The sequence below is a fragment of the Phoca vitulina genome, unplaced genomic scaffold, assembly GCF_004348235.1.
Source record: "Phoca vitulina isolate PV1807 unplaced genomic scaffold, GSC_HSeal_1.0 scaffold7, whole genome shotgun sequence".
NCBI lineage: Eukaryota > Metazoa > Chordata > Mammalia > Carnivora > Phocidae > Phoca > Phoca vitulina.
This window is the reverse complement of record NW_022589710.1, coordinates 535813-606676: the sequence shown is the minus strand read 5'-3', so window position 1 is coordinate 606676 and position 70864 is coordinate 535813. Positions and strand designations below refer to the sequence as shown.

Genomic DNA, 70864 nt, shown 5'->3' with positions numbered 1-70864 from the left:
GGAGGTGGGTGGCGGATGGGTGAAATAGGTGATGGGGATGAAGGAGTGCACTTGTGATGATTACTGGGTGTTGTATGGAAGTGTTGAATCACTATATTATACACCTGAAACTAATATTACACTGTATGTTAACAAACTGGAATTTAAATAAAAACTTTAAAAAAATAGTATGATGAATGTCCATGTACCCAAAAATGATAAATTTTCTAAACTTGTTTCATCTAGATTTTTCTCCCACACTGGATTGTTTTGATGCATATACCAGACATCATATAATTCCGTCTATATATATTCAATGTTTATCTCTAAAAGCTAACAATTTTCCAAAATCACAATCATAACAGCATTTATGACATCTGAAATTTAACAATTTAATGTTTATATTAATAATCTTGTATATTAATATATGATAATACATATAATATAATATAGCATAATAATCTTAGTATATTAAATAGCCTTTCATATTTCATATCCGTATTTCCCTGATAATTTTGAAAAATTTTTTAACAGTTTGGATGAAAATCCAAACATGAACCATGCTTTGTAACTTGTTGATGTTCCCCTAAGACTTTGAAAATCTAGATCATCACTCTGTCCATCTCTCTCTCTTTTCCTTACAATTTATTGGTTGAGTGAACCCAGGCGTTTGTCCTTTAGCACACCCATGGTCTCTCCTTATGGTGTGCATCCTCATGGTGCTGTGCAATGTGTTCCTCTGCCCTTCTGTATTCCCTGAAGACTGTAGAGGCTTTATCAGATTCAGGTTTGATTTTCTTGGCAAGGATATTTCATAGTGGTTGCATTTAATTCTTTCATACCTTCTTTATTTAGTAGCTGGAATACTTCTATAAGGAAAATGTTTATCAACTCTTTGGTTATCCTGTCAAGATTGTTTTCAATTTTTGCAGAAAGGAGTCAATGAGTTCTGGTTCCCAGCTCATCAGTTAAAAGCCATTCAAGACTTTATTGGTTGTGAAGAACCGTATCTGAACTCCAAGCAGAAATCTTTAGGGAGTTCATTGGAAGATCATATTTATTAGAAATGATTCAGAAATATCATTCATGAACTAAAATTATCTCCTTCACTTAGTTGTGTTTCATGATTTCTCATATTTAAATACAGTTCACAATTCCTGAAAAACTTTAAGTATTCATTTAAAATGTATAATGAAATAATTTAACAGTGAGAAAAATCACATGAACTTATTTATTTTTACACTGAATAGCAAGAAAACAGAAATCTGTCACTTTTGTTTGAGAACACAGTTAAATATATTCTCATTTGAGTCTTTTACCCTGGTTGATTAATCAACTGTGTTTAATTTGAAAACTTATAAAATTAAATTTCTTATTAGCACAGAACAGGGCATTTTATAACACAGCATCTGAATTTAAAAGTGTTTCAGGTCTGAGGAGATTACTTTTACAGTATCTTTTCACTAGAGCTGACTTTCTACGGCTAAAAACTTCATCTCCAAGACTGCATCATAACTAGAATTCTGGATGAAATTTAGATTTTGTACATGCAGGAAACTGTATCTGAGACTGTGTTATGTGGGGAGAGCAGGAGGGCATGAGACAGCATGCAGGGCATGTTCCAACATAGTTCGTGACGGGCAATGTAATTCCGGGACAGCCTCTTCCTGATTCAGCAGCCTTCCTGCAGCAGAAATGGCATTATGTCCTATCACAGCAGAGGTATTCTGGGTTCCTGGAAGTTCTGCTTAGACTCCATTCTTCCAGCCCTTCCATTGACTTTATGAACCACGAGAAACCACCTTCTCCTTATACCAATTTGAGTAATTCCCATTATCTCCAATCCATTTGTCACTAATAAGATGACAGATTTTTGTATATTATTTTTGTACTCAGCCATCATACTCTATTTATTGGTTATTACAGTTTTTCAGATAATTTTGGAATGCTTCTATTAAAAATTGTATAATTTTCATCTCTTCTTTGCTAATTTCTTCATCATTTCTCTTGAATATTTGCACCTTGTAGTGCAGGTGATAACACTTTTGTGTTTTTCTAACTTTAATGCGAAAGCTTCTAGTCTTTCCCCATTGAGAATAATTCTAGCTTTGGAGATTAGAGATATGTAATGTTAAGAAGGTATTCATCTTTGGGGTGCCTGGGTGGCTCAGTTGGTTAAGCATCTGACTTTGGCTCAGGTCATGATCTCAGGGTCCTGGGATTAGGCTCCCAGCTCAGTGGGGAGTCTGCCTGTCTCTCTCCCTCTGCCCCTCCCCCTGCTTGTGCTCTCTCTCTCTCAAATACATAAACTCTTTTTTTTTTAAAAAGAAGATATTCATCTTTTCCCATTTTATTAATAGCTTTCTTTTTTTTTTTTTAAGATTTTATTTATTTATTTGACACATAGAGACACAGCGAGAGAGGGAACACAAGCAGGGGGCGTGGGAGAGGGAGAAGCTGCTTCCTGCCGAGCAGGGAGCCCGATGCGGGGCTCGATCCCAGGACCCTGGGATCATGACCTGAGCCGAAAGCAGACGCTTAACCGACTGAGCCACCCAGGCACCCCTAGGGCTTTGTTTTCTTAAAGCATCTATGTCAATGGTCTCTCTTTCTTTCAAGTCACCTCATTAAATTGTTAACTAAGGCTTTTGTCTTCAGTTATAATTTCTAACCAAGTTCAAATTAATGAATATGGAGCTTATATTTTTCTGATTTCAAAGTTAAAATTATTTTAATATTTCACCATTGAGTATAATCATTAGTTAGGTTTTTTGTGAATATTCGAAATTCCTTCCTATGCTTAAACATTTTATCTATCCGTAGAAACATAGATGCTTACTAAGAGATTAAAAAATTGGATCAGGTGGTTGGGTTTTGGTGCTCATTGTACTATTCTTTATGCTTTTTTCTACATTTGAACATTTTCATAATAAAAAGTTGGAAAAATCAGGTCTATCTATATAATTGCAAGAGACATCTAGGAATACTACAGAAGCAATAGCCAAACTGGAAGGAGCTGAGATGCCCTTCAACAGATGAGTGGATAAAGAAGATGTGGTCCATATATACAGTGGAATATTACTCAGCCATCAGAAAGGATGAATACCCAACTGTTACATCAACATGGACGGGACTGGAGGAGATTATGCTAAGTGAAATAAGTCAAACAGAGAAAGTCAATTATCATATGGTTTCACTTATTTGTGGAACATAAGGAATAGCATGGAGGGGATATCAGAGGGAGAGATGAACCATGAGAGACTATGGACTCTGAGAAACAAACTGAGGGTTTTAGAGGGGAGGGGGGTGGGGGGATGGGTTAGCCTGGTGATGGGTATTAAGGAGGGCATGTACTGCATGGAGCACTGGGTGTTATACGAAAACAATGAATCATGGAACACTACATCAAAAACTAATGATGCACTGTATGGTGACTAACATAACATAATAAAATAAAATTAAAAAAAAGAAATGATAGAAGAAGAAAGAGGGAGTCAGTCATGGGAAGGGACTAGTGACTGTGTAAATTATAAGCAGGCAGTTGATATCCTCTGTTGTTTTTCCTCATGGAGAGCAGAAATGTTCAGGAATGTGTCAGGAAATATTTAGGTTAGATATAACAAGGGGCGTCCTTCTGTAGGAGACCAGCAGCTGCTCTGCCTTGGTTGTCTTTAAGAGCTCCAGAGATGCTCTCTGTCTAGCAAGGCAGAGGCCATGTATGGGGGTGAGAGAGCTCCTCCTTTGATTGGAGAGAGGAGGCTGTGGAATGCTTCTTCAAACAGACCTGGAGGCAGCTGCAACTGCTATGACTGAATGGAGTTAGCGGGATGGTGTCCAGCTGCCCTGAAAAGAGTGGGAAGGCACCAGGCAGGGATGCAGATTAGGTTCTGCCTCAGTAGACCTGCTGGGGTCCACAGGTTCCCTCTGTGGATCAGCCTGTGTCTTGCATCTCATCCTGAACAGTTCCACGAGAACACTGAGCAAAAGGCAGGGAGGTGCCCTGGAGTTCACGGAGCCCAGCTCTTTACTCTTCTGGGAATGAAGAATTCATACTAAACTGGCACTCACAAAAGCACGGGATTTTCCAAGGGAAATAATCTTCATGACATTGCCCCGGCAAAATGCCCTGACAGTAAAAAGTCATTCATGCAAAACATTAGTTGGTGCCCACTATATTCAGAGCCATACTGATTATATTCAGGCTACTGGATAGTTTCCAGAGTTCCATGCACGTAACACCTAGGAGTACAGGTTCCAGATTCTGAGCTGGATTTAAATCCTGACTCTTCTATTAACTAGCTATGGAACTTTGGAAGCAAGTGCCTTATTAGTCTCTGTGCCTCAGATCCCTGCATGGATTGGGTATCATAATAACAGCACCTAGCTCATAGGATTAGAGATGACATATGTAAAGTGCTTGGAATGTCACATAGTAAGTGCTCAGTAAGTGTTAACTATTATTATTTAGCATGGTCATGTTGTATCCTCTTTGACTAGCCCCATGCTCCTCATTCCAACAACTCAGCTACCTTAAACGGACCCCAAGTTACCTCAGGGCTGAGAAGCAGCTATTCTTAGATTTTCCTGGTCACCCAACTGGAAGGGGTGCCCAGGTTCTCAGGAGCTTCTTACCTTTCTAGCCTCATCAAAACATTAAATTCTTAGGTGAGAGGACTCTGACCCTTGGTGTTGGGTTCTGTGGGTGATGGAGCAAGTGAATCATCTTATGGAAATGGCCTTGGTGTCGCTTTTCTTGTTCTCTCTTCTTGAGCTAACGGTGTAACTGTGGGTAATGAGATTCATTTAGCTCAACCATAGGCAATCCCAGGAGCCTGCTGGATTATCCTTCATCTACATTCTGGAGTAATATCCCTAGGTATTCCAACGACTTGGTAGAAGCTATTCTGGGGAGACTTTGTGGCTCTGTGTGCATCTACTACAGGCCTGGTGTAGGTGGATTGTTTCCCAGTTTCTATGGAATTTTGAAACATGGAGTCCCAACTACGGATCCACTGAGAGAAGTTTTCCCCTCTCTGGAGAGAAGTTGTGGGGCTTCTCCAGAGACTCATTACAACACTGTGATAATAAGGCTCCAGCCACTTCAAATCCCTTGGCTCTTGATTGCTCTAATTTTAAAAATGGAAGTTTAGGGGCACCTGGTTGGCTCTGTCGGTGGAGCATATGACTCTTGATCTCAAGGTTGTGAGTTTGATCCCTACATTGGGCTGAGAAATTAGTTAAAAAAACTGGAGCGAAATAAGTCAGAGAAAAATACCGTCTGATCTCACTTATATGTGGAATTTAAGAAACAAAACAAATGAACATAGGGGGAAAAAAAGAGAGGCAAACCAAGAAATAGATTCTTAACTATAGAGAACAAACAGGGTTACTGGCGGGGAGGTGGGGGGGATGGGTTAAATGGGTGATGGGGATTAAGGAGGGCACTTCTTTTGATGGGCATTGGGTGTTGTAAATAAGTGATGAATCACTAAATTCTACACCTGAAACTGATATTGTACTGTGTATTAACTAGCTGGATTTTTTTTTTTTTTTTACTAGCTGGAATTTAAATAAAAACTTGGGAAAAAACCCTGGAGGTTTGCTCTTTTTCCTCCATTTGCAGAGCATAGGAAATTTGGAAAATTTAATGAGTCTGGTTGAGGGAGTGAGGGGAAAAATGGCAGGTAAGCCCTTTCCAAGGGCTAGACCAGTGGGTTGTGACCATGTGCATTGTATGGCTGTGGCACATAGGTGTGGACCAGGAGCTGCAGGATAATTCCTCCTCTGTTCCTTTCTTAGGGGTCTCTGCCTGCCCCTTGACCTCTTCAACCCCCAGGCTCATTGAGCTTGCTCAAGCCATGGTGTCCTTCTTGTTCTTCAACCACACTCACATCTGTCTCAGGGCTTGGGCCCCACCTCTTGTGGCATCTGCTCAGTGTCACCTCTTTAGATGGGCTTTTTTTGTCTATCTAATGTAAAATAGATGCCTCCTTGTCATTCCCTTTTCCCTTAGTCTGCTTATTTACTTTTATTCATAAAACTACCTGATATTTTATTTACATATTTATTTTTGTCTGTTTTTCCAACTAGAAGGAAAACTATGAGGATAGGGACTGACCTGTTCATTACTATATCTGCTATGCTTAGAACAGTGCTTGACATAGAGTAGATGCTGAATAAATATTTTTTGTGTGTGAAACTGAGAAAGCAACACACCTCTTGCACAGAGGAATTTTTGCATGGAACAGAATAACTCTGGGGTATGGGCAGAAGGGGAGGCATGAGCATTCTTTGCAGCATTTTGCAGGGTTTTGGGCATAAGATGCCTTTTGAGAAGGGGATGTGAGGCATGAGAAAACCAAAGGTGAATCACTTAGGCTAATTCATGTCCTCTTGGGATGATTGGTCTCTCTCTTAAAACTAGCACCAGTTAACTCAAGATGTCTTCAGCACCTTTGATTCTTCCACTGAGACCACTTTAATATGTTCTCATCTCTGGGCCTCAAGAATGGGACCAACAGTGATAAGAAATGTGGAGGATGGATACTCACGAATATAGACTTGCTTCCAGCCAGACAGGACCATTCCTTGTTTAAAGCATACCTTACAACTTCATGCTTTGGCTCCTGCCATTTCTCCTAACAGGAGTTCTCTCCCCACTCCTCCCACTTTCCAGTTACTACCCCTCTTCAAGACCTAGCTCAAATTCTTTTGTGAAGACTTCCCAGCCATCATGGGCAAGAACACCTTTTCTTTCCTCTGAACTCCTTTAAGTCTTACTGCTCATACATTCATAATTTAGCTATGGAACAAATGGGGCAACTCAAGTAACTAACTCAGAAGTCTTTTTCTTTGGCTTCTCCAGTCTTCAAATGTCATCCTTCCCTTTGGTGCTTAAAGTCACAAGAAACCAAGCCTGGATCCTGATGAACAACCTGAAAGTTCAGTAGCCTACTGGATCCCATCCCACATAATTCCCATAATTCCCAGAGGATGCTTCCATTTTCTGCCAATCCCTGCTGGTTCTGTAGGTCAGCTGGTCTTCTGGCTATCTTGTGACCACCTTCTCCAACTGCTACTCTTTTCCCAGACCTCCCCATCCACATGCAAACAAAGGCCCCTCTGTTATCTGTCCAAGTACATGAGAGACCAGCTGTATCAACTACCAAAACTTCACAGAAAGCTTTGGGATAATAGGAAAAAATTCTAGTGTAGAAAAGGGATGGGGGGAGGATCCCATAGAACAAGGTACAAAGAACAAGAGGAAATTATTATTCTTAGAGTCCACTAACCATAAATCTACACAGGTGTTTTTTTTTTTTTTTTTAATTATTTTTCTTTTACACTTTCCTCATCCCTCATTCTGCTGCCACATTGCTACAAAACCTGCCTTCAGCCATGTAGTGCCCTCCCCATATCTCTCTTGCTCCATTCAGCCCTGCGTGTAGGGTCCTGATCTCTGAGGGCCAGTGGGAATTGAAAACCCCATTTGAGCCCAAGGCACGTTCTGTTCTACAGAGATGGATTTCTTTCCCCAGTGTAAGCCATCTCACTGTCATGATGAACAGTATAGCTCAGCATGGTCTTAACCCTTTGAGGACATTATTTTGGCTTTACTGCCATAAAGCCATTAAAGTGTTTTCCCCAAACAAACAAACTAACACACACAGTCTAGTCCCTAAGTTGAATCAGAAAATTGCTGGTAATTTTAAAATAACTTATCCTGGCTTCTGGACATTAGATATTTAAAAAAAATATATTGTGGTTCAAGCTTATTAGAACACTCTGGCCCTCCCCCCCCGCCGTGCTTTAGATCTTATAGAACTCAGCAGAATAGTAAAGCATCTGGGAAGAGAATGGTGGCGTCATCCAAATGAAGGCCAGGGGGATCTGTCCCTCCCTTTTGAAGGCATAAGGTGTGTCTGGGCATGGGTGGGTCATGTTTGAGAGGGAGTCACACTAACAAAAATGGACTTGAATGATGAACATTTCAGAAAGACATTAATCTCTGTGAGAAATAAGACTGTGAGGCCAGAAATACTCTACCCAGTGCATTCACTCCCTTTGCCTTCTTTCTCATCTGAACCACTTGTGGAGATATCTTTGACCCTTCATAACAGAGAAGGGTGTTCTTCCATCACCAGTCAGTGTATGTTTAAGACTGGAGAAGTCTACGGAAGCAGGCAGTACATTAGAAAGAGATAAAAATTCCTTCCTAGTCATGCTGCCTGTCAGGGAGTAGACAGTATTCTGCCTACTGGATGAGCCCAAGTTATCCAGAATTTCAGGGGCAGTCATCCCCTGGATAAAACTATCCTTCCTGGGGCTGAGCCCCTGGTAACTGCGAGACAATGGCAATCATGAGTTGTACTTCCCTCCTCTACCGCCAGGAGTCTGCCACGAGCTGGTGAGGAAGGCGAGTCAGGAACGCTGGAAAAGGTTAGAGACACCCAAGAAGTGCTGTAAGTGCTTGGGTACTTGCCAAGAGATGAGACATGAAGGAAATGGAGGGTCCCAAATCACTAGTTTTTAACCTTTTTTGAGTCGCAAAGCCATTTGAGAATTTGACTCTTCCCACTTCCCTCTTAATCTACATAGACACACTAGTTTGCTTGTAATGTAAGGGATTTCCCAGAACACCCTGAAGTTCATCTATGGGCCTTCTGTTCTAGACTATTAACTCTTGGAGGGCAAGGACTGGGCTTGTTCTCCGATGTGTGATCACCACCTGTTAAAAGTGCCTGAGATATAAGCAGTGTCAATAAATGTTTGTTGAGTAGAAAGGAGCAGAAGCAAACCCACACAGTCTGGGCTGTGCAAATGCTAGTGGCATCAGCACCTCGAGAGGCTTTGGTAGTGACTCCCTGTCCCTATTCTTTAAGATTTTTTAAAAATTTATTTATTTATTTATTTTGACAGAGAGAGACACAGCGAGAGAGGGAACACAAGCAGGGGGAGTGGGAGAGGGAGAAGCAGGCTTCCCGCAGAGCAGGGAGCCCAATGCGGAACTCGATCCCAGGACCCCGGGATCATGACCTGAGCCGAAGGCAGATGCTTAACGACTGAGCCACCCAGGTGCCCCTCCCTGTCCCTATTCTTGATATGAAAGTCGGTTAAAGCGTCTGACTCTTGATTTTGGTTTGGGTCATGATCTCAGGGTCCTGGGATGGAGCCCTGAGAGCTGAGTGGAGAGAGTCAGGCTCCCTGCTCAGTGGGGAGTCTGCTTGTCTCCCTCTTCCTCTGCTCTCCCCTCATTCACATGCACACGTGCTCTCTCTCTCTCTCTCTAAAATAAATGGATAAATCTTTTTTAAAAATTTTAAAAATCACTTTCCGTTGAGAAAAGTGATATTGTTTCCTTAGCCATCACACTTTGAATTTAAAAAACAGAGGCCTATTTGAGCTAGATGACTAAAGGTGCGTGTGTGTGCATGTGTGCGTGTGTGTGTGTATGTGTATGGCAACGGAGATAAGTCACAAATAAAGTGGTTGATTTTCTCAAATATAAGGTTGAGCAAAAGATGTCAAACACAAAACAATACATGCTATATGACTCAATTTATATGAATTTCAAAGACAAAACTAACCCATGGTGTTCGAAATCAGGATAAAGGCTACCTTTGGGATGGAGGGAGGCAGCTTGAGAGGGATGGCTGGGGTGCTAGTGCAATTTTAGCTCTTGATCTGGGCGGTGGTCACATGAGAGTGTTCCCTTTATGGTAATTCATTGAGCTTATGCTCTCTGTGCATTTCTGTATATGTGCTATATTTAAATAAAAAAAGATTAAAAACCCTTGAGTTCTACACTGTGGATTCCTGATTCCAAGTGCAAGAAAAGTATGTCTAGAGAGGGACAACCCAGCTTAGGCTTAAGCAGGAGGGACAAGAGCTGGGCTCTGAAAATTAGGCGTGCGAAGACTTTCCCAATGGTAGGACACATGGGGGCCCAGGGCCCGTTTGGGGCAGGGTGAAGATAATGGCTAGATTGAAGTAAATGATATGTATGGAATGTGTCAGGTGGGAGCTGAGGCTGGGAGGTAATTCTGGGGGAGTCCAGGAATGGGGATCTTGAGTGCCAGGATCAGCAGCTTGGATTTTTTCTTTTGGATAGTGGAAAATCACTTAACATTTGGCATATTGATAGCAGTACTTTAGGATGTTCGAGAAGAGGGTATTGGGGAGCATGGAGTGGTAGTTGGAAACAATTGTCATGATGGGGCTGGAGAGGGGGGCAGATGGAGGTCTGTGTACTATGAGATTCTCTGAGTCTGGTCGTATTGATCTTGGCTAGTGTTCCTACTCTAGTTCTTGCTGGTGTACACATGTTTGGGTTTGCATTCTTTCCGAAATGGGCTGCAGGGGCATCAGGCTCAGGCAGTGGCAGTTTGGAGATAGCTTTGTAAATTGTGCCCCTGAAGACACCCTATGATTGGATCCTTCTCAGGAAGTGCAAGCTCTTACCTGAACCAAACTTTCCCCCCATGGGGTCCAAGCATGGAACCCAAACATAAGACCTTTCCATAGTATTGTCCCTTTTGGCCCTGAGAGTGAAGAGTCTGCTTGTGGCAGTAGAAACCTCAGCATGAATGTCCCTAGCCTGGGAATGCCCTGTGGGCAGGACATGCTGGGGGCTGGCCCGTCTGCCTCTTTTAGTGGAATGTGAGTATTTCTGAGTTCTGACTGTGAGAGTTGCTCTGAGTATTGCTGACCCCTCTGTAGAATGCAGATGGTGGAGGACAGGGAGTTGATTTCTTTATTCCAGGAGTCCTAGGCAAGTAGGGTTAAGCAAATTTCCCATGTACAGAAGTATCTTTCCTTTGTCTTTACTTTTTGTAGTCAACTAGGTATGCTGTCCAAGGAGAAAACAATTGATTGAGGTAGCACTATGGCCTGACAAGATGTATTAGTAGGTTGGGTGGGATGGTCAATACCTCAGTAGGGACAAGGAAAACAGAATCTGTTCTTTGCTAAAATTACAGAATAGCAGAGCTTCTAGAAATAATGGCAACATCTTATGATTTTATAAGGCACTTCATATGAATTATTTTCCATTTTGAATTTCTCAACCAGGTTATGAGAAAGATGAGGAAAATAGCATTATCCTTGATTATCATGTGAGGATTCATGTGCATATGTCCAGAAAGGTGAGGTGATTTGCCTAGTCTCAAGGATGGTAAGAGGTAGGACTTGACACCAGGTCTCTTGGCTCCAAGTTCAGAGTTTTCTCTGTGCACTAGCCATATTGCCCCTTGACAGGATTCTACTTCCAGAAGAAGTTTAGCCCTAGGGACACTTGGCCTTCCAGTCTCTGAAGAAATCTGATGGGGAGGTGGTACATGTTGGATTGAAGGGACATGGGAAGAGTAAATGAGAGAAGCAGAATGGTAATTGCTGTCCATCAGGTGAGTGCAGCGTTCCTCTTCCCAAGAAGCAATGAAGACTGGGCTACAGGTATTGAACAGAAGACTGAGGGGCAGGGAATATGGTAACAGGAGAGGGGACAAAGCACTATGCTGAAGGGCTCCTGGGTGGCTCAGTTGGTTAAGCCTCTGTCTTCGGCTCAGGTCATGATCTTGGGGTCCTGGGATAAAGCCCCGCTTTATCTGCTTCTCCCTCTGCCTCTCCCCTACTCGTGTTCGCTCTCCCTCTCTCAGATAAATTAATAAACTCTTTTTTTAAAAAAGAATATACCTGCTTTTAGTAATTGCCGTGTGTGTGTGTGTGTGTGTGTGTGTGCGCGCGCGCGCGTAAGCAAGTGTGTCGGCCATGCCTAGGGGGTTCAAGGCTTCTCCCTGGGGCCATGACCTTTCCTTCTGCCACATTCTTCAGGATCCTTGGCAATAATCCGCTACAACATGGATGAACCTTGAAAACATTAGGGTAATTGTGAGAAGCCAGACCATGTGTTATATGATCCATTTATATGAAAATCCCACAGACACAAAAAGTAGATTAATAGTTGTCAGAGGTTGAAGGGGGTTGATAAAAAATGTTCTTAAATTGATTGTGGTGATGAATGCACAACTCTGAATGTACTAAAAGCTATTGATTTGCATACTTTAAGTGGATGGATGGTATGGTATATGAATTATATCTCAATAAAGCTTTTAAAAAAGAAAAGATCCTTGTGCATATTGAGTTAGCTGGAAAGACTGTCCATGTGACATGACTGCACCGAGGTGGGGGCATGTCTTGGGGACAGACTCCGAGCAGGAGTGGCTGATGCAGAATTCTGGTTCAGTTGAGATGCGCAAAGGTTAATTCAGTCCTCAGGACTTTTGCTGTCTTTCCTTTACAGATGTATTCTGTTTTTCCTGTCCAGTCCACAGACCTCTTGGTCACTAGCAAGCACACGGTCCCTTCTATCTAGTGTCCAGCCCAACCCACCAGGTTATCTGAGCCCTATTTGATATCTAATCTAAACGCAGTTTCAACCTCCCCCAGAAATGTAGTCTTACCTGGTCAGTCAGGAATTTTTCCGTGAGCACCAATGAGTCTGCCACGTGGGCCCTCTCCATCCCCCTTAGGAAGATGAGGTAATCTGTATGACAAGACCCCTTGCTTTTCCCCAACAGGAAAAGTGGCCTTGCCTAGAACAATCCTTTTCTTTTGCTAATAACTTTCTTTCCTCACCTTCCTTCTATAGAAACATTCCATTGGGGGCGCCTGGGTGGCTCAGTTGGTTAAGCGGCTGCCTTCGGCTCAGGTCATGATCCTGGAGTCCCGGGATCGAGTCCCGGGATCGAGTCCCGCATCGGACTCCCTGCTCGGCGGGGAGTCTGCTTCTCCCTTTGATCCTTCCCCCTCTCATGCTCTCTCTCTCTCTGTCTCATTCTCTCTCAAATAAATAAATAAAATCTTTAAAAAAAAAAAAGAAACATTCCATTGTGTGCATTCCCTCAGACTCCTGTCTACTTGCTACTGGATTCACGAATTGTTTAATAAAGACAATTGGATCTTTAAAATTTACTCAGCTGAGGGGCACCTGGGTGGCTCAGTCCTTAAGCATCTGCCTTTGGCTCAGGTCATGATCCCAGCGTCCTGGGATCAAGCCTCGCATTGGGCTCCCTGCTCAGCGGGAAGCCTGCTTCTCCCTCTCCCACTCCCCCTGCTCGTGTTCCCTCTCTCGCTGTGTTTCTCTGTCAAATAAATAAAATCTTCAAAAAAATAAAATAAAATAAAATTTACTCAGTTGAATTTTTGTTATTTAACAAAATATTTATTAGAGTCTCAATTATAAAGCTTTATAATATACGGAATGCCAATGAGCCCACTACCTGAGTCCAAAACCAAGAATTACTAATATGGATTCCTCCCCGAGCCTATGTCCTGCCTCCCACCCCAGAGATAACCACTGTTCAGAATTTTGTGTTTATCATTCCCTTCCTGACCATTCTGGGCTGAGGTTGTAGATTGTTTTCCTTGCCTAGTTGCTTCAGAGTTCGTGGGCCAGAGTTCTGCTGTCGTATGTGCTCTGGCTATTGGCCATTTCTGTATTCAGTGTCTCAGTTCTTATAGCACTGAAAGTTCTCACAACATTTTATTTTATTTATTTTTTTAAAATATTTTATTTTATTTATTTATTCATGAGAGTCAGAGAGACAGAGAGGCAGAGGCAGAGAGAGAAGCAGGCTCCCCACCTAGCAGGGAGCCCGATGTGGGACTTGATCCCAGGACCCTGGGATCATGACCTGAGCCGAAGGCAGACGCTTAACCATCTGAGCCACCCAGGCGCCCTCTCACAACATTTTAAAAATTTAAGCTGATGGACAATCCTCCCAAAGCGGACAGTCCTATCCCACGTGTAACAGATGATGAAAGGTGAGCTCAGGTGAGTCAAATTTAGTTGGGGGTTAGCAGGCCAGGAGGGGGAGCTGTCGAAGCCGAGGAGGTCTTGCGTGTGCCGAAGACACTGCTCCTTTGAGTGGACCCGAGCCCCCAGATTTAGACCCTTTGGCTGGTAGGGCCTTCGCTAGGGCATCCCCGGTACCAGAGGCCACTTACTGGTGCGGTACATCTCAGAGCAGTTAAGGCTCTGAGGCCCAGGGTCTCATGAGATTAAAGAGAACAGGTGTCTAGGGTCAGATTGGTGGAGAGAAGGAAGCTAGGTCTCTCTGCTTCCCTGTAGGGCCCCGAGAGGGCCTCAGAATCACATCCCCTCTGTAGAAAGTTTCACCTAAAACATCTGGAGATTCATGACCTCTCAGTTGTCCTTCTTTCCTAGTTCCAGAAACTCTTTAAAACACTGACCAAAAGTTTCTGGGGTTGGATGTAAAAGTAGCAATGTTACAGGATTTTTTTTCCATCAGTGCCTGCCATTCTTGGTCATGCCGCTTGGAAGAATGAAGAGGTAGACCAGACAGAGTGATGGGCAGCAGAGCAAGGTTTATTGAGGGATAGCTAACTGATAGTACAAAGCTCTCGAGGAGGGAGGGGACCCGAGAGGGTTGCCACCGAAGTTTCTAAGTCTAGGGGTTTTTATGGGCTTGTTGGTGGGCTGTTTTAATCTAATGAACCCTCCCTGCACCTGTCACCCGATCAGATTTTTGTCACCTATCTATCGGGTGGGAAAGAGTGGAGGACTCCTTCCAGGGTGGTGTAAAATCCTTTTAAGGGTGGTTTCCTCCTAGGGCAGGGCAGAGAGGTTGGGGGGCAGCGGGGGGGCTTGTCCCTGCCTGCCTTTCTTCCGACTATCTTTCATCAGCAACATATTTCTAAGTCCCCACTGGGAACCATTAGCCAAGCAGTTCCATTCTCAGCCCACTGGAAAACCTTCCTTCTTTTAGGCCTCTTCATCCTTTGCGGGTTTGGTGTGCTGGTCTGTCTTCCCCAAGAAAGAGCAAATGCCACTAAGGGCAGAAAACTGGGTGTTGATTTTTTGGGTCCCTGACCCTTTTTCTCCAGGAACCTACATTAGTTTTTCTCCCACTAGGTATGCCCAATATATATTTATTAAATAAAGTGAAACTGTGTTCAGTTTAGCAAGTTCTTTTTAAAAATGGAAATCTTAGCTTGGACTTGAGCCATTGGGGTGGGCCCAATTTAAAAAAATAATAATAATAAAGGGTGCCTGGGTGGCTCAGTTGGTTGAGCGTCTGACTTATGGTTCCAGCTCAGGTTCCCTGCCACCCCCAATAACCTCTCCACAGAAGAAGAGAAAGAAAACAACTTGACTATTGAGTGAGCATGAAACCAGAATGTGATTGAAAGAGGAGGACTTCTGCTGCCTCCATTTTGACCTCAAACTTTCTAGCTGGGCTCTTCTTTCCAGCTTGGCCCTTGGCTCAGATGGAAGACCCTGAGGGCAAAGCCACCCCTGAGGGGAAGGAAACTACTCCCTCAAGCAATAAGGACCGTCCTGAGCCAGCAAGATCCCACTTGTGATTGACTCCAAGACAAGGATCCATTTGACCTTCACTGCCCACCTGCACCTAGTCACCCACCTTTGCCCCTCATCTTCCTTATATAAACCGGAAGTATTTTCGGCACTTTGGAGGCAGTCTTCGAGACACTAGTTCGCTGTCTTTCCATTGTTGGCCTCACTGAAATGAATTCCTTTCTTATTTTACCACCACTGTTTTTCTGCCTTTGGATTTTGTCAGTGGCAAGTGGCTGAACCTGGTCTGTTTGGGATCCCCGGAGCCAGGCGCTCTTGCACCCCTGCGCCGCCCGGGTTTCCATGCTGAGCATCCCAGGCAACTCTCTAAAGAGATGGCAAAGAGAGAAAGAAATCCCACCCTTTTCTATAGCCCAACAGGTACAAAGACTTGTATACATTTTGTCAAGATAAAGAACTAGTCCTCAGGTAAGAGGACTTGACAGCACCATTTGTCACACATAGTTCATCCCAAATTCACTCGGTAATTGGGATGACCATCTGTTAGCTAGTTGGCTTTAATAACAGGAGGTAGTTTGGGAGTGAAGGAGAGAAGGGTGCTGACTTTCCTGAAGATGACACTTCAAGGAGATGGTTAGCAGGTCCTTAAGAAAGACACTGTGAGGGGCGCCTGGGTGGCTCAGTCGTTAAGCGTCTGCCTTCTGCTCAGGTCATGATCCCAGGGTCCTGGGATCGAGCCCCGCATTGGGCTCCCTGCTCCGCGGGAAGCCTGCTTCTCCCTCTCCCGCTCCCCCTGCTTGTATTCCCTCTCTCGCTGTGTCTCTCTCTGTCAAATAAATAAATAAAAAAATCTTTAAAAAAAAAAAAAAAAGAAAGACACTGTGAGTTACAAAAATGGCCAGAGGCTCATTCAGATTTCTAAAAGATTTATGGAATATATTTCAAAAAGACTGAGAAAGAACTTACAAATTTTTTAAAAGTAAATGTCTAAGAAAAGAGAGACGGAAGAAGTCTATTTGTTTATTTTCAGCAGGGAAAATTAAGCCTCTTCCTTTTTTTTTTTTTTTTTTGCATTTGTCTTAATACAACAAGCCCTGGGAGCCCAGTCCCACAGCGCTCTTTGCTTCCATAATGCTCTGTCAACCTCAGGTATATATTTGTGCTAGATCGTATAAGGCAAGACAAACAGACCTGCTTCCTGCCTGAGGGAGCTCACCCCTGAAATTGACATCGTGAATGTAAATTGAAATTAGGATCACCTTTGCCTGGAGAGCTTTTTTTGTCTTTAATTATAAAAACACACACTCATTGCCAAATTTCCTCCAGTAACAGAAGTGTATAAGGTAAAACATGAGAGTCTCACCAGCCATTTCCATCCACTCTGTAGCAGCAAAAATTGTTAAACTTATTTTATGCTTATAGGACATACACCTATTTATTCACACCCAAGTATCTTTTATTTTACAAAAAATGGAACGGTGTTACATGAATTGTCTACAACTTGATGTTTTAAAATATCTTTCCATGTCAGTACCTATAAAACCACCTAATATAATTTTAGATGTCACTTTTATAGCCAATGGACACTGAGATTGTTAATGGTGCTAACATTTATGGGCATAAATTCCTACTATTAGGACTCATGGCTCCTAGTGTATGCCATTTTATCTTATCTATCTATCTATTTATTTATTTATTATTTTAAAAAGATGTTATTTATTTATTTGAGAGGGAGAGACAGAGAGCGTAAGAGAGAGAGAGAGAGCAAGCACAAGCAGGGAGGGGGGAGCGGGAAGAGGGAGAGGGAGAAGCAGACTCCCTGCTGAGCAAGGAGCCCAATGCAGGGCTCAATCCTAGGACCCTGAGATCATGACCTGAGCCAAAGGCAGACACTTAACTGACTGAACCACCCAGGTGCCGCTATTTTATTTATTTTTAAAAGATTTTTTAAAAAGTAATCTCTACACCCAACATGGGGCTCAAACTCACAACCCCAAGATCGAGAGTCACATGCTTTACCAACTGAGCCAGCCAGACACCCTAGTGTATTCACATTTTAAATTTCAGTAGATTTAAAAAAAAGTAGTTAAATGAGAAAAAAAAGTTTAATGGAAAAATAAATAAGCAAATTTCAGTAGATACTTTCCTAGATTCTGCCAAATTGTCTATAAAAATGTAGCAACAATTTCCTACCAACGTTGTATGAAAATGTCCATTTTCTTCACCAATGGCATTACAAGAGACTGTCAATCTTTTTTTTTTTTTTTAAGATTTTATTTATTTGACAGAGAGAGAGAGTGAGAGAGAGCGAGCGAGAGAGAGCGTGCACAAGCAGTGGGGGAGCGGGAGTGGGAGAAGCAGGCTCCCCACTGAGCAGGGAGCCCGATGTAGGACTTAATCCCAGGCCCCTGGGATTATGACCTGAGCTGAAGGCAGATGCTTAACCGACTGAGCCACTCAGGCACCAGATACTGTCAGTCTAAAAATTCTTATGACAGTATTCATGTAAAAAATAGTATCTCATTATTATTTTGTATTTACTGTATTACTAGAGAGGTTGAATATCTTTTCATATGTTCATTGGCTATCTGTATATCTTTTGTGAATTGCTTACTCATATTTTTTGTCCTATACATAAAGATAAAACATTTAGGAGCACCTGGGTGGCTCAGTCGGTTGTGTCTGCCTTCAGCTCAGGTCATGATCCCAGGGTCGTGGGATCAAGTCCCGCATCGGGCTCCCTGCTCAGTGGGGAGCCTGCTTCTCCCTCTCCCCCTGTTGCTCCCTCTGTTTGTGCTCTCCCTCTCTCCCTCTCTTCCTCTCTCTCTGTCAAATAAGGAAACAAAATCTTAAAAAAAAAAAGATAAAACATCTATTTTTCTGCTAGTGTTACAGGACTTTTTCCTTCAGTGCCCACAGTTCTTGGTCATGCTACTTTGAAGAATGAAGAGGTAGATCAGACAAAGAGTGGTGGGCAGCAAAGCAAAGTTTACTGAGCGATAGTAAAGTTTATTGAGTGACAGTACAAAGCTCCCGAAGAGGGAGGGGACCCAAGAGAGTTACCACCAGACTTTCTAAGTCTAGGGGTTTTTATGGGCTTGTTGGTGGGCTGTTTTAATCTGATTAACCCTCCATCCATGAACCTGTCATCCATTCAGGTATTTATCATCTATCGGGTGGGAAAGGGTGGAGGGCTCCTTCCAGGGTGGTGCAAAATCCTTCTAAGGGTGGTTTCCTCTTAGGGCAAGGGGGTGGGGGGCTTAATCATGCCTGCCTTTCTTCCAACTATCCTTCATCACTGGGTTGCTTTCCCTTTTCTGATTGCATTGTGTAAACTATTTTTGGGCTTATCAAAAATCTTAATACTTTGCATACCCTTCAATTCTGCAATTTTCCATCTAGGGAAGGAAATCATTGGTCAAACGGGCAAAAATGAATGTACAGGGTGCTTAACACATTGTTCATAATACAAAAACATTCAGAAGGAACTCGAAAATCCAACAATAGAGAATTGGATCAATGCATTATGACAAATCTACACGAAGGAATACAATTAAAATAATGATATGTTTCTGGGCACCTGGGTGGCTCAGTAGGTTAGGTGCCTGCCTTCGGCTCAGGTTGTGATCCTGGGGTCCTGGGATCGAGTCCCACATGGGGCTCCTTGCTCCGCGGGGAGCCTGTTTCTCCCTCTGCCTGCAGCTCCCCCTGCTTATGCTTGCTCTCTCCCCGCCTTCTCTCTGTGTCAAATAAATAAATAAAATCTTAAAAAAAAATGATATATTTCTTATATGCTATATTTATTGATGTAGAGAGAGATTTCTAACAATGAAGTTAAGAAAACATCTCATAAAGCACTTTGTCAGTATGCTTTTATCCTGGTAAATATATATTTATATATAATAATTGTGTGTATATGTGTGTCTATGTATCTGGAATATATATACACACATTTATGTATGAATATATATATATACACACATTTGTGTATAAACATACATATATATATAATACATATATATATATATATATATTCCAAAATGGTTAATGTGGTTATTTCTGGGTAGTATAATTATGGATGGTTTTAAATTAATTAATTATTATTTTTAAAATTTGGAATGCTACACAAATTTGCATAATCATCCTTGCCCAGGGGCCATGCTACTCTTCTCTGTATTGTTCCAATTTGGGTCTGCGTGCTGCTAAAGCAAGCACTGGATGGTTTTTTAAAAGTTTTTTTTTTTTTTCTATAGTAAAAATGCTTTGTTCACATAAAAAAGGCAAAATGTTCTCAGAACTGAACCTCCACTCAGATCGGGGAATAATGACGTTTCCTAATTGAGTCTCCCCACGAATGCAGATCACATTTACCTCCCATTACATTACTATTTTTGGCAGCTTCATCCTTTACTGCTTCAAACTGAGCATCCAGTCCACTAAAACCTTCATTTTGGTTTAATGTTTTCATACGAACTGTCCTTGCTTTACTTGCTTCGTTCATTTTTTAATGTAGGGAGATGTGACCTTCATCTCTGCCCACAGCTTGGTCGTATCAGAAGACAGAGTGTGCAGGTGCTTCCTGATTGGTGAAGCCCTCCTTCCTTCCTCGGCAGGATCCTTTGGGAGAAAACTACTAGAACTTCACATTTGAGAACTCGCTGTCCCTTTTGAGCCCCTTAGGTAATTTTCTTTGGAACATTTTAGGATCTGACTTCTCGAAATCCGTAAAAATTATGTCTGGCCATCTTCCTTCAACATTCTAGCAAGTGAAATTGTTAGTGGGGCAAAAATTTACTAGGTGCTCTGCTTCCAACGGAAGGGGCTGATGTCCTGCTGCTTCGACCTCTGGCACAGCCGTATCCCGCCTCCGATCACTTTTATGGTCTGAATTAAAAAAGCATCACCCATATCCTCTATGTATTTTAACATCTATCCTGTACTCCTACCAGGTTTTATTTCCTGTTTGCTTCTTCTTTTATCTGCATCCAAATGCTTCTTTTCTTCGGAAGGTTTGTGATTTCCTTTTTGACATATACCCCACTGTTGAAAACTGTAATTAGATCTACTTCCTCTGAGCAGTGTTATCTTTCCAGGGTCATCCACCAGTCATGAGCTCCATATAATCTATTTATTTTCTTGTGATAAAATTCAAGTTCCATTCCCATTCTGGTCTTCTATAATATAGCACTTCCCAGACTTTAGGATTTTACTAAAATTAATTAAAATTTCGGGGGGGGAAAATCCCCCAAATTAATGTTTGGCAACAAGAAATGACATTTCCTTCCATCCCCAAGCAATCTTAGAATATCATCATCTTTTCATAGAAGAACAATAATTTAATCCTGAGAAGGTTAGAAAGGACTTAATTTCCGAATTTAATAATATTGAAAAAAGTGTTATTTCACTGTAGACCTGAAATCCTTCGTCATGGACCAGCTCCAGTCCACAGACCCATGTGGGAAACCACACCTAGAATATATGGTTTTCCAGTTCTATTTGGACGCTTTTCCCTTTCCTCCAAAATTTTAAGAGGTCCATGATGTCCAGGTTTTGTGTTAATTACCTCGTCATTTATCAGAGGCCCATAAATCTTCTGTCACAAGTCACAAGGGGTCCCCCCAATCCTGGTCTGTGACACTATCTTAGTTGCCAGGTGTCCAGCCTCGTGCTCTTTCTTTTCCAAAGTCACTCTTTGAATTGGGGAGATGAAAATATCACCGCAACCACAAGTCCTTCAGAGTCCTCTACAGTAACCAAGATGTCCCAGGTTTCTTTCGCTTGTATAATTTGTTCTCATATGGATCAGTTAAAATACGAAGTTGCCAAATTACAACAAGCTCTATCTCAGACCTCAGAATACACTTGAGGAAGGAACTTAATCATTAGCAAGGCCAGGTCTGGGCTCCTATCCCTTAGAGAGTTACCAACTAAGAGAATGGGGTCTCGTCCTCCTGGGTTGGGGGAAGGGCTGTGCGCCTCTGTTGGTGTCAGTGAATCCTCCCTGATACTCTACCTAAGGATGCATTATTCCCGTGAAATTGTCAGGTTGGGATTGTCTTTTCTCCTCAACCATACCAAAGAGTGATATTTAGTAGGATAAAGACAAAGACTTTTCTAGCATAATAATGCTGAATTTATGCTATGAAAAACAGTCGACATTCACAGGAGAAAAGATGGTTTGTTTTGAGCTATTTCATCCGGATGGGGTTCAGTTCTGACACTCAAAATCTCATGTCTGGCTTGCTTCTGCAAGACAGACTAGGGCTTTGGGTGGGGGAGGCAAGGAGGGAGGGATACCAGAGAAAAAGGACCTTCCAGACCCTATCCAAGGAGGACTCTGTATGAATTGAAAGGTCACATGATGAGAGGAGGGATGTTTTTCACTGTTCGTTAGACCTTGTGCTTGTTATCAGCCGATAGGAGTCTTTTCTATCTGGTCATGAACTGTACCTGCGGTCATGGGCTGATCGTGTGATAGGTCTGAACGAGGGAGGTATTCATCAAGATTTCACCATCTTTTTGGCAATGAAACCAGACTGCATTTTTAGCTCACATATTTTGGTGTCTATCCCAAGAAGGAACTTAAATTTAGCATATTTCCTGCTAGCCACTGAACAGTGCAGGACCTCCCCAGTCTTGGGTTACTCCCAGTCCTCTGTGTCTGTCTGTGGAATCTCTCCTTGCAAACTGCTAGGCCTTTGAGGAACCCAAGTGTATAGGGTGAACTGCTACCCCAAATCCTTAGAACCCACCAGGAAAGGTGTAGACTAGTGGGATATTCATAGTGATTTCTTAGTCCCAGCCCTGAGAATGTTAGGAATGACCCAGTCAGATGGAATGTGTGTGGGGTGTGTGTGTGTGCACACACATGCATCCATGTGTGTGGGCCTGGGAGTGTAAACAGGGTACTCTGGGGGCCCTTCCTCAGACTCTTCTTGCATGTGGTCCTGAGGAATGTGTCTGCATTGTGTTGGGTTTGAGAAAATTAGATCAGCATGTTATGCAGCTTCCCAAAGAGAAGTGGTTCTGGAGTGAGCAGAAAAATGGAATTTCCAGGGCCATAGGCCGTCCTTCTCCACATAGGGCCTTCTGGGCCAAGTGTCAGAGACACAGGTTCCCTTAGATCAGTGCCTGCAGACAGGAGGCATCAGAATCTCCCAGGGAACGTGTTTAAATGCAGATGTCATGATTAGACTCCATCCAGATACACCGAGTCAAACTCTGGGGAATACAGCCCAGGAATCTATACCAAAAAAAACACAAAAAAACGTAGTGCAGGTTGTGTTGAGCAGGTTTGGTGACTACCGCCTCACTTGCTCAATAGCATCAGTGTTCTCCTCAAGTCCTTTTGATTTTGTCTCCGAAGTGTTTCTTGCAGCTTTCTCCTCTGTGCGTCTGCTAGCCACTGGCCATGTGCAAGCTACCAGCCTCTCTGGCTTGGACCGCTGCAGTAGCCTCAAGTTCCCCTGCAGGGACCGTCCCCCTCCAATCTGTTCCATAGAGCAGCGAGGGTGGCCGGTTCAAGTCACAAATTAGATTCTGTCACCCTCCCCACTCCACCCTGACCCTCACTCCAGGTCTTTCTTTCCATTGCTTTTAGGGTGAGCACAACATTCTTCTGGAGGCTGGAGGACCTGGATCCCTTGCCACCACCCCAGCCTCATCTCAAGCATCATCCCTGCTCACAGGCCTCTGCTCTCTCCATAGAAGCTCCTTCCCCCTCTACTGCCCTTCCTTCAGGCTCAGCAGGGGTCCTCACCTTCTCAGGTCTTCCCACCCTCACAGTGCGGCCCTTTTCAGTTGCAATTTTATACTGATTCACGTAATTAAGTGTGTGTCTCTCCAAGATGAGTGTGAAGTCCCATGAAGGCAGGCACCAGGCTTCTTCACTGTTGCAGCCCTCGTGCTTGGCATACGGTGAGCTCGAAACACCTGCCCTCTCCTCCACACGGCATCAAGCAATCTTCAGTCACAAAGACACCACGTCATGGAATGTGTAATTACACCTAGGAGTTCCATTCATCCATTCATTTCCCCATTCCTTCATTCCTCATGACAAGAGTAGGATGACATGCTGTTGGGAGCCGAGGAATTCCGAGCTGGCCTGGAGTCAGCCAGCACACGACAGGCACTGTTGGTAATGACTTGAGCACATTTCTGAGCACTTGGCACACCTCACTTCTCTGGGCTCAATCAAAACAAACATGTATTGAACATTCACCAGGTGCCCAGAGGTGCTCCTGGTCCTTAAGTAGCTTCTGGTCTAGGAAGAAAGGCAGACACTGAACAAGTGACAAGTTCATCAGTCTTACAAGGAAGGAGTTGGGTACACCAGGGAAACACAGAAGGGGGAGTCCAAGTCTAGTGTGGGAGGTCAGCGGGGGGCCTCCCTGCATAAGGAATATCTGAGCTGAGATCTAGAGGAGGAGAAGGAAGTAGAACAGGCTGTAGGAACAGTCCAGATGCAGGCCCATGTGGAGTGAACTTTGGAGGATGGGGCAATTTAATGGGCAGTGGGGAGCACCCAGTTCTCCCTAATTCTCCTCCTGTGACCTGGGGCTTGGCTGACACAGCCTGTGCTGACCGGGCAAACGCTAGGCTAAACAGGAGAGGGGTGGCGTGGAAGCAGGTCCCTCTCTGGCCCCCCTTCTCCGACTCAGGCACCACCCAGTACTCTTGTCAGAGCAACACCAAACATCATTGCCAGCAGTTTTTACTCATTTCTTTATTAATATAGAAAAGGAGCCCAAGGCAGCTGGACCAGTAGTACAAAGCACCAGGAGTTAATACTATTCTGGTGAAAGGGTTGGCTTTACAAAACTCAAGGAGCAGACAGGAGCTGCCCTGGTTCTGGGGCCAGGCCCAGCCCTCTGCCCAGAACCTCAGAGCAGCACGTGGACCAGCCCCCAGGAGACAGTGACAGGTAGGTCGGGGGTGGGAGGAGCTGAAGACCACGGCACAGATGGCAGGGATAGAGGGCCAGGCAGTGAGAACCATCCTGTGGCTCATGAGGACAGGGAACTGCTGGCTTGAGGCTCTCCATCAGACCATGGGCAGGGTAGAAAAACCCCGTGGATGCTAGTGGAAACAGGGAATCCAGACACAGCCCTGGGGTTGAAGGGCCTTTCCTGTATCTCTCCAGCAGGGGCCACCTTTGCTCTACCCTACAGGTGGGGCTTCAGGGCCCAAGGCACAGAGGGAGGCCAAGAGGCCTCCCAATTGGGAGGATGAGGGGGCAGGGAAGGAAGCACTTGAGTGTCCCCAGCTTAGGCAGCCAGGGCTGAGATACAGGGCCGGACAACAGCACCCCTGCACAGTGGGGCTGGAATGTGGGACAGGGATGGGGGCTTACCCTCGGCCAGTAATCAGGACCAGCCTCATGGCAATGGTGCCTCCCTTGAACTTTAGCAAAATGGAGTCTGCAGTGAGTACTGGGTGTCAGCAGACTTGGATTCTAGCCTTAGCTCTCCTGGAGCAGAGCTATATCACCATGGGCCAGCCCTGTCCTGCCCTGGCCTGTTCCTCATCCGTTAATGAGGGCTTTGGATTGGACTTCTTAGGTCGTGGGAGGGACTCCACAGGTCAAGGGCGCTCCGCGACCTGCTCTTGGTAGTTAAGAAGTCAGTAGTTAGTTGGTAGTTAGCTCCCAACCAGACTCTGGACAAAACTGGCATGGAATGGAGGCTAGGGGGTGATGGAGGAGGATGCTTTTGCTTGGAACCTACCCCCACAAACACTCCAGAACTGGGAAAGGCTGCCGGGAGCCTCTCCTTTGTCCAGGGGCAGAGGCCGCCCTCCCTTTGGCACAGGGAGGGAACGTGGCTCAGTGTGATCCCTTCACAACCACCATCTGGGTAACACTTGGCATGGAGAGAATGGGTGGCACTATGCAACCCTTTATGTTCTTCCCCGGGGTGGGGTGCTCAAGTGCGGCTTCGGCCTCCAACCCTTTGCGTGGGCTCAGGAGTGCTCTTTTTCACTGTGGTCCTGCCCTGGGGACAGCCCAAGACTGCCTGGCTGGCACATGTTAGTTGGTGAGGAAAGGACACAGGGGCAAGTAAGCGGAGAGGGAGGTGAGAGCGACTCTCTGGCTTTCTCCTCTTCCTCTAGGGACAGCAGCTCAGTCAACTGAGTCACAGATCTCCTCCACCACAGAATTGAAGATGTGTGGCTGGTCTGCATAGACGTGGTGCGAAGCACCCTCAATCTCCTGTGGAGAGAGGAGGAAAGGAGAACCCCCTAATTACAGTATCACAGAGTCAACCCTTTCAAATCCACTGCACGATCGGAATCCGCCCGCTCCTCTTTCCACCTGACTCTTGGCTCACCCTTCTCCACCCCGAGGCTCCCCTATGCCCAGAGGTCCTTGCCGCGTGCTGGCATTCACCACACACTTCTACCTCAGTCCTGCTCCTTGGCTGGCCAACAAACATACCATGTCTCGGACGTAGGAATCCGGCCGCTGCATCTTTACTTTCTTTCCTGTGCTGGTATCTATCCAGGTGTTGGCCCCGTAGATCATGGTGATGGGCACATCTTTGCGAATCAAGTGAATCCGCTCCAGCATGGGGCGCCGCGCCCAGCCGAAGGACTCCATCATGGCTTTGAAGGCCGTCTCCCCACTGAAGGAGCAAAACATGGTGAGGCCGCACACGGACTAAACCCCGCAGCATCCGGTGCCAATGTGCTGGGCTCTTCAGAGGCTGCGGTGGTACCTGTCACCTGTGCATTCCTCTCAGGACCCCGCACCCGGCTCATGAAATACTGGGAAGAGGAGGAGGCAGGTCCGAAGCTGCGGAGGCCTCCCAGCACAGGAGACAGCTGGGGACACACCTGGGAAAACACCTGACGCTGACAATTGTCCAAAGATGCAATGGGTTAACATTTACTCAACAGATACTCACATGTCGTGCCCCGGGCCGAGTGTGGAGACATCCGGCTCAGACAGAGGTGGTGCCGGCCCTGCTGGTGCTCACAACGCTCTCACACTTTGGGGACGTAGGCATTATGTAGCCGATTAGTAAATATAAATAAATAGGGGGCGCCTGGGTGGCTCAGCCATTAAGCGTCTGCCCTCGGCTCAGGTCATGATCCCAAGGGTCCTGGGATCGAGCCCCACATCGGGCTCCCTGCTTGGCGTGAAGCCTGCTTCTCCCTCTCCCACTCCCCCTGCTTGTGTTCCTGCTCTCGCTGTGTCTCTCTCTGTCAAATAAATAAAGAAAATCTTTAAATAAATAAATAAATAAATAAATAAATAAATAAAGGGGCGCCTGGCTGGCTCAGTCAGTTGGGCATCCGACTCTTGGTTTTGGCTCAGGTCGTGATTTCAGGGTCCTGGGCTCGAGCCCTTCATTGGGCTCCATGCTCAGTGGGGAGACTGCTTGAGATCCTTTCCCTCTCCCTCTGCCCTTGCCACTCATGCTCTCTCTCTCTCTAAAATAAATAAATCTTTTAATAAATACATCGCTGATCATATTATTTAACCTCAGATTTCTCAACAATTATGGAAGGGTGGTGAACAGACGAGGGGGCTTAGTTGCTGAGGGTGGAGGAGAGGCGAGAGGGGCTCATGTGAAGAGCAAATACGAGAGCAGTGCCAAGGGCTTCCTGACGAGACTCTGGAATGAAACACCGGTCATGTGAGGACCCAGGGGGAGCTGTACCACCTGAGGCCCATCCGATCTACTAAGGCCCATCTAATCTACTTTGCTCCCTGGCCATTTCCTTAGGTAGAGCTGACTGAGAAGTAGTGTGAGGGGTCTGCAAGGCTGGGACGAAAGCCGGCCTTCTGGGCTGCTCCGCAGCTTTTGCGGGAGGCAGGAGGTGGGGAGGTTTGGGAGACTGCTGTCTACCAGGCCCAGCCTGTTTGGATATTGTACCCCTGGGATGAAGGCAAGCCTGAGTTCTGCACAGGCCACCAGAAACAGAGTTCTTCCCTAAGGCATAGCAGCATGGTGGAAAAGTATGGGCTCCGGAGTCAGAGAGATGTGAATTCAAATCCTGCCTGCTTTCTTAGCAAGCCATGTAACCAGAATACACTTCAATTTTTTTATCTATAAGCTGGAGAATTATATCTTCTTTATTCTTTCACGGAGGAAAATGAAAATATGTCCAAGGCCCCTAAGATGAGGTGAAGCAAAGTAGGTAACCCCCAAATATTTTTCCCTGGCCAGATTTCATGTTTTCCAAGGGATGGGTAAGAGTTACCGTGAGCGTGTCAGGGTTACAACTCAGAAACACTCGGGCGGTTATAAAATTGAGTGATGGCGTTGTGGGGAGAGGGCTGATGATCACTGGTGTCATCTCTGCTTCCCCCGGGACACGAAGGAGTTGCACAATTATACATTCTGAGGCTGAGATCGGGAGGCCATTCATTCCGCACAACTAGGTCTGGGACTGGGGAAAGTTCTGAGCAGAAAGCTGGGGTTGGGCCTCCAGTGGGTATGAGACTGGCACCGAGCCCAGTGGGGGCTGAGAGAGGGGTCGAGAGCAGGAAGCAGGGGGCTACCTGATTTGACTGCTGAGCTGAGTCTCAATACGGCTGCTGAAGTGGGGCCCTTCAATTAGCTGAGCTCATGCGGAATGCCGGAGAGACGGTTCCCACGCGGCCGCAGAGCCGGCTGGGTTTGAGGCTGGTGCTCAGACAGCACTGCTGGAATGCAACCCCCCACTGTCTTCACAGCTTTGGGCTCACCACGGGCGACCCGGACAGGCCTGGAATGGGTGCGGCAGTGTTGCTGCTCCAGTGACCTTGACTTCCCCCAGATGCCTCACGGCAGGCTGGGTGAGGCTTCCACAGAGCATGCCACCAGCACACCCCCAACACAGCCTCCCCTATCAGCCGCTCACAGGGCGCTGCCTGAGGGGAAGATTAGCTCCCTGACTCTCAGCTGCCAAGACTGCAGATCAGCAGGTTTGTGGGGCCTGCTGTGTGAACAGTCAGAGACAGAAACTTCTCAAGATTCGGGGGACACCCCAAAATGTCCAAAAGTGTGTGGAAGGAATTCCTGTCCCAACAGTAAGTATTTCAAGGTGCACAAAATGAAATTTGAAAATGCATACTCTTTCCACCTGCAGTTCTATTTGTAGGAAGGTATTCCAGATATAGTCGTGTGTGTGTGTGTATGTGTGTGTGTGTGTAAAGGAAGATGTGCAAAGAGGTTCTCCGAAGCAATGTCACATAATATCCCAGATTGGAAATAGCAAGGAAATTTGGGGAACTTCAGGCTGGGATGGAGAAGCCTTTTTTTTTTCCTGACTTTTAAAATGTTTTCCAGACTCCTATCTGCCAGGCTAACTGCCTATCTCCAGGGAAGAGTTAAGAGTCTTCCTCTAGAGATGGGCAGCATGTTTAAGCAATCTATTATCTTCTCCATCCCTTTGTGCCTCTCCCTGGGGAGGTCTCTGGAAATAATCGAGCCTGCTAGTCCCCGTGAATGAGAGCTTTGTGCAAGAAGAAATACAGCAGAGAATGGTCCTGGGACAGTTCTGGAGTGTTTCCAGCAGCTGGAGTTTCATCTCCAAACCCGTCCACTCCAAGCTGGCTCGGGGAGCCGCCCTCACCTGGGATTCTGTGCATTGCAGTGGTAGATATACTCAGATATAGTATCATCCTCAAAAAAGTCTGCAAACTTGCGCTTGAAGTCCGGCCGGAATCGCTGAACCAGGCCAGGCCCTGGGAGGGGAGAGAAAAACACAGGAGTGGCCAGTCTGGGGGGGCAGGGGTGGTGGTGGTGGTGTGCAGGAAGACCCCTCCTGCAGGTGCATGTTTGAACAACTTAAACCAAATGTTATTTCTCTAGGGGTCTGTGTGCTCTGTACATCTAACTTTATAGTGGCAGACAGAGTGGGTGAGCTGTCGGGGAAGCCCCAGATGACTGCAAGTGAGAGTCAGCCGGTTACCAAAGAACATGGACAGTCCAATGGAACCAACTTAGTTTCAGCTCAGTCAAGTCCCAAGCTCTTCCTCCAAGGATCTCAAGCCCTGTAAGAGTCCCTGGCTGAGGGGTGCCTGGGTGGCTCAGTCAGCTGGGCGTCTGATTTTTGACTCTAGATTTCAGCTCAAGTCCTGATCTCGGGGTTGTGGGATTGGCCCCGTGTTGGGCTCTGTGCTCAGTAGGAGTGCTTGTGTGTCCCCCCCACCACCCCCGCTTGCAAGTACTTTCTCAATATATATATATATCTCAAATAAATAAATAAATAAATACAATCTTTAAAAAAAAAAAATTCATGGCCGAGATGCTTTTTTTTTTTTTTAACAGTCTCAACTCTGTTCTTTCTCCCTGAGACCCTTAGACCCCTTTGGCCCTTTTTTTTTTTTTTAAAGTAATCGCTATACCTGATGTGGGGTTCGAACTCACAACCTTGAGATCAAGAGTTGCATGCTCAGGGTGCCTGGGTGGCACAGTCGGTCAAGCGGCTGCCTTTGGTTCAGGTCACGATCCTGGAGTCCTGTGATCGAGCCACCGCATCAGGCTCCCTGCTTAGCAGGGAGTCTGCTTCTCCCTCTGCCCCTCCCCCCTGCTTGTGCTCTCTCTCTCTCTCTCTCAAATAAATAAATAAAATCTTAAAAAAAAAAAAGAGTTGCATGCTCTACCGACTGAGTCAGCCAGGCACCCTGAGTCCCTTAGGGCCTGTTAATCTTCTCAAGGTAACCGATGAAGCTCGACTACCTGCCAAGAGTCCTCTCAAGTTCAGGCCTGTAACGGGCTACAAGCGGAGAGGTGAACTTAACTCTGGCATCTCAGACTTTGGGCCGCTGTTTGAGAGCAATCTGTTCCCTTCACCTTCCTTCACAGCACACACACAAGCAGGAGGGCACCCACAACAGACTAGAAATTGGGCCTAATGGTCAACTTCTGATCTCTCTCCTGGTCTCTCTGTGTGTAAGGATCAAGGCGTGAGAGGGGGGCACAGCTGGGATCCCCTGGGCCCTGGCCCTCCTCCATGGCTGCCAGGCAGCTGCTCAACCATGCTGGCCTTGAGGTCCATGTGCAGATCGGGCCAGATGCAAGTCCAGAGAAGGGGAGAGCGGTTAGAGCAGGGCTTCTCCCTGGAAAAGGACTAGAAGGTTGGCTGGAGTCCACAGTGCTGGGAACTCTAAGAAGGTCAGCTCTCTGATCATTTATTCTGCTTGGACACCTGTGTGTCTTGATAAACTTCCTTTCTTCCCAAACTCCTATCTTCTACTCAAATCCTCATTTTTCCTCTTCTATCCAGTCATTCTGTTTCTCTTGAAGGGCCTCGAGAGACAACTCTTATTCAGCCATCGGTTACTAACTTGCAATAATTGGCTACTGAACATCACTATGTATACATAAGCCATCATTACAGGATAGGAGGTCACCAGTCTTTTCTATAGAGGGAATCTGCTTTTCACTTCATCAGATTAAAAAGCACCCGCCAGAAAAGGCACCCAGAAAGGAAGAGTGCTGGCAGTACGGGGTCAGAAGGCCGAGACCTACTAATTTTATTTACTCTGGCTGGTTCCCCCCACCTTCCTTCTTTCCCCTCACCCACAGAATTTGCTGACAGCTCCTAAGTGGTGAAGATACAATACCTAACTGGAGTAGGGCATGGTTTAGAGGGGTTTGCCTGCTACTGTGGGTTATGTTGGAGGCTCTGGCTCCCACAGGTGCTGGATGAGCTGCAGAGACAGGATCTGATGGTGGGTGCCATGCTGAATCACCAACAGGTGATTGATAAGACCTCAGCAGAGGAAGAGTCACTTCATGGCCCCTTTTTCTCTCTCTGGGGGTCTAGCCAAGGCACAGAATGGTAGTTCTGCTCCATCTCTCCCCTGCATAGGAAAGCTTTCTGCGTGTGGATGAAGGAAAAAAAGAACCTTCTGAAACTGTAGACAAAGAGATCTGGTCCAGATTAAAAGCTTTAAATAACAATGTTAGGTCTATTCCCACTTCTCGTGGACAAGCGGGCATAGTGGGAGTCTAGACATAGTGGGGCTTCTAGAATGGGAGAGCCTTGGTTTAAGGAGATAGTTTCTTTATCTGCAGGCTACTCACCCCAGGGCCCAGCTACTCGAAGAACAGCCAGTGGATTGGAACGCCCTAGGACAGACACCACGGCCTTGAACCAGGTTGGGGGTGCACGGATCTCACTGGGGTCAGTTGGTCGAAGAGGAAAGCCCCATGGGTCCACCAGGATGAGGTGTTTAACTCTAAAGGAGGAAAAAGGAAAAGACAAGTTGTATGTGCTTGGAAGAACCATAGCCCTTAACTTGCCCAGGAAGAAGAGAACCATCGGGAACTAATATTGTAAGGTTCCCGGTGGGACAAGGAATTAGGTCATGAGCAAGAGGGGTGACTCCTCCTTACCTTTCAGGGTACTTGATAGAGTAAGAGGTGGCCAGGAATCCTCCCAAACTATGCCCCAGGAGGATCATACTGGGGATCCCCATGGTCTCCCGCCATGTCTCTATGGATGTCACAAACTCGTCCTCGGCCCCCTCAGGGTCCCTGGGGAACGTTGGCCTCGAGCTTCGCCCAAAGCCAAGCAGATCAAAGGTGTGCAGAGTGCGACGGGCACTCAGTGAATCCATGTTGAGGATCCAGAGGCCCACGCCACCCCCGAAGCCGTGCACCATCACCAGGGGGGTACGATCCCTCAGCTCCGGGCTCACGGTGACCGTCCAGATCTTGTTCTGGTTTGGGAGGGACACATATCGGGCCAGGAACTTGTTCTGGAGGCCTGCGGAGAGGGGAACGCAGGGCAGAGCAAGAAGACTGTTTTCTGACAGCACTGTCATGTGTCCTTCAGCTTCCTCTCTCCATTGCCAAACCCGTCCCGATTGTCCTCACCTCCTTCCTTTCACAACCCTCTGACCACATGCCCTAAGAGATCAACTCCAAGCACGATCTGTAGGCCATCTAGTCTCTAGGTCATTAGAGGGGCCACCTCACTCCTCCAGATTGTGTGTCCGGCTCCCTTTGGGCCCAGCGTGGCAGTGACCCCATTGGCCTCACAGAGTTCCTGCATCCATTGCTCTTGTACCGTGTGTGCTTGGGGCTCGGCAGAGGGACAGACGCATCCTCCCTGGGGGTGTCTGGGGGGGTAGCTTCTGACTGGAGCTGACCCAGGTAGAGGGGGTGATGGCTAGGGGCTGAGCCACAGGCTTATTCCTCTTGGAGACAGACAGTAGGCAGTGCTCGCTCTGCTGGCCTAACAGTCACGTGACAGAGCGGCTGGGGGGGGAAGTTGCCTGGATCCCGGGAGGAGGCTTGGAAGCTATGGCTGTTCTGCAGCTGCGCGTACACAGGCCCATAGGAAGACAGGGGGTCCAAGGCTGGGGCAGTGGGTGCAGGACGGGGAGGACTGTAAGGGAGACGGGGGCAGACCCGGCCCAAGGGTCTGGTTTGAGCCTGCGGCTGCTGCCAATCATAGGATGCCCTGCCCCAACATAATACTACCCAAGAAAGCTGGTCTGTGGGAATCCCAAACTACTGTAGTAACCGGGTAAGTGGTGGGCCTAACTGGATAGAATATATGCATAGCCATATTAGAGAATATAGGACAGCTGCTGGGCCTAGGGTAGGAAGGTGGTAAATCTGAGAAGTGCTTATGTGTTTGGAAGAAGAGAGAGGGAGAGAAGGAAGAAAGGAGGAATGATGGAGAAGGAAGGAGGGAGAGAGAATGTGTAGATATGTGTGTGTGTGTGTGTGTGTGTGTGTGTGTGTGTGTTGTGTGTTGATAGTTGGTACCGGGTTTGAAGTGAAATTGTGGGGATGTGTCAGGAACTAGCATGATGGATAGGGCGGGAGCTGTCAAGAAACCACTATCGTACAATATGGTGCCCTCCGTGCAAATCTCTTCTCCCAAATCACTGACATCCTTTCTTTCCACCCCAAGCACTGCTGATCAGGAATTGGTGGGCTCAGTGTAGCAGGCTCTGGGGAGATCCTATATCCTCTTTGGGCCTCCTGATGGAGGTGGGATCAGCTATCCCTTCTACTTACACTGAAGGATCCTGGCTTCCACATTCTTCAGCTGAGACATGGAAGTGGGGCGCCAAGCAGGCAGCCAGCTGCTCAGCCAGCCTTGTGGCCTGGGACAAAGAAACACAGTGACACCCATTGGCAACATTGATGCTCCCAGCTTTGCTGACAGTTACAGGAGTTATCAGGGTGTTTCCCAGGCTCAGGAGACCTGCCACTATGGCAGTCAGCAATTCCCCGCTGCCTGATAGACTGTTACTCTTCCCCAGCAAATGGCTATTAACAACATGCCCTTTGTTTCAAGAGATATTCAGGGCACCAAGTGAATCCCACTTTACAGTTTGCAAAGCTCTTTCACATGTATTATCTCATTTGGGCTTTATAACTCCCCTTTGTTACTGGTTATCATAATGTTCCAAGATCACAAGGGGAAAAAAAGCCAACTATTAACTAATGTTTCAGTTATCTTTCTCTTTTGCCATGCCCAGGACTGTATGTTCCTTTAGGGTAGGACAAATTCCCATGCCACCTGCCCTCCTGGCAGGGCCTTTGGATTTGTGTGTGCCCTCTTCAAAGCCCCTGGAAGTACAGAGCGGGGTCAGTGCCCAGCTGGGCTCTCAGGCAATCAATCAGTCCAGCCTGGAACAATGAGATGGGACAGCAAGGGAGCAGGAGACAGGAGACCTGGGTTCGAGTCCTGTTGGGATTGCCTTGCCAGGCTGCCTCTGGCCTTGTTTTCCAGATTACAAAATCTGTACAGGGCGCCTGGGTGGCTCAGTTGGTTAAGGGTCTGCCTTCGGCTCAGGTCATGATCCCAGAGTCCTGGGATCGAGCCCCGCATCGAGCCCCGCATCGGGCTGCCAGCTCAGCGGGAAGCCTGCTTCTCCCTCTGACCCTCTCCCCTCATGCTGTTTCTCTCTCTCTCTCTCTCTCTCTCGCTCTCGCTCTTTAATAAATAAATAAATAAATAAAATCTTTAAAAAAAAAATGTGTACAAAGCTCACATATGTCCTCACCTCCAATGGCATGCAGTAAAATGAGGATAACCCATCCTGCTGTCTCCTTTATTACCAAGAAAATCTAAGGTTACAGGGTAGAGGTTGAAAGCACCAGTTCTGGGGGGGTGGGGGGAGAGACCCTCTGGTTCTGCATCACACTATCATCATTTACAGGCAGAATGGCTGTGGCTTGATAAGTAACCGGGCTTCGAGCATCTAGATATGTAAGGCACCCCAAAAGGTGCCTGGGACAAATTAGATGCTGAAATGAGTTTATTATTCTTTTTCCATCGTATATGATATTTCTCTCTCTTTTTTTTTTTGATATTTCTCTTTTCTTGAACTCTGCCTGAATGAAGGGGATTACAGGATGGATACCACCAGCTACATGAAGGGTCTGTGAGCATCAGCATAGTCAGGCAGAGGCATTCTGTGGGGGGAATGAGGAGAACCACTACTGATCCCTCCTGCCACACACTGGACATCCCGATACATCATTTGAAGCACAGGATTTTATAGATTAGGATGGTTCCTTAGGAATCATCTAGTCCAGCCTCTTTATTTCACAGATGAGAAAACTGATGCCCAAGGAGGTCATGTGGCTAGTTAGAAAAAGAAGCAGAGCTAGAGCCCACATCTCAAATCCAGGTTTCTCTGTACCCTTCCTCTGGAAGTTCCAGCCTCAGCTTTTTCTTTTTTTCTTTTTTGAAGGAGAATTATTTCAAAAGTTTATTTATTGATTTACTTATTTTTAGGTAATATCTACACCCAGCATGGGGCTCCAACTCACAACCCTGTGATCAAAAGTCACATGCCCAGGCGCCTGGGTAGCTCAGTTGGTTAAGCATCTGCCATGGGCTCAGGTCATGATCCCAGGGTCCTGGGATTGAGTCCCAGTTGGGCTCCCTGCTCATCAGGGAGTCTGCTTCTCCCTCTCTCTCTGCCTCTCCCTCCTGCTCATGCTCTCTCTCTCAAACAAATAAATAAAATCTTGAAAAAAAAAAGAATCACATGCTCTACCGACTGAGCTAGCCAGGTGTCCCCAGCCTCAGCTTTTCAAACTCCCCAGGTATAACCGCACTTTCACGCTGTTTTCTGAAAGGAAGTGCGAAATAAATCAGAAGGCCAGAGTTCTAATCCTGACACTGCCACTTACCAGCAATGTGACTCGGGGCACATTATTTAGCCTCTCTGTGTCAATTTCCTCAACTTTAAGAAAAAGATAATAACAGTATCTACTTCATAGGGTTTGTATAAAGATTAAATGAGTTTATGTCCCTAACTCACACAGAAAAATGCCTAGCATAAGATAAACTCCCAACAAATGTTCTTTTCCCCAGCTAAGGCATAAGCTGCCTACATTCATTCAACTCTTCAATGACTGCAAGAAATCCTGAGGTTGCAGCTGAGAGTGGTGTATCAGTGACTTCAGCCAGATGAGAGTTGTCAGTCATAATCCAATTCTATGGAGACTCTCAAGCCTTTTAATAACTCTACTGGAATTCCTAACTGTAGGCTTGAAGCATGGGCACCAAGACTGTAGAATTTTGCCAGTCTTAAGAGACAAACTTTCTCTCTACATCAGAGACTGTGACAAGTCAGACCACGACATGTGGACCCCACCTTGCCTTGTACTTGCCCACAGCAGCACTTAGGAGAAATGTCCGATGCCAATAGCACCATGGGCTGCTCAGCAGATATTCTTCAGGGAGGAGTTTTACTTTGCCTCTCTTCACCGAAAACGTTACAGCTAAAGCACTGGAAATAGTCGCTGGCACACTGTATCTACTCAATACTACTGGGGAGGTGAGGGCTAGGGTGGCAAATTGAGGCAAGAGGCAGAGAAGCCACTCAGCCATGAACTTAGGCTGGCCAAAGTGGTCTCTTCCCTCTAGAGGGCTTTTATCCTGGTGGAGGGTGAGGCAGAAGGGGTTCTGCGTTGGGTCAGAAGCCTGTTGTGGACTTCTGTGATTTGGGCAATCTCCTCTAACTTTTATGGGTGCTGGCTTCTTCATCTGTAAAAAGGAGCTGAAGTACCTGCATCTCTACCAGCTCTAATCTGTGTTTCCCTAAGTCATTGTAGCCATTGAAAATTTCCTTTTGGGAAGGTCATCTTTAGAAAGCAAAACTCTTCCTGAGCAGTTCCTTCAACCCCAGGAAGTTTTACGGTCATAAAGTTAGTGTTGCAAGCTGCCAGTTCTGCAGCTCTGAAGGGCAGGAACACAGGATCCAGGAAAGGCCCTGTTCTGGTGAAACCAAGGCTTGGCTGGTAGCTGAGTCATTCTTCTGGAAGCAACTTTTCCTTGCTTCTATCAGACTGCGAACTGCTAGTCACACCACCTACAGGTGGCATCCCAAACCTGATGCCCCTGAGACAGTGGTAACAAATCCCAAAAACTGTAATTCTGAAACCACAGCATTAAGGATCTTGTGCTGATTAAAAACGTGAGCAACTAGGATCCCAAGCGGCTGGCTAAGTGTCTAGAGCTAAAGAAACTTGCGAGCCCATTACTCCAGACAATTCCAGTGCCGGAGCCCTCTCTCTTTTCTTCCCATGCCCTCTCCCTGCCTGGCTAGGAGAGGCCGTTCCCCCCCCCCCCCCCCCCCCCCCCCGCCGTCCTGGGGAAATCTCGACGAGCAGACCTGACTGCTGACTGCTACCCCCGCGCCCGCATTCCACGAACTTCCTCGGGGGATCTGGGCCATCACCACTAAGTCTAACCTCTCTGTACGGCGACCAGAGGAGCGAGGAGCGATCGCGAGGACCACGGTGACAAGTCAAGAGTCACTCGGCAGTAGGCAAGCTTATCTACCATCGCTCCCCGAGCTCTGCTGCCTCCTCTTCTGGGCAAAAGCAAAGCAAGCAAAGCAAGCAAACGCAACCCCCGGCCCTCCCACGAAGCCGACCTGAAAAAGGAAAGGCGGGAAGGTGTCTACAACTGTCCCTCGGTCACCGACAGTCCCGGGATCATGGCCCAGAAAAAGAGAGAGAAAGAGAAAGACACAGGATTAACTCACTGTTGCTCCAGATCATCAGCCATAGTAAACAAGCCCTGCCGGGTCGAGCTGAACCAGCCCATCCCTCCGCCTGACGCCAGCACCAGCTGACCCAGAGAAGGGTCGGATAACAAAGTGGGGCGTGGCCAGGGCTTCGGGGCGGAGGCGGGCTCTGAACCCCGCTGGTGGTCCAGCCCGGATCTGCCTGCCGACCCAGGGAACTCTGGGGGCTCACCGAATAGGATGGTAATCCTGCTCACACGTTTGGGGGACAGTGAGGGAGACGGGCAGTTCTGAAAGAACCGGGTCTCTCACAGAACCTCCTTCAGCCCTCCATTCTGTCATAGTTAAAAAGTGACAGAACTACCCCTGCACGGTCACACACACTCTTTGGGCCTCCCCGTATAGCTCCCTCCCCTCTGATAGCCTCCTCCTGGTGTTTCTTGTAATGTGATGCTTATGATGCTTGTGGAAGACGATACTACTGGTTCAATGTTTCTTTCAAGGGGCTGGGGCCTGTACCCCAAGTAGATTGTCAGGTTTTGCAAATAAAAAACAAGATGCCTAAACTTCAGATAAACAACAAACTTTTTTATTTTTATTTTTATTATTATTATTTTTTTTAAAGATTTTATTTATTTATTTGACAGAGAGATAGAGAGAGAGCACAAGTAGGCAGAGAGGCAGGCAGAGGGAGAGGGAGAAGCAGACTCTCCACTGAGCAGGGAGCCCGACGTGGGGCTCGATCCCAGCACCCTGGGATCATGACCTGAGCCGAAAGCAGCCACTTAACCGACTGAGCCACCCAGGTGCCCCAACAACAAACTTTTTTAGAATAAGCATATCCCGTGCAATATTTGGGACATAAGTGGGCATCCAATATTTTATCTGGCAACCCTAAACCTTAGCGACATCTCTCAAGATGCAGTTCTTCTGCTCTGGAAATTTCCCAACCTAGTTCCCAGGAAATATGTGCTCAATCCCAGGTATCCCTGTTTGGAGGATCCCTGCCTCCACTGTCCTCAGGAGGGGCAACTGAAGGACTAACCTATAAGGCAGGGTCTCCTTTAGGTTGCTGGAGTGGGGTGTGGGGTGGCTGGCTTATCTCTTAGGTCCTGAGCATACTTCAGGCTTGCTCAGCAGAGGAGCCAAATCTTGAGGCTGGCACCAGAACTTACCTGAACTGGTAAACAAGTCATGACGTCCCTGGAGTTGTCGGGGTTCTGGTCATCCCCTTGGTTAGGTTAAAACCAAACTGTGGTAGAGGGTGGGTGGGAAAATCCTGGTAGGGAGGGGTTTGTCAAAGTGTTTTTCGTCAGCCCTCTTGCGGGTCTTAGATTCTGAATTTCTTCTGTTTTGTAACACAGTGTTAAATTGATCTCATTATCATTTTAAGGGCTCAAAGTTTAAGAGAATGGGCATTTATAGAGTTTAGGGGCCTACAAATTTGCAGGATGTGGGGTAGTGGAGTATAAATAGAGGGTATGTCTCATTTCATTCTTTCAACAGAGTACAGTGATTCTAAACTTCAGTGTGCATAAAAATCATCTGGACGGCTTGTTAAAAATTCAGGTTTCTAATCCCCAACCTCTGAGATTCTAATTTAGTTGGTTTGGCTTGATGCTAAAAACTGTATTTTTAAGAAGCTGGAACTCAGTGAGACTCATTGGTTAATCAGAAGCATAGTTTCTGGGGTCAGAAGTCTGGCTTAAGGGTAATCGTGGTTTTGCCACATACCCACTACATGCCCCTGGGTCAGTTATTTAGTGTCTCTTAATTTTCTTCCCTTGACTTGTTTGTGTCTTGTTGTGAGGATTAACCAAGATAATTCCAATAAACAGTACATTTATGCTAAAATGTATTATTATTACTATATACCTATTCAAAGCCAAGCATTATGTTAGGCTCTAAGAATACCATTATCAAAAGGAAACGGATTAGCCTGCCCTAATGGTAAACATAGACTTTCTATCTGCTGCTACTCTAGGCTATTTGTCCTTTTGCTGAGCTGGCAACTTTAGATTCCGAGCCCAGCTCAAACCTCCCCTCTTCTGAGGCCTCTCCTGACCACAGGGTCTAAAAGAGACCTCCAGTCACTCTATCATACGACTCTATTCTATTTTCTTCATAACACTTATCACCATCTGAAATTATTGTGCCTTTTTGTTTACTCATTTATGATCAGTTTCCCTCCACTAGATCTTAAGGTTCACAGGGGCCTTGTCTCTTCTGTTCTCTGCTCTGATGCCAGCATCTACGACAGGGTGTGACTCAAGAGTTGTAGGTGTGGCTCAGAGTAGATACATGGGTCTACTTATTGTATGAATGCATGGATACAAGGTCTAGCTAGGGGGCAGATGTGTAAACAATGACCTATAAACTCCTATGCTAAGTGTCAAGGGCTTTGGAGCTGTATTCTGAATTGTACCATATAGAAAATTCTGGGCTACATCATTCCAAGATAGCGCAATAAAATCTCTCCCTTTACTGAAAACCTGTAAGATGTAGAATTTTTTGAGGCCTGGCTGGAACTGGTTCTATCTGTCTAGACCTCATCTCAGGAGGTGGTGTATTTTGTTTCTATGTGCTAAACCATCTTTACAAGAGAGGTTGCTTGGAAGTAGGAAATGTGTACGTATGGAAAGTCCTTTTACAACCAAAGTTAATAGATCCCTTAAGGTGTCCCCAGAGCTGGGATAATTTAGGATTGGGCTAGATCTGCTAGAATTAGAGTGGAGAAAACTCTCAGTGCCTGCTCTAGGCAGGCCTCTGTGGAGAAATTTAAGGTACTTTTTTCTTCTTATCTTTAAGACAAGACACACTATGTGTAAGTACAAAAGTATATTTTCCTTCTACTGCCATTATGTGTGATTTTATGGGTAATTAAAGTATTAATATGGCTTTTATTGATGGAAACTAATCTTGACAAACCCTCTTTCCTGTACCTGTAAGTCACATTAAATATTCTATAAGTAGGTGGAGCTGATAACCTGATACGTTAGACCTGGCAGGAATAGATCATTCTTCAGTTTCAAATGGGTGTCACTGCCTTTTGAATGAACTTTGAATAAGATGTGACCTTTAAACATAGGAACTGAATGGAATAGTTCTAAAGTAGTTCTGTCCAACATGATAGCCACTAATTACACGTGGCTACTTAGGTTTGTTAGAAAACAAAATTTAACCAAGTAAATGTTGAAGATCTAATTGCCTTTATTAAACAATTCATGAATCAGGCAGCATCTCATCTAGAGGGCAACCCCTTCGGGTCCCCTCCCTCCTCCAGAGCTTTGTACTGTCACTCTGCTATCACGCAATAAACTTTGCTTTGCTGCCCACCACTCTGTCTGGTCTACCACTTTATTCTTCGAAGTGGTGTGACCCAGAACCGCAGGCACCCACCGAGGGAGAAAAAAATCCTGCAACAAGACCAAGGAGGAGGGATGCCTGAATCATCCTGAAGAGGGAGGAGTTAGGAGAGGAGCAAGCTGGATTTTCATATCTGCCTCAACATCCCACCTGTTGAAACACTACATGTCTGGGGCGCCTGGGTGGCTCAGTCGTTCAGCGTCTGCCTTCGGCTCAGGTCATGATCCCAAGGTCCTGGGATCGAGCCCCGCATCAGGCTCCCTGCTCGGCGGGAAGCCTGCTTCTCCCTCTTCCACTCCCCCTGCTTGTGTTCCCTCTCTTGCTGTATCTCTCTCTGTCAAATAAATAAATAAAATCTTAAAAAAAAAAAAACAACACTACATGTCTAGTAGCAGCTGGGAAACTCCACTCATGAAAGGAGAACAGTGATGAAGTAATCTCTACACCCAATGTGGGGCTCAAACTCACAACTCCGAGATCAAGAGTCATATGCTCTTTCCAGCTGAGCTGGCGAGGCGCCCCTATTGCATGAATTTAACTGGAATAAAGAACATAGAATTTGACTCCCTATTAAAAAATAATGAGACCAGAAAGAAGACAATCTCCTAAAAGTGGTAGAATTGCTTTAAGTGGTTAAAGTTTCTCAAGTTCTTGACTTCCATGGAACACTTGGTGAAATGTGTTACATAGATCATTCTTTAGGGCAGTTTGCAACAGTTTTATTTAACACAGTAAAAACCTCAGTCAATATCTGTTAAGAAAAATACAGGAAGGACTTGAGCTATGGAGGGAAGAAAAAAAGACTTCACTTTAAAAAAGAAAAAAACAAAACAAAACAAAATTTAACCAAGTAAATGTTGAAGATCTAATTGCCTTTATTAAACAAGTCATGAATCAGGCAGTATTTCATCTAGCAAAAAGAGGGGAATGCCAGGAGATTTATGAAATGGAAGGTTTTATAGAAAGAGGGTGAACAAGAAAGCTATTAGCAAAAGAACTGTTCAGGCCACTTTGCCTTAGTGGGGAAAGCAAGGGGGTCTTATCTTCTTTTGGGGGAAGGAGAGGGCCCATGTGGCAGACTCACTGGCACTGATGGAAAAATTCTTGCTTAACCCATTAAGACTACATTTTTGGGAGAAGTTGAAATTGCAATTAGAATAGGTATTAAGGCTTGAGTTTGGGAATTTGGTCTAAGTGAAGCCATTTTGGGCCTTTTTTTTTCTTAAACTGATTTAAATTAGTAAAAATCAAGTTTCTTAGTTACAACTGGCTATATTTGAAGTGCTCAATAGCCACATGTGTCTAGTGGCTGCCATACTGGACAGCACAGAGACATTTACATCATCACAGAAAATTCTATTGGATGATGTTGCTCAAGCGGTGATGAGTTCAGTCCCGTGTCGTGGAGGGTGTTCTGCCCTTGCAAAGGACAATATGGTAGATTTTTGGGTGCTAGGGAGGAAGACTGAAAGGTTCTCTTTATGGGACTCCCAAAGGTTATGTCAGGGAGGAAGAATTTCCTTTGGCCTTCTAGGTGGACAAAGAATCAAATTAACAGGAGAAATTAACAGGAGAAAATCAAGTCCAGGTTTTCACCTGTGCTTCTACCAACTGGCTACAAATTGGAGGTTCCCATGACCCCCTCCTCAGGTTCAGTAATTTGCTAGAATGGCTCACAGAACCTAGAAAAATAGTTTACTATATTACTGGTGTTACAAAGAAACACAAGATCTAAAATGGAGTCACTTTTGCTAAAACCCCACCAAGACTTAATACCTAACCTAATTGCACTTGCTGCCTTTGTAACTTCCTGGTTAGCACTAGTGAGGTAATCTGCTTGAGACCCTGGGACTTCACCTATGGGAAGGTAAGCTTACCTGAAATAATCCTCTTTTAGTTTCCTGTCCCACTCTCCTCCTGCCTAAAAAACCTTCCATTTTTGTACAACTCCTTAGAGCTCACTTCTATTTGCTAGACGGGATGCTCCCTGATTCAAAAATTATTGTATAAAGTCAACTAGATCTTTAAATTTACTCAGTTGAGGGGTGCCTGACTGGCTCAGTCAGTGGAGTGCGACTCTTGATCTCAGAGTCATGAATTTAAGCCCCACGTCGGGCGTAGAGTTTACTTAATAAAAAAAAATATATATATATACATATATATATATATTTTAAATTCTCAGTTGAATTTTTTTTAACACTGATTTGTTATAAAAGGATACAGCTTAAGCATAGCGATATGGAAGAGATGCACAGGGCAAGGTATGGGGGGGAAGGGGCACAGAGCATCCATGTCCTCCCCAGTTGCACCACCCTCCCAGCACCTGGATGTGCTCAGCAACCCATAAATTCTCCAAACTCCTCTGGTTAGGTTTTCTTTCTTTCTTTTTTTTTTTTAATGGAAGCTTCATTACATAGGTATGATTGATTAAATAATTGCCCATTAGTGATTGAACTCAATCTCCAGCATCTCTCTCCTCTTGCGGTGGGGCTTACAGTTCCTAGCCTGGAATCAGAGTTGGTTCCCCAGGCAACCAGTCCCTACCCTTAAGGGCTTTCCAAAAGTCACTTTAATAACTTAAATTCAAATGTGGTTGAAGGGGCTCGTTACGAATAACAAAAGACACTCCTTTCACCTTTATTGCTCTGGAGCTATTTCAGGAGCTGGGAACAAAACCAAATATTATAATAAAAAATGCTCCTAGTAATGAAGGATGGTTGGAAGAAAGGCAGGCAGTGACAAGTGGCACCCTCCCCCCACCAAGAGGAGACCACCCTTAAAAGGATTTTACACCACCCTGGAGGGAGCCCTCCACCCTTTCCCACCTGGTAGATAGATGACAAAAACCTTATTGGGTGACAGGTGCATGGATGGTTAATCAGATTAAAATAACCTGTCAACAAGCCCATAAAACCCTTCAGACTTAGAAACCTGGGGCAACCCTCTCAGGTCCCCTTCCTCTTCGGGAGCTTTGCACTATTGCCCAATAAACTTTACTATGGTTCAGTGAACTTTGCTCTGTTGCCCACCACTCTTTGTTGGTCTACCTCTTCATTCTTTGAAGCAGCCTGACTGAGAACTGCGGGCACTGAAGGAAAAGAAATCCTGTAACACCAGTGCTCTTATCATCACTTAGGAAATTCCTAGGGTTTTAGGGGCCCTGTGCCAGGAAAAGGGATGAAGACTAAATACACATTTCTTACATTAAAAGATACAAGGAAAGGGGGTTTCATTTCTTACTGTAGAGACACTGTAAAGTTGTGGCCTTTGCTTGTAAGGGGACCCTCTTGCCCCTCTACTTTCTTATTGTTTTATGATGTTGAGTGTTGAATAGCAGAACATGCCACCCCAAAATATGCCACTGTAGCATAAGCATTATTTTGAGCTGAAGGCAACTGAGAAGAAGCAGATACAAGAAAAGCTCTCTGCCCTCCTCCTATTTGCCTAAAAGTGGGACATAACTTTGTAAATGTGCCCCCCCCCCTTATAAGGGAAGAACAGAAGAACTCTAGATTCTTATCAACCCAGAGAGGGCACCAGAAGAATCTACCTAACAAACTTTATTAACTAAACCTTATTTTTATTAATTCCCTCATACATTTTTACCTTCCCACAATTTGCTGCCCTAGAAACTCAAAGTCCTTTTTCTTTGTCTTGTCACTTCTCTAAAAGTGTATTCCTTTTTTGTAAAATGCTGTTGTTACAAACAAGGTAACAGGCCCCAAATGGAGTCACTTATATTAGGCCCCACATCACCAAACGTTACAGTTTTGGCTTTCCTAGAAATGGAATCAAACAGGAATTGCCTAATTAGCATTAGTCAGGTAATGTACCTGATAGATCCCTGTCATCCTCTAAAGGAAAATGACCTTGACATCACCAATCAGCTTTTTGTCTAGTATAACTTCCTAGTTCCTGCTCCCATCTGCCTATAAGTGTCTTTCATTTTGTATAGCTTCTTGGAGCTCCTTTCTGTTAGACTGAATATGCTTGATTCATGAATTATTAAATAAAACCAGTAAGATCTTTAAAATGTACTCAGTTGAATTTTGTTTCTTACCATGATATAAGCCCAAGTTCTAACCACCCCTTTGAGTTACTCATAACTGAGTACTCCCATGTGTCTATGTGAAGCATATGTTAATAAAGTTGTTTTCTCTTGTTAATCTGTCTTTTTTCAGTCTAATTTACAGGGTCAATAAAACTAAGATGGTTAGAAGGAAATTTTTCCTCTCCAACAGTATTTTTGTAATAAAAATCCTAAGGTCTATTCTGACTTCACCTTTAATTTCTAAATTTGTTTTGCCCCTTGAGAGCTATCTGAGTTGCAGTCTTTTAGTGCTATCTCTTGCATGTCCAAAATATTGGGGCTCTGTGGTTTGCCCAACTTTTAGTCAGAGATATAGAGGAAGCATAGTTAATTACCAGTATTAATGATTGTTAAGAGCAAATGTTTACAGAACATTTACTGTGTGTCAAATACTATGTTAAGTGCTTAATGTTGAAGTCTCATTTAATCCTCAAAACTGTTACAAAAATTCAACCAAATAAAATTTGAAGACCTAGTTTTTTTTTTTTTTAAAGATTTATTTATTGACAGAGAGAGCACAAGCAGAGGGAGCAGCAGGCAGAGGGAGAGGGAGAAGCAGGCTCCCCACTGAGCAAGGAGCCCGATGCGGCACTCAGTCCCAGGACCTTGGGATCATGACCTGAGCTGAAGGCAGCCGCTTAACTGACTGAGCCACCCAGGCGTCCCTAGTATTTTTTTTTTTTTTTTAAATGATTCATGAATTGGGCAGCATTTCATCTCGCAAATAGAGAACTCTGAGGAGTTTTACAAAATGGAGGGTTTTTATAGAAAGAGGGTAGGGCAAGAAAGTTATTAGCCAAAGGAAAGGATTGTTTAGACCACTTTTCCTTAGTGGGGAAAGCAAGAGGTCTTATCTTCCTTAGGGGCATGGAGAGGGCCCATGTGGAAGACTCACTGGTGCTGACTGAAAAATTCTTAACTGATTGGTTAAGACTACATTTCCGGGAGAAGTTGAAACTGCAATTAGATTATGTTTTAAGCCCTTTTTTGGGGACTCAGCCTAAGGCACCATTTTGGGCCTGTGCTTTTCTTTTTAACACAACATTCCAGCAATCCTGGTATTGTTATTTCTATTTCATAGAAAAGTAAAATGAGGCTGCATGACTAACCCTAGAACCTGCACTCTTATCCATTATTCTGGATGTGAATTTTTACATATATTCTGATTTAAACTATTGAAATAAATTAGGATTAGCAATTTCCTATTGACAGATCCGTCAAAAATATTTCAGTGATTATAGAATCATAAACAACCCAAAACAAGACCTTTTCTTGCTGTTTTAAGTAGTCCAGAAAAGCTTTAGTTTATTATATTGGTGTTTGACTTTGCAGGTCTCAGAAAAGGATGCACTCAGTAAGTGAATTTGATATTTTTCATCTCTTCTGCTTTCCCCCTTTGGGAGTTCCTGTGGAGATGCTAATGATGATAGTTGACATGGATCAAAGGCAGACAAAACATAAGGGAGAAACTGCTGGAAGGAGCCTGGCTGATGGAACAGAAACCCCCTGAGGAATCCACTCCTGAATGATTAAAAAGCATCAGCCTAGACTTTAAAGTTTGAAGTTGAATACTGGTGAGGAAGCTACCCTCCTACTTGCTGATGAAACAGGGGGAAAGGTTCAACTTGTGAGAAAAACTAAATCTTCCTGCCTTATTATATTGAAATAGGAACCAGCCTGGTTATTCACTTTTTCTCCCCTTTTCTTCTCAGCAACGTAAGAGAGTTTAGGCTGAACTTAAGTTCACATAGCAGCGCAAATCTCTATGGGTGTGAAAATGAATCTCTTTTTAAATAGATTGTAAAGCTTTCTGAAGACGTAAATTATTTCTCTTCTTTCTAGAACCTAAGCAAGGTTTTAATCACCACTGCTAATCAGTACGTTTGTTGACACTGATGTAGTTTCCAGTTTAACAAATAAAAAGTGAAAATGAAGGACCCTTGTCTTCACATGCGGCTTTCGGAATTTTGATTGCGCACCTAGGATAGCTCAAAGTTGTTAATAAGCTTAAAAAGTACCTGGTTACGTGGGACCTGCAACTGAGAGATGACAGAAGTAAGGCTGGAAGGTCAGATTAATGTGAAACTAAAAGGGCAGCGAAAGCCAGAAATTAAAGTGGATCTTATTTTTTTAAAAAAGTTAAAACGCTAAATATAAGCAGGTAATTCCATTTGTTGAAACACAAAACCACAAACCTTCAGTTTCCTCTGCAAAATGAGTTGGAGGGGTAGGGTTTGAACCAGGCAATGCTCTTATGGGCCTTCCAGCGCTGATACCTGGAATATTACACCGGGTTCAAGATGCCAGCTTGTTGAGTAGAAGGTTGCTAAACTTGATCATTTACTATATGCATGTTAATCGACTGTTTTCTCTCAGTCCCCGCCCCAACACTGGCCCTTTTAAGACCGTATGATTTCCCAGACGGTACCTACAATTTAGCACAACGTCCCGAGGAGGCGCCCAATAAATGTTTGCTGAATTAATACCTGTGGACTTACGTTCTACCGCGCTTATTCGGTAGCGCTCCCGGGGTCAGATCCCGAGTCCAATTCAGGGCCAGGTAGAGGTCAAGCTCCCTCCCTCCGTCCGTTCCGCACTTCCCTCCCCCCATAACCAAGTCTAAACTGGTGCCTGCACAGTGATTAGCAGCGGTGGTTTCCCTGCGGGAGAAGCTGCTCTAACGATCTGGGACAGGCATCTGCCCTTAACAGAGCTAGGGCTGCGTCGGTACTGAACCCCGAGAGCGCCGGGCATTGCCTCACAGCAGATCCAAACAGTTAATCTTTGAAGACGCGGGTGGGCCAAAGAAAGCCGGAACCCTCGGGTAGCTACGCTGTCCTTTGTAAAACCTGTCCCCCTCTTCCTCCCACAGTATCTCGTTGCTAGAGCAACTGTGGACGTCACCAACCTGACCGCGGAAGTAGGACAAAAAGAGTACACGTCTTCAACCCAAGGACAGATCCATTGCGCAGGCGCTTTAGTCTTCTCTGGCCGTAGCGCTCTTCTGTAGATGTACTCTGCGTCTGCGCATTAGTTGTTTCGCGCCCTGGCCTGCGTATACGCCTGCGCAAAGGACAAATCGGGGGCGGGGTGGGGGGGGGGGAGCTGGGCTACAGCGGTGCGCAGGCGCCAAGGCTACATCCGGTGTGGTCGTTATTTCGCCAGGAGTTTGGGGATCGCAGGCCGGAGAACCGATTGTGTAGTCATGTCGGCGTCGGTAGTGTCGGTCATCTCGCGGTTCTTGGAAGAGTACTTGAGCTCCACTCCCCAGCGTCTGAAGTTGCTTGACGCGTACCTCCTGTACATACTGCTGACCGGGGCGCTGCAATTCGGTTATTGTCTCCTCGTGGGGACCTTCCCCTTCAACTCTTTTCTCTCGGGCTTCATCTCTTGTGTGGGGAGCTTCATCCTAGCGGGTAATGATTCTATACGTAATCGCAGTATATAACAATGTGTTTCCTTTGGTGCGCTGCTTTTATTCCCACAGCACTCTCTTTTATATCAGATCACCGCCTCGTGAAGTTATGAGAGGAGCCTGCATTGCCCTCTTTTGTGAGTGGGGAAATTGAGGCTCAGAAAGGTTGCAACAAGTCTAATACCAAACAGCCGCCTGGGAGATGGAATTCTGGAGAAACCCCCTTCATGCTGCTCAACTTGATGATCCACTTCACTTCATATTGGTCCAGGAAAACTCCATTTCAACTTTCACTTAGCTTTAACATACCTTTAAAGTTGGTAGACCTTTAAAATGGAAAACCCAACTCGGAAGCATCTCTGTCACCTCGGCCTAATCACTGCTAACCGCTAGTGAAACGGTTCAGTGAACAGTGTAAGAAATATATAGGTGGTTTGCTTGTTGAATCAGCCTTTACTTGACTTTGGCTTTTAGCTGCTCTTACTTCTTTCTTTCTTTCTTTTCTTTTTTTTTTTTTTAAGATTTTGTTTATTTATTTGACACAGAGAGAGAGCCAAGCGGGAGTGGCAGGCAGAGGGAGAGGGAAAAGCAGGCTCCCTGCTGAGCCGGATGTGGGGTTCGATCTCAGGACCCTAGGATCATGAGTTGAGCTGAAGACAGATGCTGAACTGACTGAGCCACCCAGGCAACCCTCCTACTCATTTCTTGTGGATGAAGCTGTTACTTCATTGTCCTGAACTCAAGTTTTATTCACATAGCTCTATTTTAGCAGTATTATTCCAAATCCCAGCATTTGATACCTTGTAGACTGCCATATTTAACAAGAGCTTACTGTCCCATAAATTTTTGCCAAAATCTGACCTTTCTGGTCCAGTAGGAACTCAAGTGAATGCTAAGTTCAGGCCTGGCCCATGAGAGTTAGCCAGTCCACTTTATAGGTGGCCACCAGATGGGCCTGTCCAGTCAGTGGTATTGCCTTCTCTCTGACCTTGAGAACATGGCAGAACTCTTTTTTTTTTTTCCAGTGTGATTATTATCAGTCAGACCATCAATTGTATTTTGAGTCTAATACAAGATACTCGCTTTGAGGGTGCATCACGTTTATGTTTCTTGTCCTCAGTGTTTACAGTCTAGTTGGGGCATAGACAAAATACAGCATTAGAATCATTTATAGTGCTTCTCTGCTTATAGATGTATGGGATGCTTTTTACACAAACGCTAGTTCAGACTCATACCAGGGTTACTCTACCTTCTCTTTCAGAACTTAAAATAAGCCTAAGGACTTAATGACATGTGCACTAGCCTGGTCTGGAGTTGTAGAGTTAATAGCCTGTTAACTGGATATTTCATATGATCTTTGAGTTTTGTCCTAGATGACCAAGACCCGGTTCTCTGTGGCAGCATCCTGGCTATCAGGAGTTCAAATGTTACCACCGCCATATACATGAGATAAGCTACCCTTTTTGTTCCAGATTCCTGACTTCCTACCCCGCACCCCCACGTCTCCACTGCTCCCTCCACCCCCCCCCCACCCCCCCAATCTGGACTGTTCGTGACTAAGAATTTTATTATCCAGACTGGAGAAGGAATTTTGAGAACCTCTAGTGACTTTTGTTTGATAATTTTGTCTTCCAGGTCTGCGAGAGTAGGAATGGGGTGGGGTCTAAGTTGATTGAAAAGAAAGTTTCTTGCTGAAGTCACCCTGGCTTCATAAGCCTCTTAAGGTTAAGAATGCCTCCTCAGGGCTACATGGAAGAGTGTGATTTATTGAAGAGTGGGTGTGGACTACAGTTGTAGATTATTAGTGTGATAAAACCAGAAGATTTTTTTGAACAGATAATTTTTTCTTATGCCAAGTCCTGCTTTTGAGGCTGTTGTAGCTAAAAATGAGTTGGCAGACTCCCCTCCTCTCCAGTCTTTGAAGAGAATGTCTAGTGAAAGGGCACAATAATAGTGGAGTCAGTATGGGGGACTGGGATTTCCAGAGCTGTTAGATAACAGGTAATTGGGCCAGAGAAATGAAAGTCGCTTCAGGAAAAGGAAGGATTCATGACGATCCATAGTTACCATCAAAAGGTATCATTTGCATTTCTTTCGACAGCATTGCCCTTACTAGATCCTAACTTTTGGGCCATTTGTTAGCCCAGATCCTCAACAGGAGATGTTTTAATGGGAAATTTGAAATTTGGAATTTATCCTTTGTTGTGATTATTGGGAAGGGAAGCCTTGTACCTTATTTACTGTGCTGGGTTTCTCATTTTCCGGTGGTTGGTTTCCTGTTGGAAGAGAAGGGAGGAGGCCTGTTTAGCTGGAGAATGGGAATTGTAGGAGATAACGATAAAGGTTTAGGTAGTGCTGGATGCTAGAGCTTTGACAGGGCCAGGCCAAGGATTTTATTCTGTAGGTAATAGGAAAGCATCTAAGGATTTTATTTTATTTTTAAATTCAATTTTATTTATTTTTAAAAGTTTATTTATTTATTTAGTTAAGCAATCTCTACACCAACGTGGGGCTCGAACTTACAACCCTGAGACCAAAAGTTGCATGCTCTTCCGACTGAGCCAGCCATGTGCTTACCCTGCCCACTTTTTTTTTTTTTTTTTAATTTGAGTAAGGGAGAGACTTAGAATTGTGTTAGCCTACACTAGATGAATTGGAGGGAAAAGTTGTTTAGTTTGGTTTCCTGATTTCTTTTTGGCAGTCTATTTTCTTCCATTCCTTCTGCATGTGTTAATTAAGCATATGCTCTTTGAAAATTGATCAGTATATTTTTAACCAATATAGAATGCTATCACACTTTTAAAAAAGCCTGGTGTTATTTGGTCTCAGTGGAAATGATCTGTTTACTTCTATTCCCTTATGGCTGGGAGACTTACCCATGGTTTTAAGAAGGAGCCAGAGATAGAAAATTGCCATTGAGAAATTTTTTTTTTTTTTTGGATCAACAGTGTAAAGTATAGTAAGCTTTAAAAGACAAATTTCAGATTTCCTTAGCAGCTGACTGTTTATCTTATGGTTAGATATCTCTAGCTGAGGACATCTGTCCCTTTGTTAGAGTATCATTCCCGTGTTGGCAGCCCTTCTAGTTTCCTTTTTTGCCTAAGTGAAATCCCTCTTTCTGCTCATTCAGAGTGCTATTTAGGAGCGATAAGTAGAAAACATGAAGACTGTTTTTTAAATAAGTCTTTGATCTTGAAATCAGTTAAGTCATTTTTACAACTTTTGTCTATTTTATTCTCTATATGAAACAATTTTGGATTTTTTAAAAAGATTTATTTGAGAGAGAGCGTGTGTGCTTGAGAGGAGGGGAGGGGCAGAGGGAGAGAGAGAGAATCTCGAGCAGACTCCCTGTTGAGCAGGGAGCCAGATGTGGGGCTTGGTCTTACCACCCTGAAATCATGACCTGAGCTGAAATAAAGAGTTGGATGCTTAATCGACTGAGCCACCCAGGCTTTTTGGATTTAAAAAAAAAATAGTTTTGTTTCTTCCAGTTTACAAATCCAAAAGCAGTGTGAATTTGAAAGGCAAGGACACCTAATCCAGAGTATTTTCTATCTCATGGGAGCTATTGGGCCATGTGGACTGGGGTCCAGCATTTCTTTGGGCATTATCTGTCAGATTTATGGGCCCTAGTATTATCTACCATAATTGCTCTCCAAGAGATTGGAGGTTTGCTAATCTTGTGCCTGAGAGTCCTGTTTCTAAATCTTTCATTTCTAAATCTTTCATAGCTGTTGCTAGCTCTCCATCCTCGGTGACTCAGGCTCTCAGTACCTTTTATCTAGACCACTGTAATCTTCCTCACTAGTCTCCCAGGCTTGATGTGATTTGCAAATGTGATCATGCCACTCCCCGTGGAAATACCAGTCTTGTGGTTCCCAGTGAAAAGTTAAAAATCTTTTTTGTGGCACCAGGCTCTTTCATGATCTGGTCCCATCCATATCTCCAGCTTCATCTCTTACCTCTGCTTCCTCTGTACTTTATACCCCCGCATTACTGAGTTACTTGGTATTCTCTGAAGATGCTGTGATGTCTCAAGCTATTTTACCTTTGCTTGACTGCCTGGGAAATTCCTTCACTTCTTAGACAGCTTAGCTCAAGTACTGCTTCCCTTTGGAGCCCTTCCCTGACTCTTCCAGCAGATTTGGGCCTTTTTTTCTGTATTTCTGTTTCACCTGTCTGTGGGGGAGAAGGGGGTAGGGAGGAAGGGTGGAAGAGAGGGAAGTGATATTGTGCTGTATTTGTTTGCGTGTCTTTCTTCTGGAAGGTGAGCCCCTTGAGGATAGGGGCTGTCTTTTCATCTCTGCATTGTTACTGCTTAACACTGTATATGTTAAATTGTGAGTGCACCTATAATAAGTAAATGAATACTAAGCAATTATGTGCCAGATTCTCTGCCAAGGTACTGAGGATGAGCTGTGAGACACACAGACATGGTCTCTGCTGTCCCTGAGTTTATAACCTAGTGGGAGATACAGACAGATAATTGGATATAGTGCTGTGATGGAGAAGTCTTGGTGAAAATAAGAATACACATGGGCACTCAGCTTTGCTCAGTGGTCCTATAATACTTCCCTCATATGTTTGCTTTTCCAAAATAGGCATCGTAACTTCTCTCTTAACTCTTCCGTATTTCCTGTTTTCCTTTGTTCTCAGTTGATGATCTTGTTTTATTTATTTTTTTTACTAAAAAGGTAGACAGGAATCCTTTCGTCTTCCCAGCGAGGGATCATAGCAGCTCATCTGCACTGGTACCCCTTACTCTTTGACTTACTTCCCATGATAATGGTTGATGTGTTCCTTTCCTGTCCAATGCCAACTCCTTCACTTGGGCAGAAGAGCCGATGTTCTCTTGCTCCCTCAGGGACTCTCAACCTCTGCGATCATCTTTCCGTTCTGCATTATTAATATCTCTCTGCTGGATCATTCCCATCATAGGAGCATGCTCTAATATTGTCCAAATAAAAAAATGTTTATTTGGCCTGAGATACCCCTCCAGCTGCCATTCTATTTCTTCCCAATCATCAGAGAATGCCATGAAAGAATAGTCTAGTTGCTCGTTTTGCTTTCTCACTTTTCATTCATTCCTCACCCCACTCTTGTGGTCTATCTTCACCACTCCGGCTAAACTACTCTTGCCATCTTGCCAAATCTAATGGCCATTTCCCTCACCTTGCCTGAATGCACAGCGGCATTTAGCATTTAATATAGTTGGTTGCTGTCTTTGTGAAGGACTTTCTTCTTGAAGCTTTTATAGCACTACACTCTCCTGGTTGTTCCTTCTCACCTCATTGGTTTTTCCTTCCTATTCTTTGTGCTAGGTGCTTCTCAGCCTGAGGACATGGTGCTAGACCCCTTGTGTTCTCTAATTCTTTTCCATAGATGAATTTAAATAATGTCTATATAACTACAGTTTACCACATTTATGTTTTTAGTTCTTACCCATTTCCTGAATTCCAAATTAGTAAATCCAGTTGCCCACTTGACAACTTCACTTGATGTCTGATATGAAACTCCAGATTGAGGGGCGCCTGGGTGGCTCAGTCGTTGAATGTCTGCCTTCGGCTCGGGTCATGATCCCAGTGTCCTGGGATTGAGCCCCCCATTGGGCTCCCTGCTTGGCGGGGAGCCTGCTTCTCCCTCTCCCACTCCCCCTGCTTGTGTTGCCTCTCTAGCTGTGTCTCTCTCTCTCAAATAAATAAATAAAAAACCTTTAAAAAAAAAAAGAAACTCCAAGTTGAACCTTTCCACCCAGCCATCTGCCTCTTCACCAGTCAGTACGTTGGTTGAAGCCAAAACTTTAGGAGGTTGCCTTGATCCCTTATTTCTGTTATTTCCCACATCCATTTCATCAGCAAGCCCTGTCTTCTCCAAAATATAGCCTGTATCTCTTCATTTCATTTTTACTACCATTACCTGACTCTTCAGCTCCTATGCAGTTCCTCTTTCTCTTTAACTCCATAAACCACTCTCTGCTGCAGTTCTAGCAACCTTAACAATTATAAATCAGATTATTTTACTCATCTGCTCAAAACTCTGAAATGCTCTGTTGCACTTAGAACTACATCCAGACTCTTTCCTGAAGCTTAACAGGATTTGGCCCTTGTCTCCCTCTTGCCCTTAATCACTGTAGTCTAGTTAGTCTGATCTGTTAAACCTAGAACATACCAAGATTGTTCTTGCTACCTGGAATGCTCTGCCCCCAGATCTTTGCATGGTTGGCTCCTATCTTTCAAATTTTGGTCTTAAGTAGCACCTCTTAGAGAAATCTCCTGCGACTACCAAATAAAAATAGCTTCCCAGTCACTCTCTTACTACCTTTTATTTTCTTCATAGCACGTATCACTACGTGATATTTCCTTGTTTATTTGCTTACTTATATGTTTCTCTCTACTAAAGTGTAAGTTTCTTGGGAGCCAGACTCTTGTTCTGTGCCATGTTCCCAGCACCTGGGACAATGCTTGGCACATAATAGATGTTCAGTAAATATTTTGCTGGATGAATGAACATTTAAGGAGATAGATTAGATTAGAACTGCTTAAATGAAGCAAGCTCCCTTAGGAGGTAGTAAATTTCTTTCCATCTTTGGAAGTGTTTAGGGAGAGAATGAAGGATCATTAAGTGGAGGAGCTTTTTCAACAGACTTTGCCATTTTTGTATCCCATTGCATCTGAGGGATAGGACACCCCTGTCAGTAACACAGGCTCTGGAAGGTTTGTAATTCTCCACCTGGGGAAGGCTTGTCAGATTCTGGACGTGGTGAGTATACTTTGGAAAACTTCCCAGGTGATCATGCAGCCTCCCCCAGTATGCCCACCCCCACCTCCTCCTGGGCATTATGAATCAAAATGGGTGTTGGTCTTTATAACTTGAAGGTCTTTTCCATCTCCATAGGACTCTTTTATTCTTATGTTGTCATTAAAATAAGCTGGGTGACTGTGACCACGGTAACCATACACATCAGTTCATTACCTTATTCACCCTCATGGGGAGCTTCTCTTGTCCCTCATACTTCCTGAAACACTACTCTATCTCTACCCTCCATCTCAATAGCCACTGTTAATAGTTTGGTGTCTCTTTCTCCAAATTTTTCCTAGGTTTCAACTAAAAGAAATGAGAAAATAATGATACCTATTTTTTTCTTAAGAGAAATATGGAATGGAATAATTTTTTGGCTTTTTTTCCACTAATATATCTTGGATATTTTTACTGTCAGCATGTAGAGAATTATCTCTTTTTTTTTGAATAATTGCATGGGATTTCATTGCATGTCTGTAGTGTAATTTATTGAAATAATCCCCTTGATGACATTTGGACTGTTTTCACTTTTTTTTCAACTTTATGAACATGCTGTTAGAAATTCTTTGTTCTGTAAGATGAATTCCTTATTCAAAAAGTAAAAACATTTTAAATATTAATGGATATTGCCACCTCTCCCAAATGGATGAACCAGTCTGTACTCTCCACAGCAGGATTTTAATTGGTTGTCCTTGCTTCAATCAATGTCCTTCATGTTTTGAAGGGTCCAGGTGCTTGAAAAGATCAGTGGTGTTTCCACAGTGTTTACATGCTTAGACATAATGAAAACTGTTGCCGTGGTGATGGCCTCTGGAGAGCTAGTCTGGTAGTTTTCTGATCTTTGGGTTAGATGTCAGTTCAATTTTCTTTCTTGATTGTGATGGAATGGATGCTAGCCTGAAGCGAATTTGGGTTTTCTTAAGTAGCGTAATTATTTAACACAGGCATAAAGATATTTTGGGAGAGTGTACTCTTGGAGCTTCCTTTTCATGTCAGGTGGTGACCGTGGCTAATGTATCAGGTTGGCATCTTCAAGGATGTAGAATGTGGCAGGAGAAAGTTCTTTGTCAAGGTTATATAGTTTAGGTCTCTTGCATTTTTTGAGAGGAGCAGCTGCTAGAACTTTAAGATCACAGCTTATAATTATGAGGTCCTCATAGATTAGCATCTTGTATTTATACTGTGTGCTATCCAATATTATACACATTTTATTAGAAAATAATTCACAGTTTTACAACATTGTGTCATTCAGCCCAGCTTTGTTACTTTGTTACTGCCTCACCTGCATCCCAGTTGAGGTATAATTATAAACTTAAATTGGGAGATGAGAGAGTTCTGAAGATATTTTGGTTATATGTATCTTTTTCTGAGTAAGCTTTTGGTTTTTAGCCTGAGAAGTCATATTTTTTTCTTTTAACTTTAACAAGAGCGTAAAACATAAGTGTATAATCATGAATTCCTAAATTTGCCCATCTAGCCAGCACGCAGAGCAAGCTACAGAACATTCCCAGCACCCTAGCGGCCTCCTCCTTGTACTTTCCTAGTCATTCCTCCTCCTGTGAAAGATAAAAACCACTATCCTGGCCTGTATTACCATAGATTGGTAGGCCTCGTGTTAAGCTTTATATAAATGGAATCATACAGCATGTCTTTTTTGTGTCTGAGTTGTGTTGCTTAACATTGTATTTGTGGAATGCATCCATATTGTGAAGTTCGTTTTTACTGTTAAATAGTATTTTATTGTGTGCATATGGCATAATTTACCCATTTTACTGTTGAGAGACATTTAGAGTGTTTCTAGTTTGGGGCTATCATGGGTATCATTCCTTTGGATACACTTATGTATCATTTCTGTTAGAATTATTGGGACATAGGGTATGAGTGTGTTCATTAGCGGTCATATTTGTTTTATATTTCTAGATAATCGTTTTCATGTTTTGCTTCTTGTGCAGTTTGCCTGAGGATACAGATCAACCCACAGAACAAAGCGGATTTCCAAGGCATCTCCCCAGAGCGAGCCTTTGCTGATTTTCTCTTTGCCAGCACCATCCTGCACCTTGTTGTAATGAACTTCGTTGGCTGAATTATTCCCATTTATTTAATTGGGGAGTAGGAGACTAGAAGAATGTAAGTACTGATCATATCCCTTGTCCCGTAATGTTGATTTTGGGAATAGAAATTGAGTGTGGCTGGTTTTGATTATGGATACCAAGGTTCCCATATTGCTGAGCAGGGAGCCCGATTTTTTTTTTTTAAAGATTTTATTTATTTATTTGAGAGAGAGAGAATGAGAGACAGAGAGCATGAGAGGGAGGAGGGTCAGAGGGAGAAGCAGACTCCCCGCTGAGCAGGGAGCCCGATGGGTTCCCATATTGCTGATAAGACACTTGAAGAATTTTCTATAAGAATGCGAAGTATGCATTAATATCATCATGATTCATCAGTGCTGCCTCTCTTGGTCATTGCCTTCCCTTTTCACTGTTTTGCAGATCATTAAGATAACAGAAAATAAGTTTGCCTGTAGCTAATACATTAATATCTACATCAATAACTCCATGAAAACAACTAAGATCTTGGGAGAGACGTAAATTGTAGCTTCTGCCTGTAGATTTGCTCTGTAATTTTTTTTTCTGATTTTGATCTCAGATAACTTTAAATGCGGGGCCATTGTCCCCCCTAGTGCCTAGTCTAGTGCTTATACCTGGTAGGCATCCAGTATATGCTGAATGAATGACTATGGCCATTTACTAATAATTTGTGTGCTGAAGTGGAAATAAATGAAGATATTGGATTAGCTTGGGAGAAGACTTTAAAATCTAGGATGAGATGTCATTTGGTTCATTTGCCATTTTCCCTTTATTCACAGTAGAGCTCCTTATTTTCTAAATAAACTTACGTAGAATCTCAGTGTATAAAACGGCAATGGTGCCAGAATTGTTCTGATTGACAGAGTTGAGAAGCCCTCTCTGCTTGGTCTCTCTTTCAGGGGTGATATGCCCTTCCCTGTATCCCCCCCTTCCAGGCAGAATCCTAAATCTCTAAGAAGTACATGAGTGTTTTCCAAACTGTATGTCGATGCTGTTATTTTGTATATGAGAAAACGGGGGCCTTCCGTGGCCACACAGCTAAGTGGTTTCAAAGTAGTACCTTAGCCAGTGGTGCTCTTGGCCTAGTGCTCTTCCAGTAGCCCACCTAGCTTCCTGATGAATGAATGTGCTCTTTTCTGTGCCTTTCCACTACAAAATTTAGTGTTGTTGCTGTTGGGTGGCAGACAAAAAAAGAACTTAGGAAATGTTATCTTTTTTTGGGGAAGAATTTCCCAGAATGGACCTCTTTCTGTCACTACTTAGAAATCTATCATTTTTGTACTAATCAGCAATATAATGCATGAATTAGCAACCATGTACAAAGTGTATGCAATAATGTGACAAGGGCTGTATATCAGTTTTGGCATAAATGAATCTGTTAACTGACAATGTTCTGTGAATTCTTTCCATTATTGATAATAGCCTCAAAAACAGTTCTGTTAATTCAGGTAAGGTTTCATTTTTGGTAGTGGTAAGTTCTGTGGTTTATTTCAGTGAAAAAGTTTGAGAAGTACTTCTTTCTACTATTCTTTAATTTTTTTAAATTTATTTATTTGACAGGGAGAGCACAAGCAGGGGGAGCAGCAGAGGGAGAGGGAGAAGCAGGCTGCCCACTGTTCAGGGAACCCAATATGGGGCTTGATCCCAGGGCACTGGGATCATGACCTGAGCTGAAAGCAGACGCTTAACCGACTGAGCCACCCAGGTGTCCCTCTTTCTACCTTCTGAGTTTGTATAAATATTGAGAACTCACTTGGAAACTATTTTAAAAGTGTTTTGGCACACTATACATAGAGCTGAGTTATATACAATTTAGCTCTTTGGACACCTGGTCAGGACTTGAGTTGTCCCCTGTCCCTCCCCTTACCACACCTTCTTTGTGCCAGTCAGTGCCTTGTTACCGGGATAGTAGGAGAGAAGGCGTATAAACACAGCAGTTAAAATTCAGCACAGTTATGGGGCGCCTGAGTGGCTCAGTCGTTAAGCGTCTGCCTTTGGCTCAGGTCATGAGCCCAGGGTCCTGTGATCGAGTCCCACATCAGGCTCCCTGCTCGGTGGGAAGCCTGCTTCTCCCTCTCCCACTCCCTCTGCTTGTGTTCCTACTCTCACTATCTCTGTCTCTGTCAAATAAATAAATAATTAAAAAAAAAAAAATTCAGCACAGTTAAAGCCACACCAAAGATCCAAACACAGTGCTGTGGGAGTCCAGAGAAGGGAGCTATTTGCCATTTGGGAGTGGAGGCAGCAGACAAAGTGTCTGAGAATGATAACTCCTTGACCAAAGCTAGAAAACCAAACCACTAACATTGTCCTTCACTTGGCAAACCTCATGAGTCACTCATGGGCTCTCTGATAGTAACCTTGCTGGAAAGGTCCTAAGTCTTCTGACTGCCTTACTTTAGATTACTAAAATTATTTTTTCTAGATGAGTCATGTGTATGCTTAGGAAGGGAACAGAGCAAACAATTCAAGGATGTTCTGTAGGCTCAGGGAGATACCAAATCATGGAAAATGATTTCCTAGGGCTGTCGTGATTGGAGGAGGACTCTGCTGCTTAGTATTTCAAAATTATGACAAAAACAGAGACAAAAAAGCAGGCTCAGCAGGAACTGCATACTGCAGACCATATTAACAACTTATGGCCACCTGTTCAGCTGGGAATTATGGGCCCAAGGTACGGCAAAATCCTCCAATGACCGATTACAGTGTTAAATCATTCTATAGACCGTGTGCTCTCTGGGACACTGCCCAAAAGGTTTTTCACAGAGATCTTTCATTTGACATAAGTTATACTGTCCTGCTTTTAATAATTTTTAAACATACATCTATTTGCCCTTCTTATGTGCTTCTAACTCAGCTCTATGTATAGTATGCCAAAACACTTTTTAAAATAGTTTCCAAGTGAGTTCTCAATATTTATACCAACTCAGAAGGTAGAACAAAACAGATTGAACATTCTCCATATCTGCCAAGTACATTGAGGGCTGGGTGTAAAAAGAATAAACATCTATAATGTACTGCTCTTGCATGAATTGGGGGATGACATTTAAAACCAGCAGCTACTCTGAAAAAGGCAGATCAAAAGAAAATGGCATTGGGCGCCTGGGTGGCTCAGTTGGTTAAGCGACTGCCTTCGGCTCGGGTCATGATCCTGGAGTCCCGGGATCGAGTCCCACATCGGGCTCCCTGCTCAGCGGGGAGTCTGCTTCTCCCTCTGACCCTCCTCCCTCTCATGCTCTCTGTCTCTCACCGTCTCTCTCGCAAATAAATAAAAAATCTTAAAAAAAAAACTAAAAAAAAAAAAAAAAGAAAATGGCATTGAGTTAAAAAGATAAATTTATTCAAGGAGAAGTAAATAAATTAACAGATAGTGAGAGCTCACCATGGGTCAGGCTTTAAATGCTTCTTGTTCTGTGTCTTTATTTTCAAAATAACCTCATGAGGATAGGTTTGCTAATTCCATTTATAGGTAAGAAATCCAGTCTGACTTCAGAAAAATTTTTTTATACCCTATTTTTCTTAAGTTTGTTTACTATAAAGTAGTTGACAGTTGCAGTGTTAAAGAAATGTGTTTAAAAAGTTAGTTATTACTGTTCTCCCCTTATCATTTTCCTTCTTTGCTCTTACTATGATAGTTTAAAAAATACGGAAAAGTACAGAGAATAATGTAACCAACCGCTAGGAGGAGTTAAGATTTTGAACAGATTAGGGGCTCCTGGGTGGCTCAGTTGGTTAAGCTCAGGGTCCTGGGATCAAGCCCTGCCTCAGGCTCCCTGCTCAGCGGGAAGTCTGCTTCTCCCTTTCCCTTTGCCCCTCCTCCTTGCTCCTGCTTGCACTTTCTCTCTCTCTCCCCCAAATAAATAAATCTTAAAAAAAAAAAAAAAGATTTTGAACAGATTAGACATTGTCGATTGAGCTAAAGCTCCCTTTGAATCCCTCTCTAGTCCCTTTCCTTCCTTCTGCTATAAGACCTGAGCTTCATGACAGTTTCTTTCAGCCAGGACTAATGTAAAACCTAGGTCTATTAACATAGCTTTTTCCAACCTTCAGCCTTTGTGGTCTCTTGAAAACACATCCTGTGGTTGCAAGCACTCAGTTGGCAGCACTGGTTTATATAGGTGGCTGTCCCAGGGTCCAAGAATCAACTCATATTTATTTTTTTATTTTTGTTTTTATTTTTTAAATGATACTTACTTTGAGATTGCTTTATTTTTAAGCCCCCAACATGGGGCTCGGACTCATGACCCTGGGATCAGGAGTTGTATGTTCTACCGACTGAGCCAGCCAGGTGCCCCACTCGTGGTATTTTTTTAGATTATCATAAAAACGAAAATGCAAAAGTAAAAAATGCTCCTCGTGAGCTTCGGAGTTGTTGATCAGTGTCTGTCACTTAGGTGGCTGTAAATCTGTTTTGAATGAATGTCTGACACGGAAGTTCAGTAGATTTGAATATATTAAAATTTACATAGTATCTAAATATTTCCTGTGTTGTTTCTTCATGTCTCTTTGTGAAAGTTTTTTCAAAAATTGTCAGCTTATCTAAGGGGTTTTGAAGGGAAGTGAAGAGAAGAGGGACATAGCTACATTGGGTCACAGTTTGGGAAGGAAAATTCCTGATGACATACATGGTCGCTGGATCTGAGGGAAAGTGAACCAGGCAGAAAGGGACAAGCCTGAGCTTGGAAATAAGCTCAGCCTAGAGGGAGGTTGTTTGCCAAATGCTCAAATGCTTGTGTTAAAATTTTGTTAGTGTTGCTTTGTTTTTATAATGGAGGCCACAGATCTTTAAAAATTCATAGTGTTTAGGGCGCCTGGGTGGCTCAGTTGTTAAGCGTCTGCCTTCGGCTCAGGTCATGATCCTGGGGTCCCAGGATCGAGTCCCACATCGGGCTCCCTGCTCGGCGGGAAGTCTGCTTCTCCCTCTCCCACTCCCCCTGCTTGTGTTCCTGCTCTCGCTATCTTTCTCTCTGTCAAATAAATAAAATCTTAAAAAAAAAAAAAAAAATTCATAGTGTTTAATCCTGGCTGGAACAAGGGGACTGACAGGGCTGGGCCGAACAGAACTCCTGACAGGCAGTGCTATTTACAAACAATTGCTGTTGACTTTTCGAATTTATCAGTAAAGTACAATAGTCCCCTCTTATCTGTGGAGGATACATTCCAAGACCCCCAGTGGATGTAGTACTGAACCCTACATATACTAGTGTTTTTCCTATATATATATTTATATATATATATATATACACCTGTGATAAAGTTCAGTTTGTCAGGCACAGGAAGATTAACAACAGTAACTACTAACAAAATAGAACAATTGTAATAATATACTGGAATTAAAGTTTTGTGAATGTGTGATCAGAATCTCTTACTGTCCTGTGTTCACCCGTCTTGTGATGATGTGAGATGAGAAAATGCCTACATGATGAGATAAAGCGAGGGGAATGATGTAGGCGCTGTGACCTAGCGTTTGGCTACGTTTACCTGACAGTATGTCAGAAGGTGGGTCACCTGCTTCTCCTGTGATTGACTGCAGTAACTTTAACTGTGAATACGGGGGTACTAGTGTGTAGTGTCCTAGAAAATTACCTCTGGAAGGGAATCTAAATATTATTCTTTAGGCTCTACTGCCACCTAGTGGGGTTGTACATTTCAGATGCTGAGAATGTACTACGAAGCAAAAGAAAAGTTGAGTTGTGGGGGGAAACCACTGATAGCTTTGTGATAAAATCTAGTTTCTTTCTAGTCACATGAGGGCAGCAGAGGTCCAAGTGGGCTTAGATGCTGGGTGGGGGTTGCTTTACATTCTGACCAGAGGTGGGCAGTGTGGAGTTAAGGCACAAAAGGTCATGCAATCCTAAAGTGGCTTAGGGATTTTGTTACCCAGGGAATACCTCAAGTGCATGGAGACCCACAGATTTTCCCTTTGTTTCTTTTTCTTACCTTGTCAGTTCGAGAGCTCCTTTTTTTAGTTCATTCTAGGCCCGTTTTTCTCCCAGCATGACTTCCACTGGTAATAATCTTTAATTTTTTGTTTGGGGGGAGCTGTTTAGTTCTTATTCCACTTTCTCTTTGACATTTCATCTTATATTGAATTAGATCTAGCCACCAAGTAAGTTCCCAGAAAGGGAACTATTTTAAATTTGAGGAACGTATTTTGAGCTAAGCACATAGTATGATCTTTTTTTTCCCAACCCCCTTTTTCTCCAGTTGGAGAAGGAGATGAATTCTTTAGCCATTATTCTTAAAACCCTGAATCTGCTTATTTTATTTACTAAAAAGCCACTAATTAATGACTAATTAGTGATTGAGCTCTATTTTGTATTTGGTCTGTTTAAAGCTACCCATAAAAAAAATAATCAAGTATTGTTATGTTTATGAAGTTCATTGCTGCCCTAATTCCTTGCGTTATTTCTCTGTCCTTGCAGCTCGGATGATTCCTTCTCCGTGTCATCCCTGCCCCCCCAAGTCGTATAGGATTCTCTTCTGGGGCCCACTGTGTACACCGCTAATGCTGTACTTAACCAAGAGTTATGAAACTGTTCATTCGCTTTCCTGTCTCTCCCACTGAACTCTTGAATTCCCTGAAGGCTTAGCACAGGGCTAACAGTCACTGTGCATGTTTGTTGAATGAGTGTATGAATAAATAATTTCAACTCTAAGAAAATGCTATAAAAATAGCTAAATCATTAGTTATATGGTTGCTAAGACATGGGAAATGCTGTGGAAGAAAGAAGCCAAGGAAAAAATTCGTATGAAGGGCTGTAGGGTGGGGCGTAAGCATGAGACTAGAAGTTGGAAGACCTGCATTGTAGATTTTGCTCTGTTAACTAGTTGATTGGACACATAAGCTTGTTTCTGAGGCCCAGTTTCCCTGTCTGCACAATGAGGGAATTGGCCTGGATATTCATCAGTCTCTTACAGCTGCTACAGCCTGTGATTATTAGAATTCATGATAGTTCTCATTGTATTTCAGGTGATTCGTGCCATTTGTGTGGATCATCAGTTGAACTTTGCTTTTTTTTTTCATCAGTTGTTGCTTTTTATCCATATTACCAGATTTCCATCATCCATTCATAGGAGGTGGAAAGTTAGTGTGGCTGTATATAACAAAATGCACAATGTGTAAGACCTTTTACAAAATTAGATAACATTTATAAAATGTTTTATAGTTATCACATTATTAGGCTTGTGAGACTCACATACACTCCTAGAAACGTTAACCCATGTGATCCTCATGGTCCACTCTATGATGGAGGTAGTTGAATGGTAGTATTCCCATTTTACACATGAGGTGATTAACCCTTGGTGAAGGGGTGCCTGGGTGGTGCAGTCGGTTAAGTGTCAAGTCTTGGTTTTGGTTCAGGTCCTGATCTCAGGGTTGTGGGATTGAGCCCCGCATTGGGTTCCATGCTCAGTGTGGAGTAGGTTAAAGCTTCTCTCTCCCTCTCCTCCTGCCCTTCCCTGCCTTGCTTGCATGCTCTCTCTCTCTCTCAAATAAATAAATCTTAAAAAAACCCCCCACAAAACCTTGGTGAAATTTACATTTATTTGTTTTAAGATTTTATTTGTTTATTTGACAGAGAGAGAGTGTACAAGCAGGGGGAGCAGGAGTGGGAGAGGGAGAAGCAGGCTCCCTGCTGAGCAGGGAGCCCAATGTGGGGCTTGATCCCAGGACCCTGGGATCATGACCTGAGCTGAAGGCAGATGCTTAACCCACTGAGCCACCTAGGCGCCCCTGAAATTTACATTTTTAAAAAGTAAAAGTAAAATCTATATCCAATGTGAGGCTCGAACTCATGACCCCAGGGTCAAGAGTCCCATGCTTCACCGACTGAGCCAGCCAGGCTTCCCAACCCTAGTGAAATTTAGATTAACTTGTCCAGGCTTTAGAGCTAATAAGTGACCAAGTGGGAACTTGATAACAGACATTTTGACTCTAAACTTTTATATTTCTTCTCCTTTATTAAATTCAGAGACTTTTGGATGATGAATATCTACATCTTCTTGTTAAAAGGTTTACATTAAAAATATTAAACTTATCTTTTCTCAATGGGAAAAACTTAGGAGAGATGATAAGAAAAGATGAAGGTAGGCTATCTAAAATGTTTCTGTGGGGCGCCTGGCTGGCTCAGTTGGAAGAGTGTGCAGCTCTTGATCTCAGGGTCATGAGTTCGAGCCCCACATTGGGTATAGAGATTATATACATACATACATACATTCATAAATTAAAAAAAAAAGATGTGTCTGCAAAGTCGGTCATCTTGGGTTCAGAAGACATGCAAGAGAATGCAGATCAGGAGACCTGACTTTATCCAGAGAGGATGATGTTAGGCTCAGTGCTCTCCAGTAGAACTCTGCAATGCGGAAGTGTTCTAAGTCTGCGCCATCCAGTATGGTAGCTATTAGTCATGTGGTTTTGTTTGTTTTGTTTATAAAAAGATTTTATTTTTAAGTAATCTCTACATTCAGCGTGGGGCTCGAATTGACAACCCTGAGATCAAGAGTTGCGTGCTCAAAAAAAAAAAGTCAAATACTCTACCAACTGAGGCACTGAATTTTTAATTTTATTTAATTTTAACTAAGTTTAAATAGCCACGTATGGCTGGTGGCTTCAGTGTTAGAAAGCACAGCCTTGGACAGATCTGTTAAACTATTAGGTTATCGCTTCCTCATCTATAAAAAGAGAGGATCAGACCAGTTGATCTGCAAAGCTCCTGCCATCTTTAGAAACACATGATTTGTGCCTTCTGAAATTGTGATTCAGATTGAGCTCGGAACCTAGAATTTCTGCAGAATGGTCTTGATTCACATTTTCTCTAATTTCATTAATTGGGTGACCAGGATATCCAGGATGAAATGGGTTTGAAGGAAAATCAGTATTTGAGTGTATCTGCCCAGTGCTGGTGTCTGAATAGAGACATTGCTGGAGAATACAGATCCCAAATAGAAGTGACCCTGTCTGGCATTATCTTTTGTATCTATACAGAGAATAATTATTTTTAACTTTGTGTTGTGCCTGGCTTTCTTTTAAGATGATTAGAACAGACAGATCAGATGGCACGGTCTTTTCTGCATGGGTGAAATAGACTGACGAAGTCATGTGAACTTTTCTCAGTAGGTTCTTCCATTTTGCATGTCTCGATCTCATGGGAAGCAGTTTTGTTAGTTTCCTGAAACCTTTATTCCCCGGTTAGCAGTTGAAGCATTCTTCTGAGCTGTTGCATAGTCCAATTTTGTTGAGCTAACATTTCAAAGAATCCTAGATCCTCTGCTTTTAGAATAGTATCTGGTAAATGTACTTTTGTCTTAAAAGAAGGGAGCACATCTTTGTTAAGTAGAATTTTCTGAAAACCATTATCAAAGAGATTTAATCTCATGACTCATTTTTGCCTTCTAAATGGACCAGCCACAGTATCTTGGATTTGTTTAACTGTTTTAATACCAGAGAAGCTCAGAACTTGACTTTTGTACTAGACTCGGATTTCTTTTATAATTCTGTGTCAAGGCTCCTCACTGAAATGGCCCTATGCTCTAGTCTGCTCTCACCTTGGCCATTAGAACTGATGCATTCATAGTTCATAGTCTGTAGCCAGAGAGTTTGCTTTAAGAAATTTGATGGAGTAGGGCGCCTGGCTGGCTCAGTCCATGGAGTATGCAACTCTTGATCTCTGGGTTGTGAGTATGAGCCCCATGTTGGGTGTAGAGATTACTTATTTTAAAAAAAAACCACAATCTTAAAAAAAAAATTTGATGGAGTGAATAGGTGAGTTTTAATAGGTCTGTTTGTTCTTGGTTGGCCTGTGAATGCTTTTTGTTCCCTGTTTTTTGCCCTTTCTTTTTCTCACAATTCTGATGTAGGAATGTTCCTACAGTTTTATATCATTTCTCTAAGTACCATTGTTAGTGAAATAAAAGCACTCTGGCTAGAAGTCTAATAAGATCTTTCCTTTAAGCTCTGATGCTAGAATCTCCAGGTCACCAGAACCAGTACACAGATAAGGTGTGGTGCCTTATAACCTGCCAGGGTAGCCCAGCTCTTCTGAAAGGTAGTGTTTTCCAATCTTTTTCAAGTCATGACACCCAGAGAAGATTGCAGTATTTTAATGGCACAGTGCAGGAAAAATGGCTGCTGATAGCCAGAAATATTGGAGCCCCTAAGGCTAAGGGTCACTTTCTGGCCGCACCCACCTTGCAGGGCATTAGGCGGGCCGCTCTCGCGGAGGGACCAGAAAGGAAGTCTGAGTTTGCTGGGGAGGGCTCTGTCCCACAGTGCACAGATCGCAGTCTTGGGCAGCCTGCAGCAACGGGGCTGCTTCTCCTAGAGTTCTCCTCCACCTTCTGGCCACAAAGAACCTGTCGTGCAATTAAAATGAAATTATTTCTTCTATTTTGGTCCTTGGTTAAATCTGAGATGGGGAATTTTTCTCTACTTTTTCTCTCTTGAATTCTTCCTTTTACCCCCTATTCTCCAACTGAAATTTAGTGCTTTGTATGCTTTCTCCATCCAGAAAAGCCCTTTAGGCTAAGTTGCAGCCCCCTCACCTCCCAAGAGTTTGTGAGCTAGAGAGGTCAGAGTGACTTGTATAAAGTCGTGCACCTTATTATTTTTTTTTTTTTGAAGATTTTATTTATTTATTTGACACAGAGAGACACAGCGAGAGAGGGAACACAAGCAGGGGGAGTGGGAGAGGGAGAAGCAGGCTTCCCGCCGAGCAGGGAGCCCGATCCCAGGACCCTGGGATCATGAACTGAGCCGAAGGCAGACGCTTAACGACTGAGCCACCCAGGCGCCCCAGTCGTGCACCTTATTAACTGCAGAGCTGGAGTTAGAACCCACGCCTGCAACTCCTAGTAAGTTTTGTCTTGGTGTGCTTGGGATTCAGATTGGAACATTCATTTTTATGGATACCTTTATAAAATGTTCTGTGAAAAATATTTGCTTTAATCTGGTTGTTCTAGCTGGCTTAAATACTGTTTGGAATTTGGAAACCCCATAATTATCTTTGTGGGTTCAGAATTTAGATTGAAGGATTTGGGGCCCTGTCTTGTAGTATCGTTTAAGACATTTTTAAAAAACCTTGAATGTCTCTCTTACCTTTCTGCTTCTTTCTTTTAGGTTCGCTTTTTGATTTCCTCTGCTTGAGAGCTTTTGAGATGGCAACTTGGACACGTGGATTTTCTTCAGATTTATAGTTACCGATTCTGATTTGGAATGTAGGTGGAGAGCCCAGAGAAGCTCCCTTGCTTCTGTGTTAGAGCAGCTTTGTAATGAGCATTTATTACCATGACCTCTGCTTCCCATTAAGTGTAACCTTTTTGCCTTCCAAATTAAAATACTCCATGCCACTCCTTCCTGTGCCTCTGGCTCTTTTTTTTTTTTTTTTTAATTTCTTTATTGGTATTAAAATCCTTCTTTCCCTTCAGTCCCTCTGCAAAGCTCTTTAGGAGCTGATAACTTGCAACTGTGAATCTACTTCCCTGTTTTCATTAAGTGTATCTGAAGTTAATGACAAAAGGCAGTGCTGACAACCCCGGGAAATGACAGTCCTTTGTCTTTTCCCTGAGGCTGGTAATCCTTTACTAATCCTTCACTCGTTACAGGTGGTTCTGTGCTTACGACACAATGCATTCCTGGAACTGCATCATTAAGCACTTTGTTAGAAATTGAACTGAGCGGGTGCTTGCACATTTACATCTGTTTCAACTTGCTTTCGTGGTGAAAAGTGAAATATGTAATATGCAGTGTCAGCTGAGTGCAAAAGTGAGGGTTGTATATATGTTTGTTGATAGGAAATGGTACTCTCCAAACCACTTGCACAAATATTCTCTCCTTTTGTTCTTGCAACTGTCTCGGGGGTTCTAATCCTCATTAGATGTGGGAAGAAACTGAAGATCAGAAGTCCCGACACAGCTTGTGTAGGGCAGTGGATCTGCTGGCTGAAGTCTAGGCATGTTTATATGTATCATGCTAGCAACCCTGTTTCCATCTTGGGTGCTATATATAGGACCTAAGTTATGCTGAGAATTCCACTATTTAAATTTAGCTGACTGCTGAGATGATGAGTTGTGCTCTAGAGGTTCTCCCAACTTGGCTGCACATTAAAATCGCTTGGGGAACTTAAAAGTGAGCTCTCAATGCCCAGGTCACATCCCAGACCCATTATCTCTGAGGGTGGCATCCGTACTTTGTACAGCTACCCAGCTGATTCTCGTGTGCAGCCAGACTGGAGGAGCCCTGCTCTGGATTCTGGCTACTCAAAGTGGAGTTCACTGATGAGCAGGATCACCTAGGGACTTCGTTGAGAAGGAGGCCCTCAAGCCCCACCCCAGACCCTATGGAAGCAGAATCTTTAACATGGTCCCGTGTGATTCATGTGCATATTAAAGTTTGAGAACCACTGAGCTAGAGCAATGGTTCTCAAATTTTGGTGTATCTCATAATTCTTAGGAATTCTAGTTCACGAAAATTATGATTGAGCAATGTAATTTGCTTTAAATCATATACAGATAATAGCTTTATCAGGAGGTGTCTAGATTATTTTTGGTCTAGATTGATAAATGTATTTTGAATAAAAAAGTGAACTTCGAGGCAAATGGATTGTAAACTGGGAACAAGAATTTTATCAAGGAAGGGGTGCCTGGGTGGCTCTCAGTTGAGCATCTGACTCTGGGTTTCCCCTGAGGCCGTGATCTCAGGGTTGTGGGATCAATCCCTGCATTCAGGCTCCGTGCTCAGTGGGGGTGGGGGGTCTCCTTGGCATTCTCCCTATCCCTCTCCCTCTGCCCCTCCCCCGCTCTCTCACTCAAATAAATCTTAAAAAAAGAATCTTATCAAGGAAGACATTACAATTTTCAGAGCCTTTAGTGTACAGGTTTTGTTAATGTCTTTTGATGATCTTGAGATATGTGGGGCAGATAGCAAGTTCCCATTTATCGGATTATCTATTGCCTCAGAGATAATTTACTCAAGCCAATGACCATCGACGGGAAACATTCATCTTTGATGTGTGTTTTCACTATTTGTGTAGGGCAAAAAGCCTATAGAATGCTTTTGGAGTTTTGAGTTTAAATTTAGTTAAAAGCTCATTACAAGTGACTCATTAGTTTTTAGGCTGCTGTTGACTTGCTCAGTGGTTCTCAACTCTGTGTATCCAGAAGAAATAGCTGTGGAACTGTTCCTTCAAGCTTAAAAGAATGTTATTACCCCCTACACCACTTCCCCTAATTGAGTTTCTGATTCTTTAGTGTTTTTTTTTTTTTTTTTTTTAGCTGAAGCAGCTAAAGACATGGTAGATGAGAGGCACTGAACCAGAATAGGTAATCTGTTCATTAGATGCCTCTTCCTATTTCTGGACCTTTCTTAATACCCACCAGCTGTGTTGTGACGATGCCTCTCCATGGACCTTCCACATGGGTGCTCAGTAGAGCATGTCCAACGAGTGGATTTTGAGTACTGCGGTATACAAAGTCGCAGCATTTCCTGCTGCCTCTAGCTCAACACCTTTTATGAGGTGGGTTTATTTTTATTTTCTGTGCTCTTTTGTGGGGCCGGAAGCCATTTGCCACAACCACTGTACACAGTCTGTTCCCCGCCATTCTCTGCAGTGGTGGGAAGCCCAGCCTGGAGCACCTCCTGCCCACACATTTCCTGGCCCCTATCACGTGGAAACCATCTCTGGTGTTTTCTTCTCTTTGCAGCCTATACCTTTGGCCTCTTTGATCATACCCTTTCATCTCGGGCTTCAAAATACTTTTGTTATGATGGTTGGAAAATACTCGACGAGGTCACAGAGGCCTGTTGCCTGGTTGTGGAGGCTCAGAGAGCTAGCACTGGCCAGTTACC

The 70864-nt window shown here is 44.0% G+C and overlaps 2 protein-coding genes and 1 non-coding gene across 7 annotated transcripts; 1 reads left to right on the top strand and 2 right to left on the bottom strand.

The window, feature by feature from the left end:
• Positions 1-19423: 19423 nt before the first annotated feature.
• On the bottom strand, positions 19424-19531 carry LOC116633481. Its single transcript, XR_004299744.1, has one exon. It is a non-coding gene; the product is annotated as a U6 spliceosomal RNA (small nuclear RNA).
• A 4495-nt stretch (positions 19532-24026) lies between these two features.
• Positions 24027-47713, bottom strand: ABHD4 (abhydrolase domain containing 4, N-acyl phospholipase B). 5 transcript variants are annotated; one of them, XM_032404715.1, is made up of 8 exons: positions 47630-47713; positions 46917-46997; positions 33289-33377; positions 31651-32023; positions 31339-31493; positions 28880-28991; positions 25752-25938; positions 25109-25526 (listed from the first exon to the last, which is right to left on the bottom strand). In XM_032404715.1, the coding sequence occupies exons 3-8, from the start codon at positions 33326-33328 to the stop codon at positions 25437-25439; spliced, it is 957 nt and encodes a 318-aa protein (XP_032260606.1). In that variant the 5' UTR covers positions 33329-33377; positions 46917-46997; positions 47630-47713; the 3' UTR covers positions 25109-25436. The 5 variants fall into 5 exon arrangements, with proteins under 5 accessions (XP_032260604.1, XP_032260606.1, XP_032260609.1 ...); XM_032404713.1 differs by lacking the exons at positions 46917-46997; positions 47630-47713 and adding an exon at positions 47220-47485 and having other exon boundaries at positions 24027-25526; XM_032404718.1 differs by lacking the exons at positions 46917-46997; positions 47630-47713 and adding an exon at positions 47208-47284.
• Positions 47714-47826: 113 nt separating this feature from the next.
• On the top strand, positions 47827-68373 carry DAD1 (defender against cell death 1). Its single transcript, XM_032404712.1, has 3 exons — positions 47827-48137; positions 56887-57061; positions 68138-68373. Exons 1-2 carry the CDS (start codon positions 47927-47929, stop codon positions 57015-57017), a joined length of 342 nt encoding a protein of 113 aa, XP_032260603.1. The 5' UTR covers positions 47827-47926; the 3' UTR covers positions 57018-57061; positions 68138-68373.
• Positions 68374-70864: the final 2491 nt, after the last annotated feature.

Bases quoted from the DNA above. Each gene is read 5' to 3' on its own strand.
- ABHD4 (XM_032404713.1), bottom strand. From the start codon at position 47,332: ATGGGGGGAGGGAAGTGCGGAACGGACGGAGGGAGGGAGCTTGACCTC. The intron at 28,992-31,338 runs GTGAGTAGCCTG...CTCCCCTCCCAG, and splicing joins TCGAGTAGCTGGGCCCTGGG to GGCCTGGCCTGGTTCAGCGA. The intron at 25,527-25,751 runs GTATGTTTGTTG...CTCTCTCCACAG, and splicing joins ATTCCTACGTCCGAGACATG to GAGATTGAGGGTGCTTCGCA.
- DAD1 (XM_032404712.1), top strand. From the start codon at position 47,927: ATGTCGGCGTCGGTAGTGTCGGTCATCTCGCGGTTCTTGGAAGAGTAC. The intron at 48,138-56,886 runs GTAATGATTCTA...CTTCTTGTGCAG, and splicing joins GGGGAGCTTCATCCTAGCGG to TTTGCCTGAGGATACAGATC.